The 72089-nt window shown below is 44.5% G+C and overlaps 1 pseudogene; it reads left to right on the top strand.

Annotated features, from left to right (window-relative positions):
* The first annotated feature begins 19049 nt into the window (after positions 1 to 19049).
* LOC124006906 lies at positions 19050 to 46829 on the top strand (annotated as a pseudogene).
* Positions 46830 to 72089: the final 25260 nt, after the last annotated feature.

The following is a 72089-nucleotide window of genomic DNA, read 5'->3' on the forward strand; positions in this document are numbered from 1 at the left end:
ACGGTGCCAATCAACCTCTCATCTAAAATGGACAAAACACGTTGAATCTGTGCTGCCCTGTGTAACCTGCATGGTGATATCATTCAATAAAGTGCTGAATGAACTGACTAGTCACATGCCATTTACAAGGTCGATTTCCAAATATGAATTAAAGTTGTAAAAAGTTACGTTAAGTAAATGTCAATTCATTTTATAACAACTTGACTTAATTATTTGTTTTACATTACTCATGAATATGAATAAATAACAAAGCCATAAAAACAATTTCCATAATACTGTGACAGTTGATGAATTCACCTTTCTAGCGCAGGCGTTCCGCAAGCGACCGACCTCGACAACATCCGGTGAAATTACAGAGCGCGAAATTCAAACAACAGAAACATAAATATTTAACATTCATGAAAATACATGTGTAATACTTAAAAATAAAGCTTAACTTCTTATTAATCCAGCCGCTGTGTCAGATTTCAAAAAGGCTTTACGGCGAAAGCACACCATGCGATTATCTGAGGACAGCACCCAGCATTCAAAACACATGAAAAACATTTTTCAACCAGGCAGATGCGACACGAAAGTCAGAAATAGCAATATAATAAATGCCTTACCTTTGAAGATCTTCTTCTGTTGGCACTCCAAAAGGTCCCAGTTACATTACAAATGGTCCTTTTGTTCGATAAAGTCCTTTATATCCATAAAAACTCAGTTTAGCTAGCGCGCTTCAGTCAATAATCCACCCAGTTTCCCTCCATCAAAATGCATACAAAATGAAACCCAAACGTTACCAATAAACGTATCCAAACAAGTCAAACAAGGTTTATAATCAAACCTCAGGTACCCTAATACGTAAATAAACAATAACATTTAAGACAGGGGAATAGTATGTTCATTACCGGAGATAAATAACAAAGAAACCGCTTTCCTCTACGCGCATGAAAACACTACAGCCAAAATGGGAGCCACTTAGAAAAACTACAACTTCTAGCTAATTTTTCCATAAAAACCAGCCTGAAACTCTTTCTAAAGACTGTTGACATCTAGTGGAAGCCCTAGGAACTGCAATCTGGGAGGTTTTCAGACTTATAATAAAAGTGACGGCCATTGAAAACAGTGGTAGGCTGAATCTTTTTTTGGGGGGATGGTTTGTACTTGGGGTTTTGAGTGCCATATCAATTATGTTATACTCACAGACATTATTTTAACAGTTTTAGAAACTCAAGACTGTTTTCTATCCAAATCTACCAATTAAATGCATATCCTAGCTTCTGCATTTCCTGGCCTGAGTAACAGGCAGTTTACTTTGGGCTTTTCATCCGGACGTCAAAACAATATGTTAATAGTAACTGCAAACAGGAGAGACATCTGACTACATACTCTATACAGAGCTGCATATATTTGTCACTCAGTGACAATCTGCCTGCCTGATTCTCCTCAACAATAAATGGCAGCATGTGTGTTGAGTGGAATGCCTTCGACCTCAGAACAGCCTCTGCACAGGACTGTGCATCATACGGAACAGGGATGACAACTTGTGTGGGACGGAGTCCAGATGAGCACCTTACTTTCTCTCAGTCCTGTGCAAAACATACCAGTTTGCACCTGCATGTAGTAGCCACGTGGCCCATGTGGTTGCATTTGGGGTGTGCCCTCCACCACCTTCACATCACAGGCTTCCCCATTGATGACATCATCTAGCGAATCACAGCCCTTCCCTATGACAGGACACTTGATTATCGGACAGCTCCTTGGAGTTCAGCACTCCCGCCAAGGCTTGCTGATAGCCATAGCTCTTCGACACTGACAACAGTGCCTCTGTGGTTCACAGAGTATCCACAGTCTTCCAGCCACTGGGAGGCCATCAGCTCATTATCTTCAAATACATTAAAATGGTACAGCCACAAATAAATATTCCTTTCAGTCCAATTTTACCTGGGATGCTACTGGCTGTGATGTTACGCTCGGATCAGCACTAACACACTTATAGAGCAGACTCCCCAAAGGCAGATTCAGGTGTCTCAGGCTTCTATTCAATTCCTCCTGTGAGTGGAATGCAGGAGTGGGAGGCAGGGGTGGACATTCTGGACTCTTTTCTGCATATTGGTCACTGTCCTTATGGACAGTTATGCTGTTTAACCGCTTTGGCTCAAGGTTCCTCCGAGTCCCTGCATTCCATTGTCGCTGCTCATCTGTGTACGCTATGCCAGTTAGCCCTCTGGACACTGCATTCTGCACCGGTGATATAATGTTTGTTACAAAAAAAGATATAAAATCCCATTATTAACTATTGTGTGACTGAGGACTATGTGATCAACTTCATCAAAACACATGCACGTTTCATCATAAATTTACCTTGCTATTGTTCCCAATGAGATGAGACCACTTATACCTACCAAACGTTAGGCATTACACCCCAACCACAAGGATATTTTACAAATCTTATTCAACCAGAAAAAACAACACTAAAGGCACTAAAGAAATACATGTGATGCTGACATGTTTTTATACCCTACTTTATACCCAACTCACCTGGACTCCATAAACCTGCTTCACCAACATGAGATTATACCCTACTTTATACCCTACTCACCTGGACTCCATAAACCTGCCTTGCTTCACCAACATGAGATTTCACCCTACTTTATACCCTAGTCACCTGGACTCCATAAACCTGCTTCACCAACATGAGATTATACCCTACTTTATACCCTACTCACCTGGACTCCATAAACCTGCTTCACCAACATGAGATTATACCCTACTTTATACCCTACTCACCTGGACTCCATAAACCTGCTTCACCAACATGATATTTCACCCTACTTTATACCCTACTCACCTGGACTCCATAAACCTGCTTCACCAACATGAGATTATACCCTACTTTATACCCTACTCACCTGGACTCCATAAACCTGCTTCACCAACATGAGATTATACCCTACTTTATACCCTACTCACCTGGACTCCATAAACCTGCTTCACCAACATGAGATTATACCCTACTTTATACCCTACTCACCTGGACTTCATAAACCTGCTTCACCAACATGAGATTATACCCTACTTTATACCCTACTCACCTGGACTCCATAAACCTGCTTGGGTCACCAACATGAGATTATACCCTACTTTATACCCTACTCACCTGGACTCCATAAACCTGCTTCACCAACATGAGATTATACCCTACTTTATACCCTACTCACCTGGACTCCATAAACCTGCCTTGCTTCACCAACATGAGATTATACCCTACTTTATACCCTACTCACCTGGACTCCATAAACCTGCCTTGCTTCACCAACATGAGATTATACCCTACTTTATACCCTACTCACCTGGACTCCATAAACCTGCCTTGCTTCACCAACATGAGATTATACCCTACTTTATACCCTACTCACCTGGACTCCATAAACCTGCTTCACCAACATGAGATTATACCCTACTTTATACCCTACTCACCTGGACTCCATAAACCTGCTTCACCAACATGAGATTATACCCTACTTTATACCCTACTCACCTGGACTCTATAAACCTGCTTCACCAACATGAGATTATACCCTACTTTATACCCTACTCACCTGGACTCCATAAACCTGCCTTGCTTCACCAATATGAGATTTGACAGGATACTTACAGAATCATTAATCATTAATACAGCAGTTCTGTTTATCCACAAATACATGATATTAACATAAACAATAAATAATGACATTGTCAATTCAGCTTTCATCCAACAAAACGTTTGGTCTAACTGCTATGTTAAGCCTGAATATTTTATCCCTTCTGTGTCTAGATAAGGCAGTATTACGAAACTTTCTTCTATGAAAGGAATTAAGAAAATAGGCTATAACATCCATCATAGATATCATCTGAGAACTCTTCTGTGTCTAGATAAGGCAATTACTTTCTTCTATGAAAGACTATAAACATCAATTACAAGACCAAGTAATGCGGAGATTGATCATAGATATCATCTGAGAACTCTGTCATAAAGTCTGTCTATGGACAATAGTAACTGTCACCACAACACATGTAGGCTGCTTGTATGCTGTAATCGCTAAGTAATGTTAGACATAGAAATGCAAGCGACTTTGCTCATTAGCCGACCTTCCACAACATGGAGGCCGCATGACTTTCCAAGGCCAGTGATGCAAGAGCATCCAGCCGTTTCTACTGAACCGCTGTTGTCCCAAGCAGAGTGGTAAGAGCTGCTTGATTGGCTGGGCTGAACATCGACCTTCAAATGACCAATCCCTTTCCCTCCTGGTGAAGCCATTTGTGTCTGTTCCCAAATGTGAGCCATGTTTTGTTTTTGTTTATTTGTTAATAAGATGTGTTAATGATGCACGTTTTTTAATTATTAGCTAGCCACCACTCTGATGTAATTAGCTAGCATTGACAGAAGTTGTAAAAACGGAAACACAAACACAATCGCGTTCGAATGGAACTGGGTCAAGTGTGTGGGCTACATAAGGCGAATAGAATGAAACCATTTCTGGGGAATTGGAATATATTAAACAAACCTCATCATGAGGAATTGACTATCCAAAATGGTGATGTGGTGAAATCACTTAGTAAACCTCTACAGCAATATAACAAAGAGCCCAGAACAACAAGATATACAAGAACAATTACACATTACCTTTAAATCAGCAGTCAAAGACTATCAGAATCCTGTGGATTCCCCAATTACAGAAGAAGACTATCAGAACCCTGTGGATTCCCCAATTACAGAAGAAGACTATCAGAATCCTGTGGATTCCCCAATTACAGAAGAAGACTATCAGAATCCTGTGGATTCCCCAATTACAGAAGAAGACTATCAGAATCCTGTGGATTCCCCAATTACAGAAGACTGATGCCGCCATCCGTCTGTTTAGCCCCTACTGATCCCGCGAATCACGGTTAGACTATCAGAATCCTGTGGATTCCCCAATTACAGAAGAAGACTATCAGAACCCTGTGGATTCCCTAATTACAGAAGAAGACTATCAGAATCCTGTGGATTCCCCAATTACAGAAGAAGACTATCAGAACCCTGTGGATTCCCCAATTACAGAAGAAGACTATCAGAACCCTGTGGATTCCCCAATTACAGAAGAAGACTATCAGAACCCTGTGGATTCCCCAATTACAGAAGAAGACTATCAGAACCCTGTGGATTCCCCAATTACAGAAGAAGACTATCAGAATCCTGTGGATTCCCCAATTACAGAAGAAGACTATCAGAACCCTGTGGATTCCCCAATTACAGAAGAAGACTATCAGAACCCTGTGGATTCCCCAATTACAGAAGAAGACTATCAGAATCCTGTGGATTCCCCAATTACAGAAGAAGACTATCAGAACCCTGTGGATTCCCCAATTACAGAAGAAGACTATCAGAACCCTGTGGATTCCCCAATTCAGAACCCTGTGGATTCCCCAATTACAGAAGAAGACTATCAGAATCCTGTGGATTCCCCAATTACAGAAGAAGACTATCAGAACCCTGTGGATTCCCCAATTACAGAAGAAGACTATCAGAACCCTGTGGATTCCCCAATTACAGAAGAAGACTATCAGAATCCTGTGGATTCCCCAATTAGAAGAAGACTATCAGAATCCTGTGGATTCCCCAATTACAGATGAAGACTATCAGAATCCTGTGGATTCCCCAATTAGAAGAAGACTATCAGAATCCTGTGGATTCCCCAATTACAGAAGAAGACTATCAGAATCCTGTGGATCCCCCAATTACAGAAGAATAATTATTGGAAAAACTATGCACTCTCCAACCCAAAAAGACTTGCGGTGCTGATGGTATTTTAAAGGAAATTATCAAATATACAAACCACAAATTCAAATAGGCTATACTCAAACTCAACATTATCCTCACTGCAGGTATTTCCCCCGATATTTGGAACCAGTGATTGATCACACTAATCTATAAAAATTGAAACAAATTTGACCCAAATAATTAGAGGAATTTGCGTTAACAGCAACTTGGGGAAAATTCTCTGTAGTACCATAAATAGCTGACTACGTCATTTCGTTGATGAACACAACGTCCTGAGCAGAAGCCAGATTGGATTTTTAACAAATTACCGCACATCAAACCACCAATACCCTCCACACTAATTGATAAACAAGTAAAACAAAACAAAATCAAGAAAGCATTTAATTCAATTTGGCACAAAGGTCTTTTTTTATAAACTAATAGAAAGTGGTATTGGAGGGAAAACACATGATGTTATTAAATCAATGTACACTAAAAACAAATGTGGTTAAAATTGGCAACAAGCAAACAGACTTCTTCTCTCAGGGAAGTGGAGTGAAACAGGGCTGCCCAATAAGTCCAACACTATTTCACATCTACATTAACTTCTTATGGCGGGGGGGCAGTATTGAGTAGCTTGGATGAATAAGTTAGTAAAGTAAAGTAAACGGTCTGCTCCTCAGTCTCAGTCGCTAATATATGCATATTATTATTAGTATTGGATAGAAAACACTCTAAAGTTTCTAAAACCGTTTGAATGATGTCTGTGAGTATAACATAACTCATATGGCAGGCAAAATCCTGAGAAGAAATCAAAACAGGAAGTGGGAAATCTGAGCTTTGTATGTATTCACCAGAGTCCCCAATGAAATCCCCTTGAGATATCAATGATGTTGCAATGCCAAGGGGTTCCACTAGATGTCAACCATCCATATAAATTATAATGAGACTTCTATGGTGTTGTTGGACTGAATGATAGCAGATTCTTTCAGGTGTCTGGCAGTCAGCCATTTTCTGATTACGCGTATTCCTCATGGTAACCACCTGCGTTCCATTGCTCATGAAGACAAGAAGGAATACTCAGTTTGGAACTTTATTGAAGCTATATGTTAAAAACATAATGATTGATTCTGTACTTAGTTTGAAATGTTTCTTCGACCTGTAATATAACTTTTTGTCCGATGTAACGCTGACCAGAATGAGCGTTTGGATATGTATACCAAACACGCTAACAAAAGAAGGTATTTGGACATAAATAACGGACATTATCGAACATAACAAACATTTATTGTGGACCTGGGATTCCTGGAGTGCTTTCTGATGTAGATCATCAAAGGTAAGGGAATATTTATCATGTAATTTCTTGTTTATGTTGACGTCAACATGGAGGGTAATTGTGTCTAATTTTTCTGAGCGCATGGCTGGTTTATTCCGTAATGTTTTTACAAAAATCAGACACAGCGGTTGCATTAAGGAGAGTGTCCCGCCTTGGTCATTGTATTTTGTGTTTTTGTTATATGTTTGGGTAGGCCAGGGTGTGACATGGGTTTATATGTTTTTTTCGTATTGGGGTTTGTAGTATTTGGGATCGTGAATGATTAGGGGTGTGTCTAGTTAGGCTTGCCTGCCTGAGGCGGTTCCTAATCAGAGTCAGGTGATTCTTGTTGTCTCGGATTGGGAACCGTATTTAGGTAGCCTCAGTTTCGCTTTGTATTTCGTGGGTGATTGTTCCTGTCTCTGTGTAGTGCTCACCAGATAGGCTGTAATAGGTTTCACGTTCCGTTTGTTGTTTTTTGTATTTATGAGTTATTTCATGTATCGTTCCGTTTTTCTTCATTAAAGAAACATGAGTAACCAACACGCTGCATTTCGGTCCGACTCTCTTCCTTCAACAGACGAACGCCGATACAGAGAGGTATATCTATAATTCCATGTGTATAACTTGTATTATCATCTACATTTATGATTAGTATTTCTGTTGAATGATGTGGCTATGCAAAATCACTGGATGTTTTTGGAATTAGTGAATGTAACGCACCAATGTAAACTCATATTTTGATAAATATGAACCGTATCAAACAAAACATACTTGTATTGTGTAACCATGAAGTCCTCTTAGTGTCATCTGATGAAGATCATCAAAGGTTAGTGATGAATTTTATCTCAATTTCTGCTTTTTGAAACTCCTCTCTTTGACTGGAAAAAAATGGTGTTTTTCTGTGGCTATATGTGGTGACCTAACATAATCGTTTGTGGTGCTTTTGCTGTGAAGCATATTTGAAATCGGACACTTTGGTGGGATTAACAACAAGAATAGCTTTAAAATGGTATGCTTGAGGAATTAATTATGAGATTGTTGATGTTTTGAAAATGGCGTGTTCACTGGCTGTTGTCATATCCGTTAATGGGATTGCAGCCATAAGAAGTTAAAGAATTGGCAAAAACATTAGAAGAATCGGCAGCACCTGGTCTCACCTTACACAACACTGAAATCAAGTGTCTACTGTACACAGATGACCTGGTGCTACTGTCTCCCACTAAGGAGGGTCTGCTGTACGCAGAGGACCTGGTGCTACTGTGTCCCACTAAGGAGGGTCTGCTGTCTCCCACTAAGGAGGGTCTGCTGTATGCAGAGGACCTGGTGCTACTGTCTCCCACTAAAGAGGGTCTGCTGTATGCAGATGACCTGGTGCTACTGTCTCCCACTAAAGAGGGTCTGCGGTCTCCCACTAAGGAGGGTCTGCTGTATGCAGATGTCCTGGTGTTACTGTCTCCCACTAAGAAGGGTCTGCTGTATGCAGATGACCTGATGCTAATGTCTCCCACTAAGAAGGGTCTGAGGTACGCAGATGACCTGGTGCTACTGTCTCCCACTAAGGAGGAGATACAGCAGCACCTAGATCATCTGCACAGGTTCTGTCAGACCTAGGCTCTGACAGTTAATCACAGGTTCTGTCAGACCTAGGCTCTGACTGTTAACCACAGGTTCTGTCAGACCTGGGCTCTGACTGTTAATCACAGGATCTGTCAGACTTAGGCTCTGACTGTTAATCACAGGTTCTGTCAGACCTGGGCTCTGACCGTTAATCACAGGTTCTGTCAGACCTGGGCTCTGACTGTTAATCACAGGTTCTGTCAGACCTGGGCTCTGACTGTTAATCACAGGTTCTGTCAGATCTGGGCTCTGACTGTTAATCACAGGTTCTGTCAGACCTGGGCTCTGACTGTTAATCACAGGTTCTGTCAGACCTGGGCTCTGACCATTAATCACAGGTTCTGTCAGACCTGGGCTCTGACCATTAATCACAGGTTCCAAAAACGACATGTATCTAGGACCATTATAGAAGACAATGATGTCTTTGAAAACATCCATACGGTTAGCATCTCAACCATCTACAGGGTGCTGCATAGAAACCAGATGAGTATGAAACAGCTGTACCGCGTACCATTCCAAAGGAATGAGGACAGAGTTAAGGAGCTATGGTACCAGTATGTACAGGTAAAACATATATCTATGTAACTACTTTACAGCAATATTTTATAGTGATACATAGTACAGTAAGCATAAACTGCACAAATGTCCATTGCTGTGGAAGGAACATGCAATATATGTACATTTTATGTCACTCTTCCTTACCAAAACTAATTCAACTGTGTGTTCTGGGATATAGCGTATAATGGAGTTGGAATCAAGTGAACCCTCTCACAACTTTGTATACGTGGATGAGGCTGGCTTCAACCTGACCAAATGCAGAAGGCGGGGTCGGAATATCATCGGTCACAGAGCTACTGTGGATTTGCCAGGCCAACGGGGAGGAAAAATCACCATGTGTGCTGCTATTTCGGAACATGGTGTCCTAACCCATATCCCCCTTATAGGGCCATACAACACCCAGCATCTACTCAACTTTTTAGAGACCCTCTACAGGGCTCTCATCCCTGATGATGAGAGGGGTCTGTTTAGAGAGGATTTGCCAAAGTATGTGGTCATTTGTGATAATGTGAGTTTCCATCAATCAAACATCATAAGGCAATGGTTTGTGACCCACCTGAGGATGCTTATATAATTCCTCCCACCTTATTCACCATTCCTTAACCCAATTGAGGAGTTATTTTCAGCATGGAGGTGGAAGGTGCACGATCGTCAGCCACACACACAGATGACCCTGCTGGCTGCAATGGATGCAGCATGTGAGGACATCACAGTAGACGCCTGCAGAGGATGGATAAGGCATTCCAAAATATTCTTTCCACGTTGCATTGGAAGGGAAAATATCTGGTGTGATGTGGATGAGAATATGTGGGCCGACAGACAGGAATGTCTGGATGTGTAGAGACAGCACAACAGTGCTGCGGGCAAAGTTGTGCCTTAGGGGTGGTTTCCTGTGTTTCTTTCTAATTTAGTTTTTTTTCCTTTGTGCCCCTTGGGTTGTCTAGTCTCTTTCAATCAATAACCCACATACAGTAATATGTAAATAGTACTGTTGAAATTGATATATGCCATAGAAGTGCAGCCTTGTGCATTTTCAATACAGTAACTGTCATCCAAACTGTAGCCTAAGTTTACATCAGGTAATACTGTCAAAGTACACAGTTACATTGACAACATGCCTAAACATTTTGACGACCTTGTTCGTGAACAATGACTCAATGACTTATCATTCTGATGACACTGACATGATCATTGGCATGAATATTTACTTTTGAGAGATGTACTAAGGATTTTTAGTGACTGACTAGCTTTAGAAACATGTCTATTGTATATTGCTGTTTGTACAAATTTTTCTGAGAAATGCACTTATTATTTCGCACATGTTAGGGATGATGTGAAAAATGCACCAAAGCGACTGAGAAAAACTGTAATTGCTATATTGTAATTATTTCACCACTATGGCCTATTTATTGCCTTACCTCCCTTATCTTACCTTATTTGCACACCTTGTATATAGACTCCCCCCCTATTGTGTTATTGACTGTATGTTTGTTTATCCCATGTGTAACTCTGTTGTTGTTTGTGTCGCACTGCTTTGCTTTATCTTGGCCAGGTCACAGTTGTAAAGGAGAACTTGTTCTCAACTAGCCTACCTGGTTAAATAAAGGTGAAATAAAAATAAAATAGAGACCGGTCATCACAGACAAACCTGGCTGCCCAGAGAGGACAGGCTGTGCTCCCTCTGCTCCAGGGGAGAGGTAGAGATAGAGCTGCATTTCCCATTACACTGGGACAAATATTCAGACTTAAGAGAGTATTTCTTTCCCAAAATTCTAATTCCGTACAATGAATTCGAAACTATAGCTAAAGAATGAATCAAACGTTTATTGGGTGAAAAGCCAAAATGTGCAGTTTTGGCAGCCAAATATTTGTCCTCCTGCCAACCTGAGGGACAGCCAGTGAAGAGTGCAATGTAATGTCAATATTTCCCATTTAGTTTTGGCTTTCGTATACCATGTCATGGGACTTCTCAGTCATGTTGAGACTGGTCTACTGCTATTGCTTTAATGTATTATTATTCTCATGAATATTGTTGTTGTAGTTCCTGTTAATGGTAATCACATTTCCACTACTACTACTGTTATTATTGCCGTTGGTCCCAACATTTTTGCTATATGTACTGTATACTATGACAATGTAAGTAACTTAATTTGCCATGTCAATAAAGACTACTGCGTTAAATTGAGCAGTGTGTGGGTGAAGAGAGAGAGAAAAGAGGTGTGGGTGAAGAGAGAGCAAGAGAGAGAGAGATGTGGGTGAAGAGAGAAACAAGGGTGAGACAGCGAAGTGCAGGTAAAGGGGGAGAGAGTGGTGTGGGTGAAGAGAGAGCGAGAGAGGTGTGGGCGAGAGAGGTGTGGGTGAAAGAGAGCGAGAGAGATGTGGGTGAAGAGAGAGACAAGGGTGAGACAGAGAGGTTCAGGTGAAGAGAGAGTGGTGTGGGTGAAGAGAGAGCGAGAGTGGTTTGGGTGAATAGAGTGGATGAGAGAGGCGTGGGTGAAGAGAGAGGTGTGGGTGAAGAGAGAAGGGAGAGATGTGTGGGTGAAGAGAGAGGTGTGGGTGAAGAGAGAAGAGAGAGGTGTGTGGGTGAAGAGAGAGGTGTGGGTGAAGAGAGAAGAGAGAGGTGTGTGGGTGAAGAGAGAAGAGAGAGGTGTGTGGGTGAAGAGAGAAGGGAGAGGTGTGTGGGTGAAGAGAGAAGAGAGAGGTGTGTGGGTGAAGAGAGAGGCGTGGGTGAAGAGAGAAGAGAGAGGCGTGGGTGAAGAGAGAAGGGAGAGGTGTGTGGGTGAAGAGAGAGGCGTGGGTGAAGAGAGAAGAGTGTGGGTGAAGAGAGAAGGGAGAGGCGTGGGTGAAGAGAGAGGTGTGTGGGTGAAGAGAGAGGTGTGTGGGTGAAGAGAGAAGAGAGAGGCGTGGGTGAAGAGAGAAGAGTGTGGGTGAAGAGAGAAGAGAGAGGAGTGTGGGTGAAGAGAGAAGGGAGAGGCGTGGGTGAAGAGAGAAGAGTGTGGGTGAAGAGAGAAGGGAGAGGCGTGGGTGAAGAGAGAAGAGAGAGGTGTGTGGGTGAAGAGAGAGGCGTGGGTGAAGAGAGAAGGGAGAGGTGTGGGTGAAGAGAGAAGGGAGAGGTGTGTGGGTGAAGGGAGAGGTGTGGGTGAAGAGAGAAGAGAGAGGTGTGGGTGAAGAGAGAAGGGAGAGGTGTGTGGGTGAAGAGAGAGGTGTGGGTGAAGAGAGAGGTGTGTGGGTGAAGAGAGAGGTGTGTGGGTGAAGAGAGAAGAGAGAGGTGTGTGGGTGAAGAGAGAGGTGTGTGGGTGAAGAGAGAGAGAGAGGTGTGGGTGAAGAGAGGTGTGTGGGTGAAGAGAGAGGTGTGTGGGTGAAGAGAGAGGTGTGTGGGTAAAGAGAAGAGAGGTGTTGTGGGTGAAGAGAGAGGTGTGTGGGTGAAGAGAGAGGTGTGTGGGTGAAGAGAGAGGTGTGTGGGTAAAGAGAGAGGTGTGTGGGTAAAGAGAGAAGAGAGAGGTGTGTGGGTGAAGAGAGAGGTGTGTGGGTAAAGAGAGAAGAGAGAGGTGTGTGGGTAAAGAGAGAAGAGAGAGGTGTGTGGGTAAAGAGAGAAGAGAGAGGTGTGTGGGTGAAGAGAGAGGTGTGTGGGTGAAGAGAGAGGTGTGTGGGTGAAGAGAGAGGTGTGTGGGTAAAGAGAGAAGAGAGTGGTGTGTGGGTAAAGAGAGAAGAGAGAGGTGTGTGGGTGAAGAGAGAGGTATGTGGGTGAAGAGAGAGGTGTGTGGGTGAAGAGAGAGGTGTGTGGGTAAAGAGAGAAGAGAGAGGTGTGTGGGTGAAGAGAGAGGTGTGTGGGTGAAGAGAGAGGTGTGTGGGTGAAGAGAGAGGTGTGTGGGTAAAGAGAGAAGAGAGAGGTGTGTGGGTGAAGAGAGGTGTGGGTGAAGAGAGAGGTGTGTGGGTAAAGAGAGAAGAGAGAGGTGTGGGTGAAGAGAGAGGTGTGTGGGTAAAGAGAGAAGAGAGAGGTGTGTGGGTGAAGAGAGAAGAGAGAGGTGTGTGGGTAAAGAGAGAGAGAGAGAGGTGTGTGGGTGAAGAGAGAAGAGAGAGGTGTGTGGGTGAAGAGAGAGGCGTGGGTGAAGAGAGAAGAGAGAGGTGTGTGGGTGAAGAGAGAGGCGTGGGTGAAGAGAGAAGAGAGATGTGTGTGGGTAAAGAGAGAAGAGAGAGGTGTGTTCATGAAGAGAGAAGAGAGAGGTGTGTGGGTGAAGAGAGAGGTGTGTGGGTAAAGAGAGAAGAGAGAAGAGAGAGGTGTGTGGGTAAAGAGAGAAGAGAGAAGAGAGAGGTGTGTGGGTAAAGAGAGAAGAGAGAGGTGTGTGGGTGGGGTTTTGTCCATGAACCGTTCACTCTGGCTGTTTCTATTTGTTCATTGTGATTCTCTTCCTGAGAATTTCTATAAGGTCTGAGATGAGGTGATATGAGGTGTGTGATGAGATGTGAGAGATAGGGTGTTCGATTAGGTGTGTGAGATAAGGTATAAGATGTGTGAGATGAGGTGTGAGATGAGGTTTGACATGAGGTGTGAGATGAGTTGTGTGTGATGGGGGTGACATAAGTTATGAGAGATGAGGTATGAGATGAGTTGTGTGTGATGGGGGGTGACATAAGGTGTGAGAGGAGGTGTGAGATGAGGTATGAGGTGCGAGATGAGTTGTGTGAGATGGGGGTGACATAAGGTGTGAGATGAGGTTGAGATGTGTGAGATGAGGTATGAGGTGTGTGAGATGAGGTATGAGGTGTGTGAGATGAGGTATGAGATGTGTGAGATGAGGTATGAGATGTGTGAGATGAGGTATGAGGTGTGTGAGATGAGGTATAAGATGTGTGTGATGAGGTGTGAGATGAGTTGTGAGATGAGGTTTGTGAGATGAGGTGTGTGTGTAAAATAGAGTGTACATGTGTCTATCACGTGTAGAAGATCTACGCTGGTCTAGTGGTTTGAAGTGCGCGTATGATTGCGCATCATGACACTTTGGCCTGATGCACTCCCTGCACCTCTCTTTTCCACAAGTAAAGACCACAATTAAAGCATACCAACATTCTACTTCTCCCTCTATCTCTCTCTACCATCTCTCTCTCTCTGTCACTGACACACACACAAACACTTTATTGATAATGTTGTTGTGATTTGATTCTGATGTCTTTAGCAGTGCCTCTGTTAGAATAACTATGGCAGTCTAGCTAAGCACACTCTCTACACCAGCGCACTCCAACCCTGTTCCTGGAGAGCTACCGTCCTGTAGGTTTTAACACCAACCCTGTTCCTGGAGAGCTACCGTCCTGTAGGTTTTCACTCCAACCCTGTTCCTGGAGAGCTACTGTCCTGTAGGTTTTCACTCCAACCCTGTTCCTGGAGAGCTACCGTCCTGTAGGTTTTAACGCCAACCCTGTTCCTGGAGAGCTACCGTCCTGTAGGTTTTCACTCCAACCCTGTTCCTGGAGAGCTACCGTCCTGTAGGTTTTCACTTCAACCCTGTTCCTGGAGAGCTACCGTCCTGTAGGTTTTCACTTCAACCCTGTTCCTGGAGAGCTACCGTCCTGTAGGTTTTCACTTCAACCCTGTTCCTGGAGAGCTACCGTCCTGTAGGTTTTCACTTCAACCCTGTTCCTGGAGAGCTACCGTCCTGTAGGTTTTAACTCCAACCCTGTTCCTGGAGAGCTACCGTCCTGTAGGTTTTCACTTCAACCCTGTTCCTGGAGAGCTACCGTCCTGTAGGTTTTCACTTCAACCCTGTTCCTGGAGAGCTACCGTCCTGTAGGTTTTAACTCCAACCCTGTTCCTGGAGAGCTACCCTCCTGTAGGTTTTAACTCCAACCCGGTTCATGTAGGTTTTCACTCCAACCCTAATCTAAAACACATTATTCTAATAATTAGCTGGTTGATATGCTGAACTCGGACCCAGATTCACAAAACCTCCTTAAAATGAATTTTCTTTCTAAGGGACATTTTGTTCCTGAAGTTTATACTTAAGAAGAAACTTACTAAACGCTGCATTTCCTCAATAAAGTGAAATGTCCTCACGCTTTTTCTTTTTTTACTGTTTCTTCATAAGAAAGAAGCTAAGAATGAATTAAATTCTTAAAAATAATGTTTTAGGATTTCTTCTTGGAAATGCACTAAGCTCTAGGACAGCTAAACCTTTGTCTTGTGCAGACTGGTGTCAGGAGGAGAGTATTTAAAAAATACATTATAACTAAAAACATCCACGTAAATGTTAATTTGAAAAGCTTTTATTTAATGACTATGGCTGCATCACTTCTTCTCAATTTCCGCCTGAAGACAGAGCCTAATCTAACTGCCTGCCTGTAGCTCAGGCCCAGAAGCAAGGATATGCATATTCTTGGTATCATTTGAATGGAAAAATTCTGAAGTTTGTGGAAATGTTAATTGAATGTAGGAGAATATAACACAACAGATCTGGTAGAAGAAATGCACCGTGTCGTCATGTGCAGAGATGTATCAAGTTCCCATCAACTGCACCTGAACATATAAGCACTAAAATAAATGTTATTTTCTGAAGTGGCTAACTTCCCCAATGTCAATGGTGCAGTGGATTGGACCCATGTGGCTGTAAAGGTCAGTGACAATGACCAGCTTCTGTCAAACCATGGCTACATAAGTAGAGTTTGCACCCCACCAATTGTGTATCATTTCAGTAGGCTTTATGAGTATTTGATGTAGTCTTACCATTTCTCCTGATAGGGTCCACGTGATGAGGACACATGTTTATAAATTTAAAAAATGCCAATCTATGAATGTGCAAGTAGTCTGCAATGCCACACTAGCCTTCACAAAGGTTTTTTTCCAAATGGTCCGGGAGCACACATGACTCCTTCATGGTATCAAATTCAACCCTGGGGGTCAAGTTTGAGGAAGGTCACATTGATGGATGGCTATTATGTGAATAGATCATAAATCACAATCACAATACCTCAAATCAAAATCAAATCACATTTTATTGGCTTGTATTGAAAAAATATATATTTATATACACTCGGGAGAGGTGGGTGGTGTGTGCCCTGAAGACCGCTCCGTCTTCCTCTTCTCCGGCGGCGTTGATTTGGGTCGGCCTCTGGGATCAGTTCAAATGCCCTGGGTGGTGTGGACAAAAGGATCCGCTTTGGGAAAGTTGTATTCCTGGTCGTAATGTTGGTAAGTTGACGTCACTCTGATATCCAATAGTTCTTCCCGGCTGTATGTAATAAAACTTAAGATTTTTTGGGCTAACAATGTAGGAAATAATACCTGTTGCCTATGGAATTGTTTCGTGGTCCACAGCACACTTAAAATAGTGCTGCTTCTTATAATATAAATGTATTACTTTGTATTATGTTTGGGGTTTTAGGTTATAGTGGCTATGGACAAAAAACGTGCCTCATGACACCAATCCTACACACTAACAACGATGCAGAAGAGTACTACAACCATGCTGAGATGAAAACGAGGAGTTTCGTAATGAGATCTATCGGGAGTCCTAAAATCCAGATACAGAAGCATTGACCGCTCAGGGGGAGTTATGTTATACAGCCCAGAAAAAAAACATGCAAGATCATAACCTGTATCTTGCACAACATCTACAAAACAGGATGCCACATCCCAATAAACCTGACCAGTACTCATCTGTGTTCATTTAAGTGTGGCGCTGCGCCACGGCAGAATCATTGCCGCCACACCAAAAGAAACATCCTATTTATACCAAACATAGTTTCAATAAAGTTCAGTAAAGCACATTCACTTTTCTTGGTAAATAGATAATCAGTCTGGGTTCAACACAGTTTTGAAAGTTATTTAGCTCTGTGAGCTGTGGCAGACAGGCTGCAACTCAAGACAGGCTGCAACTCAATAAACACGGCGCTTGATACAGATACAGACGCTCTGTGGGCGAAACACAATTCACTTGAATCACTTCAAAATGCAGCCGCGCGAGAAACTGCACGGCAGGGACCAGTGCGCAATACAGAAGCTCTGCGGCGCAAAACACAATTCATTTGAATCACCTCAGAGTGCACTTGCATGAGAAACTGCAAAAAAGGTATGTTCGCTTGTTTGTTTGACTAACGTTAGCTAGACATCTCATTAACTACATAAGCTAGCTATAACCTAAAAACTCTACTAGCATCATTGAGATCTATATTACTGACACAATTGTAACGGCAATAAACTATCCAATATCCATGTAACGTGTGCGCTGAGAGTCGGGAAAGCAAGTTCAGGGAGTGAGTGAGTGTTTTAATAAATAAACGTAACATAACACCAAACATAAATGATGCAAAGGCATGACACTGGAACAGAAACAATAACGCCTGGGGAAGGAACCAAAGGGAGTGACATATATAGGGAAGGTAATCAGGGAGGTGATGGAGTCCAGGTGAGTCTGATGACACGCAGGTGCGCGTAACGATGTTGACAGGTGTGCACCATAATGAGCAGCCTGGTGACCTAGAGGCCGGAGAGGGAGTACACGTGACAATCCACAAGTATGTTGATGATAGCAACATGGTTAACGAACATTACTAGTAGGCTGGACACATGACATTTTTAACAATGCTTTTTTTCTGATAAAAACTGGTTCATTGCATCCGCCGTGTAGCTCAGTTTCATAATATTACCATATGTCCCAGCTGCTTTCCGTAATTTTGAAATAATCCCAAAAACACAAGCCTTAGTTTAGGGCATTTTTCACCCTGCCAGCTCTCATTAGTTCTATTGAGCACCGTGGCACCAACTCGCCTTCCAAACGTTCTATTCCTAGCCCATTGTTCTACATCACAATGCCGGCTTCGCTATAGTTGGCACCGACACCTGCCCACATTGAACTCGGAGGCTTATCTCAGGTAACTTATTATTAACAAGGTTACGGCTACTTGGTGAGGAAGCTCACTGTTGGCCTGGGTACATGTTGTTATAACCCACAGTGTTAATGATGGCTGGCGCATAGCCATCAAACGTTAAATGGTTAAACCATATTTATATTTATTTTCAGAAAAAGGTGTAAACCTAAACAAAATGCATGTCCTCGTCCTCTTTTTCAAGATGTGGCCAAGTTAAACAGCCACAAGAAATGACCTTTTTTTGTTTTACGATTTATTGTTTCTAAATGGGTGCTGGGTAATTTGATATGCCTCGAAAACACAAAAGACTGCCTCTTCAACAGCCCACGAATAAATTACATCATGCAACCCTCGCAGTTAACAATTTTACCTCAACATTCCCTTCGCTTGCGCGAGAAGAGGCAGAGTGATTCGCTGCCTCTGACAGCACGAGTTTTTGCGGGGCTTGTTGAGTTGGCTTCTTGTGTGAGAAGGCAGAGGGGCTAGATCATGATGGTTGATGAATTTGACAATGTAATAGGAACATACGTTTCTCGACAAGAGGTGACTGAATTAATGTTCAGAATTGATAATTGATAATAGTTATTGAAATAGTAATCAAGTATAATTTCAAAACATGAGCATGAAAATAGATAATGAACATGAATCATCATTGTAATTCACAGTAATCTCTTAAAATTCTGTTTCAGTCCTTCCTTTTGCATTTGCAGTGTGGAAAGGGACAGAAAAAAGCACTTGCGGGAGTTTTTCTGTGAGGGTGAGGGGAAAGGGTGGGGGAGCTGTCAGCTATAGTGTGTAGTCAATAGCTGATTGATATATAGGGTAGGAGTACCAGTCGCCATATTACACTTCAGCCCGACAATTTATAGAATGCTAAACTGAAGATGTGCCCCCCGCATGTCCCTATGGGCTTTAGAGAGGCTTGGTGCTGGCATGTTGCCTTCAGAGGTGAAGGTATGTAGCCTAGTATTTGTTTCATGTAATCTCAACCTAGGCAAAATCTGTTCCTTGTGAATGACCTTAATGTTTTCCCCAACAGGAGTCAGTGTTTGCGTCCTTGCAGATTCTATGCTTCGAGGCACGAAACACGCATTGCCTGATGCACACTACTGGGTGCACCCTGGCACAACTCTGGAACGAGCAACACATCGGCAGTTGTACCATTTGCGTACCTGTCAATGATCCACTGCTACTGATTGTGCACATTGGAACAAACAACGTAGCTCAAGGGGATTCTCCTTACAACATTATCAGGAGGATGCGGGAACTGATCGTCAGAGTTAGGGAGTATCGGTATGAAGTAAGGCTTCTTCAAATTAAGGGCAGCCATGGCAACCGTGACAGGGCGAAGCATCCATCCATGATGTATATGGGTACATAGTCTAGCTAGCTACATTTTCAGATATTACACGTTTTCATTTTAAAAGTAAAGTGTACTGTTAGCTAACACTATGTGTATGATCTTATTATTTGTATCTCGTAGCGCCATTTGCTCTGCTAGTTTAGTTATAGCCTAATGTTTTTTCTGATCACACGTATCATCCGATCCTACTATCAAATGTCAATTTACACATTCCAGCCCGGTTTGGTGTGGAGATGAAAGGTCTTAGTAGCTAGAAAATGACATTTACTGAAATAATTGTGGTCTGCTTGCTAGTCTTGGTAATCTATGGAGAAACGTTCCCAAGGCACATGGCTGGTGGCTCAGTTGATAGAACAGGGTGCTTTCGATACCAGGGTTGTGCGTTTGATTCCCATGGAGGAGCAGTGTAAAAATATATGCCTTGTAAGTTGTTCTGGGTAAGTATGTCTGCTGAATGACATACATTTTGTCTTTGGAGCTGTTTGATCAGTCCCTAAATAACACTGTGTCTGAGGGCTCATCTTCTGGAAGATGCTGATCCATCGTCTACGGGGGAAAAATTCCCCAGGAACTAGTCTGTTCGATCAGTCACAACATGGAGCTGAATAACTACCTCCGCCTGCTGGCCAGGATCATTTCCCTCTCAGTCTACAAAGCCCTCTTGCATATGCTTATTGAGGGCTAAGCTTATTTAAAATGTGGGTTCTATTTGAACACCACCATTAAGTTTGCCGACAACATGACATTGGTAGGATTATAGACAGGAGGCCAGAGAACAGGAAATGTGTTGCCAGTAAAACAACCCTTAACGTCAGCAAGACAAAAGAGCTAATCATGGACTACAGGACACAGAGGGCGACAGGGTAGCTTAGTGGTTAGAGTGTTGGACTAGTAACTGAAAGGTTGCAAGTTGGAATCCCCGAGCTGACAAAGTACAAATCTGTCATTCTGCCCCTGAACAGGCAGTTAACCCACTGTTCCTAGGTAGTCATTGAAAATAAGAATTTGTTCTTAACTGACTTGCCTAATAAAATAAAGGTAAAATTTAAAAAATATATAAATAAAATTAACATCGATGGGTACTGGAGCGGGATTAGAGTTTCAAGTTCCTCTGTGTCCACATCACTAAAGATCTCTCATGGTCTAAGCACACCAATAGTTGTGCAACGCTCTAACCACTAGGCTACCCTGCTGCCCCGGTAGGGTAGCCTAGTAACTTAATGTGAAAATGCTTTGTAATTATTTACAGGACAATTGTTCAGAGGATGGGGCTGGAGGGAAAGCTCACAGGTGGTCAGGACTCAAAGAAGTGAGAGAATTTAAAGAAGTACATGGTAGGAAACATTGGATGGGTCATAGAAATCTTAGTGTATTTGTAATGTCACTGTTGTTTCATAATCTCCTAAACTCATTGCTTTTGCCCTCCAATATGGTTGGTTCAATTAATACATTACTGAACCCAACTAAGATTTCCATAGTAGGTTACGGTAAATTTAAAATGTTATGCATGCCAACTGGAAAAATGCTCAAACAATATATTAACTTTTTCTTGTTATTTACCCTCATGATAGGACTTGAACATTTTTCCTACCAGAACAGGGACAGATCAGGGAGAGGCCACTGCTGAGAGCTGGTTCAAAGTAATTGTCACGCCCTGGCCTTAGTTATCTTCGTTTTCTTTATTATTTTGGTTAGGCCAGGGTGTGACATGGGTGATGTATGGTTTTTGTCTCATCTAGGGTGTTTGTACTGTCTAGTTTGTTTTTGTAGATTTATGGGGTTGTGTTCATTCTAGGTGTTTATGTAAGTCTATGGTTGCCTAGATTGGTTCTCAATCAGAGGCAGGTGTTTATCGTTGTCTCTGGCAACCATGTTCTTTGGGTATTTTGTGGGTGATTGTTTCCTGTGGCAGTATTTGTGCCACACGGGACTGTTTCGGGTTTCCACTTGTTTTGTTGATGTTGCGTTTTCCTATTAAAACCATGGACACTTACCACGCTGCGTATTGGTCCGATCCTTGTTTCACCTCTTCAGAGGAAGAGGAGGAAATCAGCTGTGACAGTAATGCATGAGGAAATTGGGGCAAGGGCCTTTATTTCCTTCACCTGTCCTGATTGCCTCTTGCATTGTAGGCCCCTCCACCTCAGCAGCAAAAGAGGTAGAGCAGCCCTCCCGAGGCCCTCTCACTCCAGGGAGATCCAAGCAAACCCTCTCCACGTCACCCCATCTACCCCAGTGCAGCAAGATGATGCATCAGGTGACGCAGACAGCACCTCAACCGCCAAGCGCATGTGTGGAGCGGGACAGAATATACACCCTTGTGGAAAGGGATGAGGCCAGGTTTACACACCTGGAAACCCAAACCGAGTGTGTTCTTGTCAAAATGGCAGATAAAATGTAATGCAATGTAGATTAATGTCATTATGCATGGCTTTCTGCTCATTATTTTCTGTCCTGTAAGCGCGCACACACAAAGTTGTCTGTATGTTTTGTCAACGTCTGTACACAAATGTCAAATTTGATCAAATTCTGGAGGTCTGTACTGTTAAGGTTCATGGTGAAGTGGGATAATAGTAAGCCAAAAGCTGAAATGATCCCTTTACATTTTAAGAAAATAGTTGAATGGGCAAGGAAAACAAACCCCTGTATGCAAAGTAAAAGAAAATATAATCAACCACAGAATGCTATATGCGAAATTGATAGAAAATTGTAGTCCCAGAGACTGATTACCAATATCACCTTCCACCTGGCTACAGACACAATTAAAAGGGTTAGACAACAGACTGAAATATTTTAATTGGCTTGTTTTACATAGAAGTCTTCCGGTCCATTCAACACTACATGATCATAATTTGACCCTGAATAAATGTTGTACCAGGGACAATTGTTTCGCAATTGAAACAATTCCCCATGTTTTATGGGAATGTTCCTTTCCCCAATTAGTTTGGAAAAAAAAAAAAAAAATTTAGATTTAAAAAAACTTTGATTATGAAGGGGTAGCCAAATTTGAACAAAAAAATGTGGAAACGGTACAATTATTAGAATTAGTGACTCTGGAGTCCCTTATCAAGACCAAACTTTGGGAGACCAGATGTGGTGCGGTCAATGACACCCTCAAGTGGTCACCTACGGGATTGGTTCAATTTATAAAACAAGACATTTGGAAAAGAATACATTTCAAAATAGATAAGTGGGGCATCATATCAGTCAAACAGAGATGGAAAGGGATATACCCTTCACTGTAAACGGTTTCTATAGCCTACATACAATTGTATTTCGTAAGTAAAATTAAAATGTAGATTAAACCTTTGTACGTATTTGATATACACTGAGTTTATACAGAGTTCACTTTGGAATATGTGTATGTTTTTATTTATAGAATTGTTTGTATTCTTTTTGAAGTTTGTTAGAGGCATGCTAATCTTGAATGTTGGCCTATAATACTGGTCAGGTTCCGCAGAATAGCACTTTTTTGAGGAGTTTTGTTATTTTTTAAATGGTTATGGTACTTTTTGATACTGTTTTTATAAATCCATGTTATGTACAATGTAATGCACTGAATTTGTAATTGTATTTGAATGTGAAATGAAAATTATTAACCCCCCCCAATTGTTTATTTATTTTTTAATGTGTAGGGACGTTCATGGCCACTTTGGTGGTACTGGGACGACACACCTCTGGATGTCAAGATGTGACGGCACATTTTGGAAAGAATGAGGAGAGAAATAAGCTGTCTCGATACCTGCCATTGGCAGGAGGGTCTAGAACAGCTGCAAAGGAACCCCCTCACTCCACCGTCGCCAATAGACGGCCAGATAGAGAGCCTGTCGAGCAGCTGCACCTGGCGTACCGAGAGCGGGATCCGCCCCTCCGGCAGCACCAGAGAAGGCGGCGGTGAAACGGACGAGAGAGACTTTCATTTCGTCGCCCTGGCAGTCGAGAGGCAGTCAGAAGAGACGCCGGCCATGACGGGGGGAAGGGGAGAGGATGGAAGAGAGCGCAGCACTTAGTGTGAGGGTGCCCACTGTAAATCCCCCACCCCTGTAAAGGAATGGAGGAGTCATTCTGTCTGTGGTTAATAAAGAATGTGTTCCATCTGACTTTGTCACAAGAGAACCTCTTTTTCCATAACAAAACTGAGACCACTCAGATTCCTTCTCACCACCCTGTGTGCAGCACAGCCAAGTGCATAGCTGAGCACACACAGAAGGGCGTTGTGAGTAGGAATGACATGAGGAAAGCAAGACGGACGCTTGTAATGAGCCGTCATACTATACCCCATAAAAACCCTACACTACACACGTGAAATAGATAAGGGTTTTAAGAGCAGCCTCAGTGGGCCAATGACACAATTGCTGTTGGGGAACAGCACACCAACTCAGCCAGACACCTCAATTAGTGTTGTTTTACTAGGCAAGAAAGTTAAGATCAAATTCTTCTTTTCAATTACACCCTAGATCAAACGTTAACTGCCTTGTTCATAACATCAGATTTGACCTTGTCAGCTCAGGGATTTGCTCTTACAACCTTCCAGTTACTAGTCCAACACTCTAACCACTAGGCTACCTGCCGCTCACTAGGTGTCATGCCCTGACCTTAGAGATCCTTTTTATGTCTCTATTTTGGTTGGTCAGGGTGTGAGTTGGGGTGGGCATTCTGTTTTGTGTTCTATGTTTTCTATTTCTGTGTTTGGCGGGTGTGGTTCTCAATCAGAGGCAGCGGTCTATCGTTGTCTCTGATTAAGAACCCTACTTAGGTAGCCTTTTCCCACCTGTGTTTTGTGGGTAGTTGTTTTCTGTTTTTGTGTCTGCACCAGACAGAACTGTTTTGTTCACTCTCTTTGTTGGTTTTGTTATTCAGTGTTCATTTCTATTATTAAATCATGAACACTTACCACGCTGCACTTTGGTCCACTTCTTCAAACAGCTGTTACACTACGATACCTGCCGCTCAGACCTGTGCTGTGTTCAGAGGGCTGGAACCACCAGGTTTACATTTTTAACCAAAGTGTCAGAGCCCCCTATTCTCACAGAACGTGCTAGTATTCCTTCCCCCTTTTGAAGGGGGCGCACCCTAAGCTGTCCCACCATTTCAGTGCTGGGAGACAGCGGCGGCTTGGGCCTTAGAGGAATACAGGTCCTTCCTACTATATGCGAATCGAAAGAGGAGGACATTTCGGAATATGAAGACGGTGAGGAATACAACCCCGACCGTGATGCGGACGACGATGACTTGGCCTCGCGGTCGTGTTCCTCCTCGGAGGAACAGCGAAAGGGAGACACGGCCGCTGCCCGAGAGCGAGACAGAGAGCCAGAGCGGAACAGAGAGCCAGATCGAGACAGAGAGGACGCGGCGGCAGCCACCCAAGCCCAAAGGGAGACGTTGCTGTCAAAAAACGGCAAAATCAAATGGTCCTCCGTGGCCTATCGCGGCCCCGCGCCATCCGCCGCCCCCGTCGTGACGCCGGGCCCCACGGCCTACGCCACGAGCGCTCGACATCGCGTCCACCTTCCGGCTGTTTGTCACACCGGCGATAGAAAGGATAATTGTGGACATGACAAATCTGCAGTGGGTGAGAAAATACGGCGACGGCTGGCGACCCATGGACTCCACCGACCAGCGCGCCTACGTAGGGCTGCTGATCCTAGCCGGCGTCGACAGGTCCCAAGGCGAGGCCGCTGCCAGCCTGTGGGATGCCGAGAGCGGCAGGACCGTGTTCCGCGCCAGCATGCCGCTCAAGGTGTTTCACAAGTACTCAAGGCTGCTGCGATAGGACGACCGCCAGTCGTGACCCGCGAGACTCGCCACTGACAGACTGGCGGCCATAAGAGAGGTATGGGACCTGTGGGAGGAGCGGCGGCTGCGTGTAACATAAACGCAGTGCACCACGATGGTGAGCCAGTAACGATGCTGCTGCTAATCTCCTCTCCCCTCTCTCCACCGAAAGGACGCTGTCCTTTCCGACAGTACATTCCCAGCAAGCCGGCCAAATACGGCATCAAGTCGTGGGTGGCCTGCGACGCCAAGTCCAGCTACACTTGGAAGATGCAAGTCTACACCGGCAAGGTGGCCGGTGGAGGCCCCGAGAAGAACCAGGGTGCGCGCGTCGTCCTTGATCTGACCGAGGGACTGCCGGGCGGTCACAACGTCACGTGTGACAATTTCTTCACCTCCTACGAACTCGGGCAGCAGCTCCTCGAGAGGAACCTCACCATGGTCGGCATGGTGCGAAAGAACAAGCCCGAGCTCCCTCCCGCGCTGCTCCAGTCAAATGGCAGACAGGTCTCGTCCTCCAGGTTCGCCTTCACGCCCACCGCCACTCTAGTGTCCAACCTGGCAAAGAGAAATAAGAACGTGCTACTTCTGAGCACGCTGCACGCGGAGCCCGACGTTAGCGATCGCCGCGACTGGAAGCCGGCCCTCATCCTAGACTACAACTGCAACAAGGGCGGTGTGGACAACCTAGACATGGTGGTCGGGACTTACAGCTGCAGACGGATGACTGCCCGCTGGCCCCTGGTCATCTTCCACAACATCCTCGACGTGTCCTCCTACAACATCTTTGTCATATGGCGAGAGATCAAGCCCGACTGGATGCCTGGGAAGCGGAACAAGAGGAGGGTCTTTCTGGAGCAGCTCGGAAAGCCAATCATGAAGCCCTTGTTCCAAAGAAGGCAGCGTCTCCCCCGCACCCAAGCCGCGTCCGCACTTGTCAAAGTCCTACAGAGTGCCACCGCCGAGGCTCATCCGCAAGCTGCTGGCCCGGCAGCCGCAGACGCCCCAGCCGCCCTGCCGGGGCGAGTAAGAGGTGTCAGCTCTGCCCACCCAAGAAGGATGCCAAGACACACACCGCGTGCTGCAGGTGTAAGAAATACATCTGCAAAGGCTGTTCACACGCATACTGTCACACTTCTGCCCACTGGGCCTTTAGCCAAGACGGGACAGGGTGGCCCGGGGGGACACTGTGTGGTAGGCATAATAGGAGGACAACGGGAGGGTTAACCCAGCAACACCAACATGTTAAAGGAAACACTGTACAACTGGCAACCATGTCAGCGCCAGCCGCGCTACAGGAGTTGCTAGAGTGCAATGGGACAAGGACATCCATCCAGCCTCCCCTAACCCGGAAGACACTGGGCCAATTGTGCACCACTCCTGGTCGCAGCCAGCTGCGACAGCCTGGACAGTATCTCTAGTGGCACAGCTAGCACTGAGACCACCACACCACACGAGAGGCCACTTCCAGAAGTTTACTAAAACATGAGTGAACCCTCCCTCACCTAATTTTGTTATATCATCTTTGGTCCAGAAAGCATTGTATATCAACAAACATGGCTCCACACAGCTGGAATTAGCTTAGTTAGCTTAGCTAATCATAATCAGTACAACCTTTAAAAAGTATTTTCAATCTATGCAAGAATTGGAATGCATGATTTGTCACCAAAACTTAAAACGTGAATAAAACAGTAAATAATTAATAATCAATTATAATCAATAATTACCACAAAACATTTTCTGATTTATTGATACAAGTGGCGTGTGCAGGCAGTCAATCACATATCCTCTCACTCCCACTCTGAGCCATTCAGTATTGTTGTGTATGTATGTAGCTAGTGAGCTAAGCTGTAGCATTTAGCAATGTCATTCAAAAGGAGATTAGTGAAATGTATACCTTCCTGCTGACAATCCTTCTCATGGGAATAGTTAAGAAGAACTCCCTAAGAGAATTACTGGAGCACAGATCCTGTGTTTGCAACTCAACCTCTTTTCCAAGACCGCTTCCTAGTTCTGCTGTGATGCCTGCATTTCGTCAACAATGCTAATGCCAACATAAATGACCCATTACACAAAACAGTTCTTACCAGCCTGACATCAGCATTTGGTTGGGTCTTTGTGCCATACAAGGATCTATGCATTGATGAGTCCCTGATGTTATGGAAGGGTAGGCTGGCGTTCCGTCAATATATTCCCTCCAAAAGGCACAGGTTTGGGGTCATGTTCTTTGTCATGTGCGAAGTAAAGATAGGATTTGTCCAGGATATTATAGTCTACACCGGGTCTACCACTGACATCCAACATTATGAGGGGCTTGGGGTGTCCGTGTCCACGGTGATGACCATGCTGGCTCCTCATCTCGGCAAGAGACACACTCTGTATGTGGACAATTGGTACAGTAGTCCCACACTTTTTCAGCATCTGTTCTCCAACAGCACAGGGGCCTGTGGCACAGTCAGGTCGAACAGGAAGGGGATGTCGGCATTTGGATACAGGAAGATGCAGAGGGGATGTGGAGTTCAATGAGAACGTTCAACAACTGGCAGTAAAGTGGCGTGACAAACGAGATGTCCATGTCCATACAGCAACCATGTCGGCCACCGGGAGAGAGAAAAATCTAACCAGACTGCGTGCTTGACTATAACCTCAAGTGGGTAAGGCTGACATGATAAACATACTTTTGGAATACACTCTAAACAAATTCCCCCATCTGATCGACACCCCGTTCCCTCAATGGCTACATAGTTCACCGCCGACTAAAAGGTGAGGTGACTACTGAAGGTATTTTTTGTAATTGGATGTAGTTCACATACAAATCACAATTATGCAATTATAGTGACAATATCTCACCCACCTACCCACTGCCTCATCATCTTCTCCCTTCCCTGATCCTCCTCACTCCCTCATAGGTAAAATAATTACCTACCAAAAGTACAGAGAGAACCTAATGAGAGAGCTGCTGGGGGAGCACCACACCCCTCGGCGCCCATCCACTGGGAGCTGTCCTGCTGCAGAAAATCCCCTATGCCTCACTGCATGGCATTATCCCTGCAAAGTCCCTCAAAAACTGCTACTCAAGGTAGTCACACATGGAGGCACTGCAAAGTCTGCCTGTCTGGCACCAGGAGAAGGAAGCAGCAGAGGAAGTTGACAAAGTACATGTTTAGCTTGTGACACACCTCTGTGTTTCAACATGCTTTGGGGAGTATCATATGCTCAAGCACTATTGAGCACATCTACAGCAATTACTGACTCACCTGACAGGTGACTTGACAGGTGACTTGACAGGTGCATAATGTACGGTGTATTGAGTAGCCGTACCAGTCGCCACATTACACTTCAACCTGACAATTGCTAGCATGAGCATTCAAGTCCGAAGATGTGCCCCGCATGTCCCTATTTGCTTTAGAGAGGCTTGGTGCTGGCACGTTGCCTCCAGAGGTGCAGGTATGTAGCCTAATTTGTTTCATGTAATCTAAACCTAGCCAAAATCTGTTCCTTTTGAATTGCCTTAATGTTCGCCCCAACAGGACTCAGTGTTTGTCCTCGCAGATTTTATGCTTCACGGCGCGAAACATGCATTGCCTGAGTCACTCTGGAACGAGCAACACATTGGCAGTTGTACCATTTGCGTACCTGTCAATGATCCACTGCTACTGATTGTGCACATTGGAACAAACAACGTAGCTCAAGGGGATTCTCCTTACAACATTATCAGGAGGATGCTGGAACTGATCGTCAGAGTTAGGGAGTATCGGTATGAAGTAATTTTTGCAGTTTGCTTCATTCTACCCCGACCAAAGGAAGATGATACTACTAAACATGTAGTTAAGGAAACAAAATGGGCTTTTGGAGCATCTGTCATGCGAAAACGATGGTGTCATTTATTTTAGGACTAACATATTATTTCTGATGCATTCACAACCAAACCACACACTTTATGACAGTGACCGGCTTCATCTTAATTGTCACTGCAAGTGTACAGTGTTGTGTACTTAGCGACTTAGTCGCTAAATTTAGCGAGTATTCAGTGTCTCCAAAACGCAGGGAGGCCTGCAAGGCCATATGAGACTATCAACTGTGGGTTGAACATGCAGTTTGGGCCAGTGGGAGGAGCTTAGGCTGCATTTCACAGTCACCAAGTCCAGTGAACACTGCTACATGGCTGAGGTTTTATACTCCATGTACAGTGATCCTCAAAACATATTGTATCTTATATTTTAAAAGTCAGGGCTGGGTGAGGTACAGTTGGCCATCGAGGCTTTTGAGGGAGAGCAAGTAGATCCTCTTAAACTACTTGACAGCTTGGTTAGCCTGATCAAGTCTGTGAACAGCAGTCTGCTGAATCCACTGGCAAATGCTGATGTACTTCAAAGGGCCAGTAGATGGACACATCAGTCACAAACGTTACCTAGGTTACCTTTTTGAGTCAAAGGCAGCTGAGCTCCACCTTGGGCCTGAGGATGAAAACAATGTCCGAAAGCGGTGTGTAGCCTTCACCATCTCCCTCACTAACATCGAAGCATTGCAGTACATGTCAGCTTTCAATGTGGAGGAAACTCTAAAGCACAATAAGAGCCCTGGAGAAATATAAAAATTATCCAAGCTCCTTGGCTACTCCGCTGCAGAGATAGACAAGATTGACCAGCAATGGCGTGCCATCCATTTTAGGAAATGGAATGAGACAAAAAAACACACTGGGCTTCTGGAGTGAGATTTGGAAGTTCAACGGTGCAGCTGATATCAACTCGTTTCAAGAACTTGCCATGGCTTGCAGACCCTTAACTCCATCATGTACATTCGATATGGACTGAAGCTGTCTGGTGAAGCTTGCTATGAGCACCAGCTGCCTGGTAATGTTTTGGCACATCAGCTGCTTACTCAATTTTAAGTCAGCTCCCTCAGTTGCTGAACCTGCCATAGAGAGCCTCGACCAAAATGACGATGACCCACTCTTTCTGTGAGCCAGCACAGCCTGTGTGTGTGGAGGGGGGTCTGATTTTTTTTTAACAATCTGAATCAGGGCCAGATTTAGTTACCATAATTTTCTCACATTGTCATTGACAGTTTTTTTCTACTTTCTCTTTTTTGGTCCATTTAGATTGTTAATGTAGATTGTTTAAAAAAATGTTAAGTGTTATGGTTAAAAATGTTCATGTTTTACTGTGACTTGTTGTAGGCTCCTAAGTGGCCCATAAGGTTAAAAACATAAGTAACTCCGCCAGAGTGTCTCTTTTGGGTCAATTTTGCCGGTCCCAAGCCCAGATAAAGGAGGAGGGTTGGAAATGTGACATAAAAAATAAAAAAAGAATCAAGAGTCATTTAGCGACTTTTAGGACAGCCAATAGCTACTTTCCTTACTGAGGAGTTGGCAACACTGCAAGGGTAGGCCTTTTGACTATTTGCTGCGTTTTTTGGTTTGTTTCATTACATGAGGTAGTCAGGGCAGGTTTACATAGTTTATTATGTTATTTTCTTTGCATTTATTTTTTGAGTTGCCTCAGATGTTTTATTATTATTTCACCTTACATTGATCAGGGATACAAACAGCTGAGGGCCCAAAAGGCTGACACTTTTTTTGTTTGTTGTTGCACTGAAACATAAAAAAAAGAATCCCTGCTAGGAGGCAATACAGGTTTTAACCAATTAAACAACAAAGAATAGGAACTAAATGATCAGTCTGTGTGCAAAATAAAAAGTGGTTCATGTGAACCTGACTCAGATAAAATTAAAAAAAGATAGATAACAGATTAAAAATGTAAAGAAAGCAATCCAATGTTATTTGTTGCCTAGACTTACAAATGACATGCAAGTCCTGAAAATACAACAACTATACACTAATATTGCAGTTAGCCATGACAGCCTTTATAATAGAACGTTTGTGACCACACACATAAATATTGCACTTGGGGAAAAAAACATCTTAAAATAGAATGAAACAAACAACCATTCTATTTTTGCTATATTATAGTGGCCACTATAGAGATCGATCAAGTGCACAAGGCTACATGTGTGCAAAAATAACATTCACTGAGCAAAGAAAAAGTATAATCCCCCCTCACACGCGTGTTACTGTCAGATTCAACACAACAAAAACAATATCTTTGGGCTACACTGCACATTATTACATTGTACACTTTCTGCCTTTGGACATCTGTTCTACAATGTGCCAGCAAAAGTGAGAAAGCAGGAAAGTGTGTTCCTTATACCTGTGGCATCCAAGATTAAGTTCGGCCTAGCTCCAGCTACACTTGATCCCTGAATCCACTTGTTTATTTTAACAAGCAACGCCTCATTTTCACCTAATTATCTCATTCTAAAAATGTACCACATACTGTAGAGGTAAAACATTTGTTAACAGATAGTGCTTAGTTCGTTAGCGAGTTAACATTTCACACAGATTGCCAGGGTCCAGTAAGCAACTTAATGCGTTATAACTTGAGGAACGACAAGAAGTCGTACACTAGTTAATACTAGCGAATTGGTTAGGTTACTACTGTTAGCTCATCTGATGCTGTAACGTTAGCTAGCTAACGTTAGCTGTCTGACTTTATTAGCAAGCTAATTTTCACACCAAAAACTCAATTTTTTTGATCAGATAAATTGGCTGCTCAAAATTTCTCTGGCTAGCTAACGAATAATTAGATCCAGAATTAAGATACTTAACAATGCTAATACTTGTTCCACCAAACTTTCTCCCTCACCTCATACTTTCCAAATGGCGGTAGTTTACAGTTACAGCTCATGAAGTACGCTTCATCACCTTCTCACCCTAACGTTCCCTCTTCGTTATCGTCCAGGGGACTCGCTGCTGTAACTAGGAAGCTGCCTTTGCAGAGCGCTCGCTGATGCTGTAACTAGGAAGCTGCCTTTGCAGAGCGCTCGCTGATGCTGTAACTAGGAAGCTGCCTTTGCAGAGCGCTCGCTGATGCTGTAACTAGGAAGCTGCCTTTGCAGAGCGCTCGCTGATGCTGTAACTAGGAAGCTGCCTTTGCAGAGCACTCGCTAATGCTGTAACTAGGAAGCTGCCTTTGCAGAGCGCTCGCAGATGCTGTAACTAGGAAGCTGCCTTTGCAGAGCGCTCGCTGATGCTGTAACTGGGAAGCTGCCTTTGCAGAGCGCTCGCTGATGCTGTAACTTGGAAGCTGCCTTTGCAGAGCGCTCACTGATGCTGTAACTGGGAAGCTGCCTTTGCAGAGCGCTCACTGATGCTGTAACTGGGAAGCTGCCTTTGCAGAGCGCTCACTGATGCTGTAACTGGGAAGCTGCCTTTGCATGGCGCTCACTGATGCTGTAACTAGGAAGCTGCCTTTGCAGAGCGCTCACTGATGCTGTAACTAGGAAGCTGCCTTTGCAGAGCGCTCACTGATGCTGTAACTAGGAAGCTGCCTTTGCAGAGCGCTCACTGATGCTGTAACTAGGAAGCTGCCTTTGCAGAGCGCTCACTGATGCTGTAACTGGGAAGCTGCCTTTGCAGAGCGCTCACTGATGCTGTAACTAGGAAGCTGCCTTTGCAGAGCGCTCACTGATGCTGTAACTGGGAAGCTGCCTTTGCAGAGCGCTCACTGATGCTGTAACTGGGAAGCTGCCTTTGCAGAGCGCTCACTGATGCTGTAACTAGGAAGCTGCCTTTGCAGAGCGCTCACTGATGCTGTAACTGGGAAGCTGCCTTTGCAGAGCGCTCACTGATGCTGTAACTGGGAAGCTGCCTTTGCAGAGCGCTCACTGATGCTGTAACTAGGAAGCTGCCTTTGCAGAGCGCTCACTGATGCTGTAACTGGGAAGCTGCCTTTGCAGAGCGCTCACTGATGCTGTAACTGGGAAGCTGCCTTTGCAGAGCGCTCACTGATGCTGTAACTAGGAAGCTGCCTTTGCAGAGCGCTCACTGATGCTGTAACTGGGAAGCTGCCTTTGCAGAGCGCTCACTGATGCTGTAACTGGGAAGCTGCCTTTGCAGAGCGCTCACTGATGCTGTAACTAGGAAGCTGCCTTTGCAGAGCGCTCACTGATGCTGTAACTGGGAAGCTGCCTTTGCAGAGCGCTCGCTGATGCTGTAACTGGGAAGCTGCCTTTGCAGAGCGCTCACTGATGCTGTAACTGGGAAGCTGCCTTTGCAGAGCGCTCGCTGATGCTGTAACTAGTGAATTGGTTGTCTCTTCTTTCTTCAGTCGAGGTGCTGCGCTGCATTCTGTTGTTATGTAAAAACGATTGGCTGAGTGTTGGATATTTTCCGAAAATCCACCCAACCATGAAAAGGAATAAATATGCATGTATATGTCAGGTTAGACAGCAGGCCGGTTTAGAATGAACGAGGTGCCCTGACTATGTAATATTGCATATATTTTTGGGATGGTTGTAAAGCCCTATATCTAGACTACTCGGGATGTAAGTCCACGGTCAATTTAACTCCATGGGAAAGTTTTGTTTGAGAAGTGTTTTGATGGGCTGAGCGCTGTACGTGGAGCGGTGATCTCCCAACTGGAGTGAAAAAAAATTGCATACTTAAAAGGTATAAATCACATTCAAGAAAAAATATTTATTTCAAGCTTTCGAGATGGAAGGCTACAGACGTACCCCACGCGTTTTGATCATGGCCACGCATTATTTTACAGTTAGCTATATATCTCTTATTATGCCTGTGTTGATTGATTGATTGAATTTAGTAGACAATACAAAATAAAAAAAACATAAGGGCGCTCCAGCCAGTGACGCCTCCACATACAATTTAAGAAAATCATCAAGGATAACACGACAAAGCTTAAAATATTATTTCCATTATTGTATTTTTGAAGAGGGAAAGAGGTATGCAACAAGGTTAAGCGGCAATTGTAATGTCAGCAACGATGTTTGATTCATAACATGAAATAATTAGTACAATTCCCTTTCCCAATAAACAACAATGGACAGGAACATCTATCTCCCTTGTCTCACATGCCCTTAATATATAAAACAATCAATACCTAATATATACAAGACAATCACAATATGATTAACAACAGGCACCAAAACCCAGACCACATGCTATGCCGGGCATTTTCCTTCTCAGCCACGTATTATATAACCTTACGACTTGCTTTTGAGACATGCTACTATTTAGCCATTTTTCAGCAAGAACTTGAAACTACAATTGGAAGATTATTCCAAAGAATGGCTGCTGAGTATAAAAAAGTTTATTTCCCAAATACCACTTTTTAATCTAAAGGAACGGCGTCAGTTTCACTCAATCTAGTGGAATAGTTATGGTTATCCCGTACAAAGTTAAAGTAATTACATAGGTACCTGGGGACCATACTGTGGACAATTTTACGTACAAGAGACAATTTAATCTGAGAGACTCCTCCACTTTCAGCCATTTAAGGTTTTCAAAGTGGGAATGGTCAACATGCGTACATGCTGGAAGTTTAAGAATGATCCTGACTAATTTGTTCTGAGATGTCTACAATTCATTTCTTATTTTCTCTGGGGCACTAGTGGTGCACCGGTCTCAGGCACTGCATGTCAGTGCAAGAGCACATCAATACAGTCCCTGGCTCTGGTGCTGGACGTGGCCCCCACTTCACCGTAGTCTTAGTCCCCCACCTTGTCCGCTTCCGTGGCCTCCTAGCCATGGCGACCCTACTTAATGACACTGGTCTGAGGGGCAGCTCGGGACAGAGGGGCAGTTCGGGACAGAGGGACGGCTGCTCGGGACAGAGGGGCAGCAGTTCGGGACAGAGGGGCGGCAGCTCGGGACAGAGGGGCGGCAGCTCGGGACAGAGGGGCTCTGGCGCCTCTGGGCTGAGGGGCTCTGGTGCCTCTGGGCTGAGGGGCTCTGGCGCCTCTGGGCTGAGGGGCTCCGGCAGCAACGCCGGACAGGCGGGAGACTCCGGCAGCAGCGCCGGACAGGCGGGAGACTCCGGCAGCAGCGCCGGACAGGCGGGAGCCACTGGCAGCAGCGCCGGACAGGCGGGAGACTCCGGCAGCAGCGCCGGACAGGCGGGAGACTCCGGCAGCAGCGCCGGACAGGCGGGAGACTCCGGCAGCAGCGCCGGACAGGCGGGAGACTCCGGCAGCGCTGGAGAGGAGGAAGGCAGCGCTGGACAGGCGGGATGCACTGTAGGCCTGATGCGTGGTGCTGGCACTGGTGGTACTGGGCCGAGGACACGCACAGGAAGCCTGGTGCGGGGAGCTGCCACCGGAGGGCTGGTGTGTGGAGGTGGCACTGGATGGACCGGAACATGAAGGTGTACTGGAGATCTTGAGAGCAGGGCTGGCACCAACCGCCCTGGCTGGATCTTCACCCTAGCCCGGCAGATGTGGGAAGCTGGGATGTAGCGCACCGGGCTAAGCACGCGTACTGGGGACAGCGTGCGAACCACCGCATAACACGGTGCCTGACCATGCCCGCCACGGTTAGCACTGCTAGGAGCACTGTAGTACTGAGATGGCACAGGACGTGCAAGGCTAGGGAGATGCACAGGGGGCCTGGTGCGTGAGGCTGGCACAGTCTTCACCAGACCCCGAGCACGCACCTCAGGATGAGTATGGAGAGCTGACCCAGGTGCCATTAAATCCCTGACACGCACCGTCGGGCGAATGTCGTGCCTCATGCACCAAACCAGCAACTCCCTCATAACTCTCTCCTCCAATTTCCCCATTAACTCCTTCACAGTCTCTGCTTCGCTCACCTCCAACACCATCTCTGTTTCTGAGCTCCTCCTTGGCTCCTCACAATAAACAAGGAGAGTTGGCTCAGGTCTGACTCCTGACTCTGCCACACTCCCCCTGTGCCCCCACCCAAGACATTTTTGGGGCTGACTCTCAGGCTTCCGTCCACGCCGCCGTGCTTGCTTCGCCAACCTCATTCTCCTGTAACCTTCCGCGCACTGCTCCATCGAATCCCAGGCGGGCTCCGGCACTCTCCCTGGGTCGACCACCCACCTGTCTATTTCCTCCCAAGTAGTATAGTCCATATTCTTGCCGTCCAAACCGTCCTCCCATGTCCATCCTCTTTTCGCTGCCGTTGCCCGTTACCACACCGCTTGGTCCTGTTGTGGTGGGTGATTCTGTAACGGTTTTCTTTAGGTGAAGTTGAGGCGGACCAAAATGCAGCGTGATTTCTTTGATTCATGTTTAATAACAAAAGATAAACACGAACACTACAAAAACAATAAATGTGGAAACCCAAAAACAGCCCTATCTTTTTTTTAAATAAAAAATAATGTATTATCTTCAATACCATTCATTCTTTACAACTCATAATTTTCATACATACTCAAATAATGGTATTTTAATTGAACTAATTGAACTAAACAAAAACCCCAAACAAAACCTCAGGGGAGCATCTTCCCTCCCCGTCACCCTACAAACTACCTTTCCCTATCTCACCGTCCCTAATCTATCCCCTTACAAATCTAAATGACACCCAGCCCTAAACCCCCCTTCCACCTCTCCCGAGCAGCATGCTGCCCCCACTTCCTCTCCTCCCTCTTCATCCTTCCCCTCAAATCTCCTTCCACCCTCCTCACTATCCCTTCCACCCCCCTCACTATCCCTTCCACCCCCCAATCTCTCCCTGTCTTCACCATGTTCTGCCTGGCTTCCCACATCCCCCGTTTAAAGAGACTCATGAGAAGCCAGAGCAGAAACCTGTCCCTATCCGTCCCTCTCGCTCTCCTTACACCTCTCTCTAACCTGGCCCACGTCAATACAAAATCCCCCCTTAGACAAGCCGGCAATGGGTAGATGTACGCCAATACATCCAGCTTCAGGACCAGGACTTTGCCCATAAAAGACAAATACCTAGCCTTCCACATTGCTAGCTTCCTCTGTACCACTGCGATACGCATGTTCCAGTTTAGCGTCGCTGAGCCGGAGGTCTCAAAATGGACCCCGAGAATCCTCAGGGCCCCCTCACAGAGAGATAACCCCCCCAGGCACATCCGTTCTATCGCGCCATCTTCCGAAAAACTTGACGGCATCATCTTAACACGCAGCCCACCACTTCCAGGGATCAACAAGCCTTCCACCCCCGTGTCTGCCCTAATGGCAGCCCCCAGAGGCTACATGTACAGAACGAAGAGGAGAGCCGAGAGTGGGCACCCCTGTCTGACCCCAGACGAGAGGTCAAAAACGTCAAAAACGTCAAAAACGTCACCCAAGTGACTATTTACACTAACTCGGCACCCCGCTCCGACATATAATGTACGAATCCATCCTATGAACTTCTCTCCAAATCCTAGTCAACCTAACACTCTGAATAAAAAGGATCTATTCACGCGATCAAAGGCTTTTGCCTGATCTAGCGCTGCTACCATTAAAGGCAGTCCTCTATCTTCAACCCAAGCGACGGAGTCCCTGATTAACTGTAGGTTCCATCTAATAGAGCGGCCCTCTACCCCGCACGTCTGATCCTCATGGATGACGTAGGGAAGGGCTGTGCGCAACCGGTCTGCTAAAACCTTTGCAAGTAACTTGTAATCTACTCACAGCATGGTCAACGGCCGCCAGTTGCTAAGGTCTGTTACTTCCCCCTTCTTATATAAAAGTGACAGCACACCAACAGCCATTGATCCCCCCGGGACCCCCGTCTCAAGGATGGCCTTCAAGACTTCGAGGACCACTGGTCCAAGTATACCCCAAAACTTGAGATAAAACTCAGCCGGCAGCCCATCCATCCCAGGCACCTTCCCTTTTCCCATCCTCCTAAGAGCGCTCTCAACCTCTTCTAGTGAAATCTGGGCCTCCATCACTTCTCTAATGTCCTCTGGCAACCGCCTGGACAAGTGTTCTAAAAACACATTTCCCTGCTCTACATCTATTTCACTTTCCTTAAATAAACCTTGGAAATGATCAGTTGTCACACTGACCATATCCTCTGGTTCTCTAACTATACTACCATTTTCTTCCCTAACGCCATGCATTACCTTCCTACTCTGTCTGGCCCTAACCGACTTAAAGAACATAGCAGAACAAGTCTCATTATGTTCTAGAAAGCCACTATGCGCACGCTCCAGGAAAGCTCGAGCCTTCTGCTCCTGCAACTCCCTGAGCTGCGCCTTTAGGGTTGCAGATCTTTCCCAGTCAAACGACCCGCCGAGGTTGCCTGCCTCGTACTCGAGTTCAATTAACCTTTGGATACGATCCACCTCCCCTTTGTCCTCTTGCAATACCCTATTATAAAAGCCCTAATCTTCACCTTAACTAATTCCCATCACTCTAACACCCCCTCGCACATGGACCGGAGGCCTTCAAGCCTCCAAAAGAAACCATAAAACCCGTCAACAAAAGCCTGCTCCTCAAGCACATCCCGATCTAACTTCCAGTACCCCCTACCAAAGAGGCAGTCTGGCGACCCCACCTGCAGGAGCACCCCGTCGTGATCCAAAAAGAAAACAGGCAACAGCCGCCCAGACAACTTACCCAAAGAACGGGGTACAAAAATATAGTCGAGCCTCCGCTCAACCCCCCTGGAGTTGCGCCATGTAGGACTGGCCATTTTCGGAGTAGTGTGCAGACCACCATCTACCAGACCATGGCAAGCCATTAGCCCGGCAATGGCGCCTGCACTGCTATCCCCCCCATTCCTAAATCTGTATTAAAATCCCCCCCTATCACTAATTTCCTCTTTGTGACACACAGGGGCGTCAGACAGTCCACCATCTCCCTCCCGTCTGCCACCACCTGTGGCTCATACACCACCACTAATCTAAATTTACAATCCCTTATCGTGACATCCACCCCTATAACCCTCCCCTGCATTACCACAAAAGAATCCTCCACTTTTACCTCCCTGTGCCCACACAAAATCCCTACCCCGATGAGTGCACCCCCAATACCCCAAACCGACTCCCCCTTGTCCCACTCCCTCTTAAACCTACTAACATCCCCTCCATCCCTCAGGTGAACCTCCTGTAAAAAACAAAAATCAAACCCCACACCCTCCAAATAACTAAAAACCGCCCTTCTCTTAACAAAATCCCTTAAACCCCTTACATTTAAACTAACAAAAGTAAAATTAGACCCCATGAAAGAATAAAATAAAAACATGTAATACACTCAAATTCTAAACCCAGTCAGAAAAAAACAAAAACAGGAGACTCACCCGATGCTCCCCTGCTCAAATATCTACCGGTGAGAACACCATCCGTACTCCCGACATCCCCCCCTGTTCCTCCATCTCACCAACCCAGGATGCAGGAATAGTGTTTGGCTCCGGGGTGCCCTGCACCCTGGGTCTACCCCCACAATCCTCCCCCCTCCCCAGTGCTGCAGCTGGATTGGGGAGGCTGAGTCCCCAAACAAAAAACTCCCCACCTCCTCCTGTACCCAGTCCTGAGTCTTGTTAGGTGTGTCCCCACTCAACAGAAGTTGAGGGCCTGGGGAAACTAGCAGCAATCCCACCCCCATCACTCTCTTGGCCATCCCTTCTCTCTCACTGTCGGCCAATCGCACCCTCCTCTTCATTCTCTTCTTTGGTGATGGCAGCAGTGGAGAGATACCACCCCCCCCCCCCCCGCCAGCTCCTCCACCATACCCCTCATCTCTTCCACCAGGGCACTTTCCCCCCCAGTCCACTTGCTCTTCCACTGTCTCCTTCTCCAACACTCCTCCCTCGCTTTCTTCTCTCTCATGCTCCTCCACTCGGTTGCCTTCTTCCGACGCTTTTCCTGGTTCTCCTACTCCCGTGCCTTCCGTTTCCTTCTCTCTTCCATTCGCTGCTTCTTGCTCCTCCTCCTTCCTTGCTCCCTTCCCCTCTGGACCTGTACCCGTGGCACGCATTAGGCTTGTCACAATCCCTCGCCTCGTGTTCCTCAGATCCACAAAATTTGCATTCTCTTGTGCTGCACAAGGCGAATATGTGGCCGTAGGCCATACAGCGCCTGCAAAATGGGGGCTGACGTGCATAAAACAACGCCCCAATGTCAGCCCCTAGGGAGAACATAGCAGGAGGATGGAGGTAGCCACCATGCCCCTTTGGGTTCTCTCTGAGGAGGGCCTGGAAGCCTCTCCTCCCATTCCAAAACCCAAGGGAGTCTTTGAGGTGCCTTGCTGAGGAGACGTTATGTATCTCCCCAGAAAGGCCCTCACCTCTTCGTCCTTAACGTATGGGTTGTAAATGTTGACAGTTACAACCCTAAAGTTGTTCTTTGCCAGGCTTGTTATTTCATAGTGGCTCATCGGCCTCTACCCTCCCACTGCTCTTGCCCTTCTCAGGATATCATTGTGTTTCTCCTCTGTATATAGTGCCACGTCGTATGCTCCCTCCAACGAGTTGCCTTGGAAACAAAACACGTCTTTCACCGTCAGCTTTAGAATCCCCATCAATATTATCCTTCCAAAAGTTTCCCGTCCTAAAGGCTCCAACTCCTTTTCCTTCCAAGCAAACCGAATCGTGTTGGCCAGCCCAATCCCAGGGACCGACCGTGTTGATGTATTTAGCACCATCTCCACAAGGAGAATGGCGCTCGTTCTCTTCTCTTCCAAAACAAGGAAAAAATAAAAACCAAAGTGACTGAGCCTATCTGGTGCAAACTAACACAGAGACAGGAACAATCACCCCAAAACACACAGTGAAACCCAGGCTTCATCAGCTTCATCACTGTTCATCTCGTGTTATTACTAAACACGCGACCATCCACTAGTGTTGAGAGCAGTGTTGCCAACTCTTCAGTAATGAAAGTAGCTAAATGTCGCCATCACCTAATTTGCATAATTGGCCATGCACATGTAATTGTGATGGACGCTGTAAGAGAGAGGAGTAACGTCGTTGGAGAGACAAAATGTGAGTAAGAAACACCCTAAATACATATGTTTAGAACTACAAATGAACTTTCTTCTGTCAATTATTTTTTTACGTTTTTATGTCACAATCCCAACCCTCCCCTCTTTTATCCGGACTTGGGACTGGCAAAAGAGACATTCTGGCGGAGTTCGTTTTTTATTTTATTTCTTAGTTTTTTTTATTTTTCTTAATTTGGTTTGGTTTTTAACCTTTATGGTCCACTTAGAGCCTACAACAAGTCACAGTAAAACATGAACATTTTTAACCATACATTTTTGTGTATACAATCTACATTAACAATCTAAATGGACCAAAAAGAGACAATAGAAAAAACTGTCAATGGCAATGTGAGAAAATTATGGCAGGCCCTAATATAATTTAAAAACAATGTCAACCAGGACGGGATCAGCCAGCGGCTGCTTCCCGCATGTGCAATTCATTTGCAGTCTGGATGCGGAGGGGTGAACATCTCCTGCTCTGACTGCAGCTGGAAGGGACAGCTGAGCGAGGACGCCTGTGAGTGCTTTGGGATGGGGGGTGGGGCCCACGGCAGCACCTGCTGCTCATTGAGAAGAGTAAGAACGATACGTGCTTTCACGTCAGAGTCTCCAAAGGTCTCCGATAACACCAGAAAAAGTCGCTAGATTTGTGGCTAATCTCTTTTTTGGAAATGTGTCGCTAGAGGAGTCGGAATACTCACAAAATATAGCGATAAAGTTGCTAAGTTGGCAACACTGGTGGAGAGGCCCCTACTTGTTTCTTCCGTGCTTTGTTGGGATTGCCAATAAACTATCTCATTGTTTTATCTGGCAATTATTTTTCCTTTCTCTCATATTGATGAAGTGTATTTAAATTGTTCTCTTCCACACTGAAGGTTGTTAGTTGTCACGCCCTGACCTTAGTATTCTTTGTTTTCTTTATTGTTTTGGTTAGGTCAGGGTGTGACATGGGTGATATATGTGTTTTTGTACTGTCTAGGGGTTTTGTAGGTTTATGGGGTCGTACACTATCTAGGTGTTTATGTATGTCTATGGTTGCCTAGATTGGTTCTTAATTAGAGGCAGCTGTTTATTGTTGTCTCTAATTGGGAACCATATTTAGGCAGCCAACTCTTTGGTTATTTCGTGGGTTATTGTCTGTGTAGTTGCCTGTGTCTGAATTGTTTATATATATATACACACATAGCGTCACGTTTTGTAAGTTTGATTTAGTGTTCCAACCGTAAATTAACGTCATGCCCTGACCTTAGACATCCTTTTAATTGAATGGTTTCACTGTCACCTCCAGATGTGGTCAGGAAGATCTGTTCACAATGCTACTTTTAATCCTCTACACCTGTCTGAAAATGTGGGCACAATCAGACTGGACAAGATCAGGACATATAATGCATGTTAGAACCAGGTATAAACGGGGCTAAATAGAGGTAAGAAGGGCTCAAGGAAAGGATGTGAGTGAGACAGCAGGTGTTGCGCCCATGTGTGTGTGAAACAGAAGAGGTGAGTGTGAGAATGGTGGAGTTGGAGGTAAGGGTAGGCCGTGGTGAATAGGTGGCTTTTTAGGCGGGACTGAAAGATCAAATCAAATCAAATTAGATGTTATTTGTCACATACACATGGTTAGCAGATGTTAATGTGAGTGTAGTGAAATGCTTGTGCTTCTAGTTACGACAATGCAGTAATAACCAACAAGTAATCTAGCTAACAATTCCAAAACTACTACCTTATAGACACAAGTGTAAGGGGATAAAGAATATGTACATAAAGATATATGAATGAGTGATGGTAGAGAGCGGCATAGGCAAGATACAGTAGATGGTATTGAGTGCAGTATATACATATGAGATGAGTATGTAAACAAAGTGGCATAGTTAAAGTGGCTAGTGGTACATGTATTACATAAAGATGCAGTAGATGATATAGAGTACAGTATATACGTATACATATGAGATGAATAATGTAGGGTATGTAAACATTATATTAGGTAGCATTTTTTAAAGTGGCTAGTGATTTATTTTAAATAATTTCCCATCAATTCCCATTATTAAATTGGCTGGAGTTGAGTCAGTGTGTTGGCAGCAGCCACTCAATGCTAGTGGTGGCTGTTTAACAGTCTGATGGCCTTGAGATAGAAGCTGTTTTTCAGTCTCTCGGTCCCAGCTTTGATGCACCTGTACTGACCTCGCCTTCTGGATGATAGCGGGGTGAACAGGCAGTGGCTCGGGTGGTTGTTGTCCTTGATGATCTTTATGACCTTCTTGTGACATCGGGTGGTGTAGGTGTCCTGGAGGGCAGGTAGTTTGCCCCCGGTGATGCGTTGTGCAGACCTCACTACCCTCTGGAGAGCCTTACGGTTGTGGGCGGAGCAGTTGTCGTACCAGGTGGTGATCCAGCCCGACAGGATGCTCTCGATTGTGCATCTGTAGAAGTTTGTGAGTGCTTTTGGTGACAAGCCAAATTTCTTCAGCCTCCTGAGGTTGAAGAGGCGCTGCTGCGCCTTCTTCACGATGCTGTCTGTGTGGGTGAACCAATTCAGTTTGTCTGTGATGTGTACGCCGAGGAACTTAAAACTTACTACCCTCTCCACTACTGTTCCATCGATGTGGATAGGGGGGTGTTCCCTCTGCTGTTTCCTGAAGTCCACAATCATCTCCTTAGTTTTGTTGACGTTGAGTGTGAGGTTATTTTCCTGACACCACACTCCGAGGGCCCTCACCTCCTCCCTGTAGGCCGTCTCGTCGTAGTTGGTAATCAAGCCTACCACTGTTGTGTCGTCCGCAAACTTGATGATTGAGTTGGAGGCGTGCGTGGCCACGCAGTCGTGGGTGAACAGGGAGTACAGGAGAGGGCTCAGAATGCACCCTTGTGGGGCCCCAGTGTTGAGGATCAGCGGGGTGGAGATGTTGTTGCCTACCCTCACCACCTGGGGGCGGCCCGTCAGGAAGTCCAGTACCCAGTTGCACAGGGCGGGGTCGAGGCCCAGGGTCTCGAGCTTGATGACGAGCTTGGAGGGTACTATGGTGTTGAATGCCGAGCTGTAGTCGATGAACAGCATTCTCACATAGGTATTCCTCTTGTCCAGATGGGTTAGGGCAGTGTGCAGTGTGGTTGAGATTGCATCGTCTGTGGACATATTTGGGCGGTAAGCAAATTGGAGTGGGTCTAGGGTGTCAGGTAGGGTGAAGGTGATATGGTCCTTGACTAGTCTCTCAAAGCACTTCATGATGACGGAAGTGAGTGCTACGGGGCGGTAGTCGTTTAGCTCAGTTACCTTAGCTTTCTTGGGAACAGGAACAATGGTGGCCCTCTTGAAGCATGTGGGAACAACAGACTGGGATAGGGATTGATTGAATATGTCCGTAAACAGACCAGCCAGCTGGTCTGCGCATGCTCTGAGGGCGCGGCTGGGGATGCCGTCTGGGCCTGCAGCCTTGCGAGGGTTGACATGTTTAAATGTTTTCCTCACGTCGGCTGCAGTGAAGGAGAGTCCGCATGTTTTAGTTGCGGGCCGTGTCAGTGGCACTGTATTGTCCTCAAAGCGGGCAAAAAAGTTATTTAGTCTGCCTGGGAGCAAGACATCCTGGTCCGTGACTGGGCTGGTTTTCTTTTTGTAATCTGTGATTGACTGTAGACCCTGCCACATACCTCTTGTGTCTGAGCCATTGAATTGAGATTCTACTTTGTGTCACGCCTTGGTCATTGTATCTTGTGTTTTTGTTATATGTTTGAGTAGGCCAGGGTGTTGGACATGGGTTTATATGTTGTATTTCGTATTGGGGTTTGTATTAATTAGGAGTGTGTATTAGTAGGGGTGTGTCTAGTTAGGCTTGGCTGCCTGAGGCGATTCCTAATTGGAGTCAGCTGATTCTAGTTGTCTCGGATTGGGAACCGTATTTAGGTAGCCTGAGTGCGAGTTGTATTTCGTGGGTGATTGTACCTGTCTTTGTGTTAGTCACCAGATAGGCTGTAATTTGTTTCACTTGTTTGTTGTTTTTGTATTTTCAATTATTTCATGTACCGCTTTATCTTTATTAAAGGTCATGAGTAACCTACACGCTGCATTTCGGTCTGCCTCTCTTCTAACAACAGACGAAGATCTTTACACTTTGTCTCTATACTGACTCTTAGATTGATTGATTGCCTTGCGGAGGGAATAGTTACACTGTTTGTATTCGGTCATGTTTCCGGTCACCTTGCCCTGATTAAAAGCAGTTGTTTGCGCTTTCAGTTTCACGCGAATGCTGCCATCAATCCACGGTTTCTGGTTTGGGAATGTTTTAATCGTTGCTATGGGAATGACATCTTCAACGCACATTCTAATGAACTCGCTCACCGAATCAGCGTATTCGTCAATGTTATTGTCTGACGCAATACGAAACATATCCCAGTCCACGTGATGGAAGCAGTCTTGGAGTGTGGAATCAGATTGGTCGGACCAGCGTTGAACAGACCTCAGCGCGGGAGCTTCTTATTTTAGTTTCTGTCTGTAGGCAGGGATCAACAAAATGGAGTCGTGGTCAGCTTTTCCGAAAGGAGAGCGGGGCAGAGCCTTATATGCGTCGCGGAAGTTAGAATAGCAATGATCCAAGGTTTTTCCAGCCCTGGTTGCGCAATCGATATGCTGATACAATTTAGGGAGTCTTGTTTTCAGATTAGCCTTGTTAAAATCCCCAGCTACAATGAATGCAGCCCTCGGATATATGGATTCCAGTTTGCAAAGAGTCAAATAAAGTTCGTTCAGAGCCATCAATGTGTCTGCTTGGGGGGGAATATATACGGCTGTGATTGTAATCAAAGAGAATTCCCTTGGTAGATAATGCGGTCGACATTTGATTGTGAGGAATTCTAAATCAGGTGAACAGAAGGACTTGATGATGGACTCAAGAGTCAGCAAGGTGGGGGAGAGCTTTTTAGGTCGGGAGGATCTTGTAATTAATGCGGTGGGAGACAGGAAGCCAGTGGAGTTCACAGAGGATGGGTGTGATATGCTGCCTGGATTATTTAGTGTGTGTTAGAAGAGGGGCTGCTAAATTTTGAACCATTTGGAGCTTATAGAGGGAGAAGATGAAAGCATGGATGAGAGTTTCGGACGGCAGGACAGGAGAGGGAGGGCTGAATTTGGCGAATTTGCGTAAGTGGAATAATTTGTTTTTTACAGTCTGAAGGATGTGGTGGTTGAGGGATAGGGTCTTAAGGTAGACAAACATTCATATCTCTGTCCAAATACCTTTCACAATTGCCTCATACAACCTTTGGATTGCTGCCATTGAGGTCTGATTCATCATACCACTGTGAGTACACAGTGCAGTTGACAACAAAATGTTATCCTTCTTCCTCTTGCTGAGGAGTAGCAGGGGGTACACTCCTACCTTGTGGAGCCTATGTATCTGGAATCATTAATCACAAAATAACTTCCAGAAACACAACAAATATCAGTCAAATAATGACATTTAGATTTACAGTCTTAAATGACACAATGAGACAACAACAAATAAGTGCATAGGACCTAAGCTAGAAATGCAGAAATCTTTTTAGAGGAAAACATAATCAAGTTTAGCAGCTTGTTTTCTGCATTAACCAAGCTTGCATATCTTCCATGTTTCATGGTCTTATTTGCCCATTCATCTGTTGCCTTCATTTTTTGGGCCTCTAACTTTACCTTTATCTGTAATTTTGCACCACAGATCTTCCACTTCTTTGATGCTACTCCTATTGATGTGTTACAACTAGGACACAGCTTACGGCTGGAGCCAGGAGCCATTCTGCATGAAAAGTGTATACATAAGTGTCAGAAGAAAATGGCCCTATACACATAACTTTGACTGATGGAATGCACCAGGGAGGTCCACTCTGCCACGGGGCTTGAATTGACAAGGAGAGCTAGAGATTATGAGATAAAAACTACACTAACAATAGCAATTCATAAAGAGAGTTTGGCCAACTAAGGAGCTGATGTTGAGTTCACGTTAAACGTCAAGCCCTGACCCTTCTCAAACCCATTAAAGAAGTGCTGTGTGTGTGTTTGAAGGTGACATGGGTTTCAATGACTCAATCATATGGGTCAGATCTGATAATGGATCTCGCCTGGTACTAAAACTAAGCCTGACACGGAATACATAAATGTATTTTGTCCCCCCACACCAAATGCGATCACGACACGCAGGTTAAAATATCAAAACAAACTCTGAACAAATTACATTGATTTGGGGATAGGTCGAAAAGCATTAAACATTTATGGCAGTTTAGCTAGCTAGCTTGCACTTGCTAGCTAATTTGTCCTTTTCAGCTAGACATTTACATTACATTTAAGTAATTTAGCAGACGCTCTTATCCAGAGCGACTTACAAATTGGTGCATTCACCTTATGACATCCAGTGGAAATTAGCTAGCTTGCTGTTGCTAGCTAATTTGTCCTGGGATATAAACATTTAGTTGTTATTTTTCCTGAAATGCACAAGGTCCTCTACCGAATCATTTCTAGTCATCTCTCTTCCTTCCAGGCTTTTTCTTTTATTGACTTTATATTGCAATTGGCAACTTTCATAAATTAGGTGCATTACCGCAACTGACCTCTTTCATCTTTCAGTCACCCACGTGGGTATAACCAATGAGGAGATGGCACATGGGTACCTGCTTCTACAAACCAATGAGGAGATGGCACATGGGTACCTGCTTCTACAAACCAATGAGGAGATGGGAGAGGCAGGATTTGCAGTGCAATTTGCGTCAGGAAATATAACTTTTATTTTAGCCCTAGGCAACGCAGACGCTCGTTAGTGCGCGCAAGCAGTGTGGGTGCAATAATTGAATAACATATATCATATATATATATATATATATATATATATATATATCAACATTTATTTTGCGATGCGAGCGGTGTGGTCTGCCTGTGAGGCTTCAACATTACTCCATATGCCACACGGTAACTTAAACGTGTGTCATACTAACTGTTGACTACTATTGTAACCTAGATAACCTGCCATAGCTTCAGGTGCACAGTGCAATGCGTGTCGTTAGTTGACAGATGAAATGCTACCTGGGCCAGTGGGATTTGGTTACTTATTTTAAGATACAATTGTTTTTATAATCTCCAGTTGGTTTGCTTTTTTAAAATAAACTACAACAAGAAATGGGAAGAAAGCTGAATTAAAAGAGAAAAAGTCATTACTTAAAATGCAGCCAGAGGATGGAGAGATAGAGGGAGACTAAAGGTCTCAGCAGCCAGAGGATGGAGAGATAGAGGGAGACTAAAGGTCTCAGCAGTAGGTCTGAGTGGTCTGAATATAAGGTGTCAGCTGTAGGTCTGAGTGGTGTCTGACTATAAAGGTGTCAGCAGTAGGTCTGAGTGGTGTCTTAAAATAAAGGTGTCAGCTGTAGGTCTGAGTGGTGTCTGACTATAAAGGTGTCAGCAGTAGGTCTGAGTGGTGTCTGAATATAAGGTGTCAGCAGTAGGTCTGAGTGGTCTGAATATAAAGGTGTCAGCTGTAGGTCTGAGTAGTGTCTGAATATAAGGTGTCAGCAGTAGGTCTGAGTGGTCTGAATATAAAGGTGTCAGCTGTAGGTCTGAGTGGTGTCTTAAAATAAAGGTGTCAGCAGTAGGTCTGAGTGGTGTCTAAATATAACGGTGTCAGCTGTAGGTCTGAGTGGTGTCTGTATATAACGGTGTCAGCTGTCGGTCTGAGTGGTGTCTGTATATAACGGTGTCAGCAGTAGGTCTGAGTGGTGTCTGACTATAAAGGTGTCAGCTGTAGGTCTGAGTGGTGTCTGTATATAACGGTGTCAGCTGTAGGTCTGAGTGGTGTCTGTATATAACGGTGTCAGCAGTAGGTCTGAGTGGTGTCTGACTATAAAGGTGTCAGCTGTAGGTCTGAGTGGTGTCTGAATATAACGGTGTCAGCTGTAGGTCTGAGTGATGTCTGAATATAACGGTGTCAGCTGAATATAACGGTGTCAGCAGTAGGTCTGAGTGGTGTCTGACTATAAAGGTGTCAGCTGTAGGTCTGAGTGGTGTCTGAATATAAAGGTGTCAGTCTGAGTGGTCTGTATATAACGGTGTCAGCTGTAGGTCTGAGTGGTGTCTGACTATAAAGGTGTCAGCTAATATATATAATATATAAATATATGCCATTTAGCAGACGCTTTTATCCAAAGCGACTTACAGTCATGTGTGCATACATTCTACGTATGGGTGGTCCCGGGGATCGAACCCACTACCCTGGCGTTACAAGCGCCATGCTCTACCAACTGAGCTACAGAAGGATCAGCTGTAGGTCTGAGTGGTGTCTGTATATAACGGTGTCAGCTGTCGGTCTGAGTGGTGTCTGTATATAATGGTGTCAGCTGTAGGTCTGAGTGGTGTCTGACTATAAAGGTGTCAGCTGTAGGTCTGAGTGGTGTCTGAATATAAAGGTGTCAGCTGTCAGTCTGAGTGGTCTGTATATAACGGTGTCAGCTGTAGGTCTGAGTGGTGTCTGACTATAAAGGTGTCAGCTGTAGGTCTGAGTGGTGTCTGTATATAACGGTGTCAGCTGTCGGTCTGAGTGGTGTCTGTATATAATGGTGTCAGCTGTAGGTCTGAGTGGTGTCTGACTATAAAGGTGTCAGCTGTAGGTCTGAGTGGTGTCTGAATATAAAGGTGTCAGCTGTAGGTCTGAGTGGTGTCTGAATATAACGGTGTCAGCTGTAGGTCTGAGTGGTCTGAATATAAAGGTGTCAGCTGTAGGTCTGAGTGGTCTGTATATAACGGTGTCAGCAGTAGGTCTGAGTGGTCTGTATATAAAGGTGTCAGCTGTAGGTCTGAGTGGTCTGTATATAACGGTGTCAGCTGTAGGTCTGAGTGGTCTGTATATAACGGTGTCAGCAGTAGGTCTGAGTGGTCTGTATATAAAGGTGTCAGCTGTAGGTCTGAGTGGTCTGTATATAACGGTGTCAGCAGTAGGTCTGAGTGGTCTGTATATAAAGGTGTCAGCTGTAGGTCTGAGTGGTCTGTATATAACGGTGTCAGCTGTAGGTCTGAGTGGTCTGAATAGAAGAGTGGTACGTGTGAAAGGTCTTTATTTGGAGCTGCAGAGTAAACACAACACGTTTAGAATTGTATTTCACCTCTGTATATGTAGGATACTTATCTTCATTGAACATTAAGATGTACTTCATTTGAAAGTGGATTACATCACATAAACTACAGGTGGTGTACAAAAATGTAAAGAATCTGAAAGATGGATAGGATAGGATAGGATAATAAGATGACTATTGGACAGATACACATTCACTGTGGATGGGAGCATTGCTGTCTTGTTGTCCCAATTCATCCATTGTTTGGAATTGTTTTCTCCACAAGATCTAAAACTGTCTTTTTAGAAAGGGTTTGTAAAAACAAGTTGAACTAGCTCTATAAGGCAGGGGCCAGGGACGTCACTAGAGATTCATGGATAGGGGGGCTAAGCCTCTTTTAGGGGGACATGGGCATACTCCCCCAGGATTTGTTTTAAAGCTCCCAAAATGTATTTATCATGTATTTTTAGAGTAACAACAGGTGTAAAATCGATCAAAATAAGGTTATTTTTGGTCAAGGTTGGCTAAAAGTATACCTGTCTCGTAGTTTGTTAGACACGGATCTAATATGACTTACTTAAATTCTTTATTTGGATAGAATTTTAAGTCCACTCTGTCCCCATCCATCCAACACCAACAAAAGGCACTAAAATGTTCTACGTTATTTGAGAGAGAGAGAGAAATGCGAAGACATGCAGGTCATATTATACCATTAGAAAAAAAATCTTTATTTAAGTTTCACCCTGTCACGCCCTGGCCATAGGGAGGTTTTTAATTCTCTATTTTGGTTAGGCCAGGGTGTGGCTAGGGTGGGTATTCTATAAAAAAAAAAAATTCTATCGTTGTCTCTGATTGGGGATCATATATTCATTCGTCGTCCTAACATAGTCTACACTGCTATCTGCCCAGCAGCTAGCCAGCTAGCAAACGTCCACCGTCTACCGAATAGCAGCACTGTAGAAACTATTACACTCAACTGAACGACTTGATTAGTGTAGTGTTAGCTAGCTACATAGTTGTCTTTGCTGTCTACGTATCCAAGATAATTGTGTAGTTTAGAGCGTGTAGTCTTAGAGTGATTATCTTAATTTACCGAGGTTAGCTAGCCAGCTATTTGTCGTCCTTAACGTAGGAGACTCTGCTAGCTAGCCAACAGCTAGCCAACGTCTACTGAATAGAACTTCCGCACTCAACAACCCGGTCGCATTCCGCTTCGCTCCACAGGTAGTATCACATTTTTCATTTCATTTCTTTACAGCACAACGGTTTGATTTGTTTGATCGTAGCTAGCTACATAGCTAGCTACATAGCCGTCTGTGTATCAAAGATAATTGTGTAGTCTAGAGCGATTTTCTAGGTTAGCTAGCCAGCTATTGTCGTTCTTTTAACGCAACGTAACGTAATCAACACTGCTAGCTAGCCAGCTAGCCCCCGAATAGCAGCACTGTATAAACTATTACACTCAACGGAACGACTTGATTAGTGTAGTGTCAACAACGCAGCCACTGCCAGCTAGCCTACAAAGTCAACAACGCAGCCACTGCCAGCTAGCCTACTTCAGCAGTATTGTATCATTTTAATCATTTTAGTCAATAAGATTCTTGCTACGTAAGCTTAACTTTCTGAACATTCGAGACGTGTAGTCCACTTGTCATTCCAATCTCCTTGCATTAGCGTAGCCTCTTCTGTAGCCTGTCAACTATGTGTCTGTCTATCCCTGTTCTCTCCTCTCTGCACATACCATACAAACGCTCCACACCGCGTGGCCGCTGCCACCCTAATCTGGTGGTCCCAGCGCGCACGACCCACGTGGAGTTCCAGGTCTCCGGTAGCCTCTGGAACTGCCGATCTGCGGCCAACAAGGCAGAGTTCATCTCAGCCTATGCCTCCCTCCAGTCCCTCGACTTCTTGGCACTGACAGAAACATGGATCACCACAGATAACACTGCTACTCCTACTGCTCTCTCTTCGTCCGCCCACGTGTTCTCGCACACCCCGAGAGCTTCTGGTCAGCGGGGTGGTGGCATCGGGATCCTTATCTCTCCCAAGTGGTCATTCTCTCTTTCTCCCCTTACCCATCTGTCTATCGCCTCCTTTGAATTTCATGCTGTCACAGTTACCAGCCCTTTCAAGCTTAACATCCTTATCATTTATCGCCCTCCAGGTCCCCTCGGAGAGTTCATCAATGAGCTTGATGCATTGATAAGCTCCTTTCCTGAGGACGGCTCACCTCTCACAGTTCTGGGCGACTTTAACCTCCCCACGTCTACCTTTGACTCATTCCTCTCTGCCTCCTTCTTTCCACTCCTCTCCTCTTTTGACCTCACCCTCTCACCTTCCCCCCTACTCACAAGGCAGGCAATACGCTCGACCTCATCTTTACTAGATGCTGTTCTTCCACTAACCTCATTGCAACTCCCCTCCAAGTCTCCGACCACTACCTTGTATCCTTTTCCCTCTCGCTCTCATCCAACACTTCCCACACTGCCCCTACTCGGATGGTATCGCGCCGTCCCAACCTTCGCTCTCTCTCCCCCGCTACTCTCTCCTCTTCCATCCTATCATCTCTTCCCTCTGCTCAAACCTTCTCCAACCTATCTCCTGATTCTGCCTCCTCAACGCTCCTCTCCTCCCTTTCTGCATCCTTTGACTCTCTATGTCCCCTATCTTCCAGGCCGGCTCGGTCCTCCCTCCCGCTCCATGGCTTGACGACTCATTGCGAGCTCACAGAACAGGGCTCCGGGCAGCCGAGCGGAAATGGAGGAAAACTCGCCTCCCTGCGGACCTGGCATCCTTTCGCTCCCTCCTCTCTACATTTTCCTCCTCTGTCTCTGCTGCTAAAACCACTTTCTACCACTCTAAATTTCAAGCATCTGCCTCTAACCCTAGGAAGCTCTTTGCCACCTTCTCCTCCCTCCTGAATCCTCCTCCCCCTCCCCCTCCTCCTCCCTCTCTGCAGATGACTTCGTCAACCATTTTGAAAAGAAGGTCGACGACATCCGATCCTCGTTTGCTAAGTCAAACGACACTGCTGGTTCTGCTCACACTGCCCTACCCTGTGCTCTGACCTCTTTCTCCCTCTCTCTCCAGATGAAATCTCGCGTCTTGTGACGGCCGGCCGCCCAACAACCTGCCCGCTCGACCCTATCCCCTCCTCTCTTCTCCAGACCATTTCCGGAGACCTTCTCCCTTACCTCACCTCGCTCATCAACTTATCCCTGACCGCTGGCTACGTCCCTTCCGTCTTCAAGAGAGCGAGAGTTGCACCCCTTCTGAAAAAACCTACACTCGATCCCTCCGATGTTAACAACTACAGACCAGTATCCCTTCTTTCTTTTCTCTCCAAAACTCTTGAACGTGCCGTCCTTGGTCAGCTCTCCCGCTATCTCTCTCAGAATGACCTGCTTGATCCAAATCAGTCAGGTTTCAAGACTAGTCATTCAACTGAGACTGCTCTTCTCTGTATCACGGAGGCGCTCCGCACCGCTAAAGCTAACTCTCTCTCCTCTGCTCTCATCCTTCTAGACCTATCGGCTGCCTTCGATACTGTGAACCATCAGATCCTCCTCTCCACCCTCTCCGAGTTGGGCATCTCTGGCGCGGCCCACGCTTGGATTGCGTCCTACCTGACAGGTCGCTCCTACCAGGTGGCGTGGCGAGAATCTGTCTCCTCACCACGCGCTCTCACCACTGGTGTCCCCAGGGCTCTGTTCTAGGCCCTCTCCTATTCTCGCTATACACCAAGTCACTTGGCTCTGTCATAACCTCACATGGTCTCTCCTATCATTGCTATGCAGACGACACACAATTAATCTTCTCCTTTCCCCCTTCTGATGACCAGGTGGCGAATCGCATCTCTGCATGTCTGGCAGACATATCAGTGTGGATGACGGATCACCACCTCAAGCTGAACTTCGGCAAGACGGAGCTGCTCTTCCTCCCGGGGAAGGACTGCCCGTTCCATGATCTCGCCATCACGGTTGACAACTCCATTGTGTCCTCCTCCCAGAGCGCTAAGAACCTTGGTGTGATCCTGGACAACACCCTGTCGTTCTCAACTAACATCAAGACGGTGGCACGTTCCTGTAGGTTCATGCTCTACAACATCCGCAGAGTACGACCCTGCCTCACACAGGAAGCGGCGCAGGTCCTAATCCAGGCACTTGTCATCTCCCGTCTGGATTACTGCAACTCGCTGTTGGCTGGGCTCCCTGCCTGTGCCATTAAACCCCTACAACTCATCCAGAACGCCGCAGCCCGTCTAGTGTTCAACCTTCCCAAGTTCTCTCACGTCACCCCGCTCCTCCGCTCTCTCCACTGGCTTCCAGTTGAAGCTCGCATCCGCTACAAGACCATGGTGCTTGCCTACGGAGCTGTGAGGGGAACGGCACCTCAGTACCTCCAGGCTCTGATCAGGCCCTACACCCAAATAAGGGCACTGCGTTCATCCACCTCTGGCCTGCTCGTCTCCCTACCACTGAGGAAGTACAGTTCCCGCTCAGCCCAGTCAAAACTGTTCGCTGCTCTGGCTCCCCAATGGTGGAACAAACTCCCTCACGACGCCAGGACAGCGGAGTCAATCACCACCTTCCGGAGACACCTGAAACCCCACCTCTTTAAGGAATACTTAGGATAGGATAAAGTAATCCTTCTCACCCCCTCCCCCCTTAAAATATTTAGATGCACTATTGTAAAGTGGCTGTTCCACTGGATGTCATAAGGTGAATGCACCAATTTGTAAGTCGCTCTGGATAAGAGCGTCTGCTAAATGACTTAAATGTAAATGTAAATATATAAGTTGTCCTTTTTCGTGTGGGTTTCGTGGGTAGTTATTTTCTGTTTAGTGTCTGCACCTGACAGGACTGTTTTGGTTTTCACTCTTTCTAATTTTGTTCAAGTGTTTGGAGTAATACATTTATCATGAACATTTACCACGCTGCCCCTTGGTCTCCTGCTTCATCTGACAACAGCCGTGACCCTTTCTGTTAAGTGTTGCTTCTAAATTAACCCAATAATTCAGACACATGGAACATCTTAAACTTAAAATTCAACTAATTAACTAAATAATAAAACAAAAATAATTAGGGATAAAATCTGATAAAGTAAGATCCCAAACAAATATTACAACCTTTATTACAGAACCGCTCCTCCTGATTCTCTCTTTTGATGCTTCTACACCTGCTTCTACACCTGCTTCTACACCTGCTTCTACACCTGCATTGCTTGCTGTTTGGGGGTTTAGGCTGGGTTTCTGTACAGCACTTTGAGATATCAGCTGATGTACGAAGGGCTATTAAAATACATTTGATTTGATGCTTATTTTGTGGGTGGACGCATCATAGTGTATTTTTAAAGGTGGCACAGCGGTCCATAACACTACTGTGGCTTAGTGGCCCAAACACTTCACCCTCAATGGACATGGCTGCATGACAAATGCAAGCCTTTTCTGACCCATTGTCTTACGCAACCCGGAGTGCAGCCGGCGCACTAAAGGACCTTTCACAGGAGCAGCTGCTCACTGGAATTGTGAGGGCGACCTGAATGATTTCCTTCAGAGAAGGAAACACATCATCATCCAGGAGGTCATGCAGAGCAAGTATATCTTTCGGAGGACATCCAGCCTCTCTATTCCGGGCAAGAAAGTTTCTGGCCACCAACATCTCTTCTGTTTTAACATCTATACCGTAGTGCTTGGCAAACTCAGTTCATTTCTATGCCATTTAAGCGCTAATAAAGCTATATCTTTCCAGGTACTGTATTATCTCCTGTATCTCCCAGGTTAGACTCTACAGCAGAGGGGGTCCTACTCTGGTCCTGGGGAATCTACTGGACGATAATGTATCTAGGATGTTTTCTGAGTTGGGGCTGCATGCCTATATGTCGTTGAGCTGCATCTACAGTCGAGATTCGCTGGTCAAGCTCACAAACCACCCCGCCCAAGGAGAGGAGCAACAACTCTGTTTTCATTGTTTGGGAACATGACAATTCTGTGCCTAAACCCAAGGAGGTCTCCACCACAAAATCTCCCGTTTTCCTATGTTTGCGCTCTCTTGCTGCATCTGCCTCTGGAATATTGTGAATTTCACAGAGTGCTTTGGCTCTGTCATAAAGATCTGTACGTTTGCCTATCAGTGTGTCACATACAGCTTGTTTGCTGAAACGAGCTTCTGCCAGGTCTACTGTCTCTTTCTGGAGGAACTTGTGTCGTCCCTCAGTTACAGAAAGAAACTGAGACTGAGACATCAGTAGCAAATACATGGTGGAGAACTGATGAAGCTTTGCTCTTAGACAAACAGCCATGGGGGAGGGGAGCCAGTGGCAGATAGACAATTAAAAATAGTAGTTAAAATGTCCAGGACTGTACTTATGGACCTCAGCTGGCATGCCCAGCCAGCGTTTGAGAGCTGTACAAGTTCAGCTGATGCTATTCCAAGTTTGGACTGAGCTTCTTTGAACTTGTGGTGGTTAACTAGGGATGTGTTGAAAAACGAATACACATTCTCCAAGAAACTTAAACTCAGCAGCCTCCGGGAATAGCCCTGCAAATATGACACAACACCAAATTAAGCTCATGATGAGCAAAGCAATGTACATCAATTGCCTCTGAATGCAGCACTCTGAAATGTCCTTGCACACCTCCTTTGGATCCACTCATGACAGCTGCACCATCATAGGTCTGTGCAACGCACTTTAGGCCTGCTACCCCTCATTAGGAGCTGCTCTTGCAACTCATTTGCTATCGATTGGGCATCAAATGACTTGATTTCTGCTAGTGCTAGTAAACGCTCCTTAACTGTCCCCTCTGTTACATACCTAACACACAGAGCCAACTGTACAGACTGCCCATCCCTGACCTCATACACCATAATGGAATACATTCCAGACATCTCAGAGACCATGGCGTCCGTAATGTCCTGAGCACAGTATTAGATCATGTCATTCTGAGATTCTGGAGAGAGATACGTTGCATTTGATGGAGTATTGTCCCTTTGCAGCAAAGGGTCAAACTCCTTCAAAAGCTCCAGACATTCTAGAAAGTTCCCTCTTATTTGTGCTTTCACTAGAGACATCATTGGCATGGATAGAGAGTCCCTGTCTTCCTAACATTGAGGTGACCGCATCAAATCTCCTCAGATACTCCCTTCTCTCTGCACTATCACTAGCATGGGCAGATGTTAAAATCTGAGCAATGTTCCCATGACTGCTAGTTGCCTGGTAGCTTTGCCATGCCACCACTGTCTGTGTGTTTGTGCCATTCGATGTTTACCCACCCTCTTCCAGCTACCCCTCTACTTTGTGCAATTTCCGCCTGAAGACATACCCAAATCTAACAGCCTGTAGCTCAGGCCCAGAAGCAAGGATATGCATATTCTTGGTACCATTTGAAAGAAAACACTCTGAAGTTTGTGTAAATGTGAATTGAATGTAGGAGAATATAACACAGTAGATCTGGTAGAAGAAAATACAAGGAAATAAACAGACATTTTTCTGTTCTTTTATTGTTGTGGCATCTTTAAAATAAACAAGAACAGACAAACATTCAGTTATGATACTGGGGATAATTTCAAATAAGAACATAAGTAGGCAACAGTATTTGACCAACGTTTCAGACAGATACTTCTAGGAATGAGTGAGGTACATGCTATTGAGCATGAAGTCACCCAGGTGTCCCTCACAAGTTTTTCTTGATGGCCGGGCGGGGGTAGGTGTGGTGCCGGAGACAGCAGGGGTTCGGCTGGATGGACCAGCTTCAGTGGGGGATTTGCACCTTGGCAGTATGGGCTCCCAATCAGAATCGCTGGGACTGTGAAACAAAGACACAGACAAACAGACACAGATTATATATAGAGTAAGTAAACATCCACTAAGGTGAGGTGTTGTCCATTCCATGTTTAGATAAAAAACATGTAATATATACAGACACACAGACATGCAGACATACACCCACAATGTAGAGCAATGTTTACATTATACATTTCATTATACTTATATGTGTATTTTATATTTCATGTCCTAGTCATATTTTTATACATGGCAAATAAAATAAAAAATATCTCAAACAACTCAAATTAATAATATTTGATTTTATTAATTTCAATCAAACGTTACTCACCAATCCAACACAGAATCTTCTCCATACAGGAACATCACCTCAGATTTAGAGTCAAAAGAATGCTCACTGTCTGACTCATCTTGTAGTAATTCACCATCTCTATCAATCTCGTCAAAGATATTGTGTAGGTCTGTATACTTTGTCTTTGTCTTCGATTTTAAACATTTACTTGCCATAATTCTTCTCTGAAAATGCTTTCAAAACAGAAATGCTGCACGTAACCAGCGTGGCTGCCTCGTAGAGTTTTCAATGGCGAATGGTTGTGTCTACACGCTTGAGTTTCCCACAAACAATAGTCTTCCTGGATAGAACCATCACATGTTGTTGTTTACCTGAGCTCATTGGCTATCTACCCAGCTAGATTTCAAGACAATCAGTGGTCATTGGTCCGCAATTAGGTCATTGTTTGCTGTGTTCAAATTAGTTCATTTCGGTCAATATGTCCCGGAAAAGAACCATGAAGTGTGGTTGTTTTACTAACAAACAGAGAATTGCAATGAAACCAAACGTGACTCGATAAACGTCCGTTTAGATTACATCTAACGTTATGTCCAAAGTTGAAGGACACTGTATTTACAACACAAGCTGTTTACGAAATGTTTCCTGTTAGGCTATAAAAATGGATTATAACGAACAAAACAACACTTTATTGTTTCGTCATGACCTTTAGTGTTTCCAAAAGAAGAAGATAAGATCTTCAAAGGTAATTGATGAATTTTATTGCTATTTCTGACTTTCTTGACTAATCTACTTTGCTGTAACTGTACCTAATGTGTTGTCTACTGATCGATAATCGTTTTTTGCAGGAAAGCTCTTTGAAATCTGACACGGTGGCTAGATTAACAAGATGTTTAGCTTTCATTTGGTGTATTGCACTTCGGTTTTAATTGAAGTTAAATATTTATAATAATGACATTTCGGGCAATTTTTGTTGAAACATTCCCTGAGAGGAACGCCTGTCCTAGACATTAAGAGGTTAATAAAAGTAGATTATGTTTACTCATGCAAACTATTTAAATTACTTTACTAGATCACGCAATGATAATTAGTTTGATGGAAAACCTTAGGCTTTGTACAACATTATAAATTAAGTCGAGATTCCCCCTTAAAACCTGTTGGTGCTAGGGGGCAGTATTTTAAACGGGATATTTTGTCAGGAAAAGATGCTAGAATATGCATATAATTGACAGCTTTCAATTGAAAACACTCTAACGTTTCCAAACCTGTAAAAAATATTGTCTGTGAGTATAACAGAACTGATGTTGCAGGCGAAAGCCTGAGAAAAATCCAATCCGGAAGTGCCCCGGGTTTTGAAAGCGCTGCGTTCCAATGACTCTCTATTTGGCTGTGAATGTACCATCAACGAGCTTAACAATGTGATTAATTTTGCATAATTATATATGCATGAAAACCAAAGTCTGAGACCATGACAATTCCCACTCTCCCTTCACCTGACTCTATGCCTTCAGGATACTTTTCTGCTGAATTCCACAAAAATAAAGGCCCTTAAAAGCCTCCTCGTGCTTTCGCCCAGTCTTCCCCTTTCCGGCCCCAGGTTCCGAGAGGTGTTCCCAAGCCATTTCATTTTCCCTTTGTTCCCCATCTCCTCTATTGCCATCTGATAGGCACATCACCTGATAGGCAAGTGCGTATCCCTAATCAATGCTGCATCTTCTTGAGATAACTCAGCACTGTATATGCTTTTCAAATCGATGCCTTCAATATGTTGTTTAGAGTACAATTACCCCAAAATCTATCCTCTTCATATGATGCATTAACCAATAAAACAGCTAACCCAACTATGATGTTTAAAGTAGCTCCCAGATCTAACCCATCTGCATGTCTACAGTGGAATCTAGTCTCTCTCTCTTTGGCTCTGCTTCATATGTCATGGTGTCTTCAAGCTCACCCATTATGCAGCTGGACCTCACTTCATGTGAGACACCCACCGAGGAGAGACATGATGATCTTTACCGCTGCAGATGCTGTAAGGAGTACTGTGTGTGGACCAGACCAACGCTGTCCCAACACCCCGTTCCTGGTGTGTCTGGATGTACCACTCAATCTCCAGAATTCAGCCCGTCCACTTGGTTATCTCTGCTTTCACCTGAGGATATACACACTGCAACACATGGGTCATTTCCTGACAACATAGACTCTCCTCTTCTGGCAAGGTCACTCATTTGTGACATTTGAATAACTGACCCCCCCTGTACTCCCATTAGTCTCCCAGTTACCAGTTAATAATCAATGTGGCATGAGTCCTCAAACTGATATCCCAACAATGCTACTAAAGTAACCCCTGCTACTACTAACATGGCCCATGCCTTTCGCCTCCTTCAATTACGGTCCCTGCAGCGACTGCCGTGAGAATAACTACTGCCTGTAATCTGTCAAGTGTTCAAGTGTTCACTGGCTGTTAGAAATTGGCAAAGAGATGAATGAGTTGGAAGAATATTCAACCTACATATATCATTCCATCTACCCCCATAACACACTAGTCACTACTCCTAATGCACTCCTACAGTTATAAACATACTAAAACATTCTCAAATCAATTAGTCAATATACATCAGTCCCTGCTCTGGAACAATGATCACTCTCATGTTCCACGAAACCTAAAAACATATTGACATCAAAAGGAAAGAGAGAAAAAAAATACATATTTGATAACTTTACACCTCCCTTGACGTGACTAAAACTGGTGAAAGAACCGTCCATCTGTAACGTTCTATGTCAATGTTTTGTTTGTCTTTATGCCCTCTCCTTCATTTCCACCATTGGGTGTTATCGCAAAACACAGACTATAAACCTTATATGCAATGAATTATATCATCCAGCCATCTCTATTTATCAATACAATTTAACATAAAACTTCTAATGACATAATAAAACAAAACCAACAAAACGCTTCATGTTACCCCAAGCTATCATCCAGTAAGTTCTAACAACCTCCCTGTCAAAGGATACTTAGATATAAGGTTTCCAGAGCTTCCCTGGGCATAATAAATGTTAAAAAGTGCCCCCAACCCTCACCGTTCAAAAGCAACTCTCTCTTGCTATATCCAAATCATAACTAAAACATTTTTATAAATTATCTCAAATTCAGAATAACAGTCCTTAGTGCTTACTTTAATTCCATAACTCAAATTCACACTTCTCAACTTAGAACACATCATCCCTATTAAAATGTACATTTATAAACAAATCCTTTTAGTACCAGTAATAACTATTCTCATTACAGCCCCCTTTATTCCTGTTTTCCTGTCATAAGTGACCTGGTAATGAAATATCAGTATCTCAATGCAGACTTAATCTAAATTATTAGCAGTGTGTAGATCCCCCCCCCCCCCCCTTTCCTTCTCCCGGCACTTATCATTGTAGCGTGTTTTTTTTTTCAGATATCGTTTACAGTTCCCAACGGCACATGTAACTCTTGCATGTCCCATTTAATGGCCCTTGATCGTGTCCCAATTTTGATACCCAAATAGATACATCCGATTCTCCCACGTATATAAGTCTCTCATCTGAGCTGTTCTCTCTCTATGCTCACTCCACAAGTGCTCTCAGCAATCCTGCCCCAATTTATGGCTCGGACAGATAGAAGTGTTAAAATTCACTGTTGCCTTGCACACCTTTGTCGCTCTTTCTTCAGCCGGTTAGGGAGGGTTTTAGGGTTCACACACAGTTTGTGGTCAAATTATTCCTACCATGCATTATTACACGATCACCGACAACGATGAGAGCCTATAGGGAGGAGGTCAGAGACCTGACCGTGTGGTGCCAGGACAACAACCTCTCCCTCAACGTGATCAAGACAAAGGAGATGATTGTGGACTAGAGGAAAAGGAGGACCGAGCACGCCCCCATTCTCATCAACGGGGCTGTAGTGGAGCAGGTTGAGAGCTTCAAGTTCCTTGGCGTCCACATCACCAACAAACTAACATGGTCCAAGCACACCAAGACAGTCGTGAAGAGGGCACAACAAAACCTATTCCCCCTCAGGAGACTGAAAAGATTTGTCATGGGTCCTCAGATCCTCAAAAGGTTTTACAGCTGCACCATCGAGAGCATCCTGACGGGTCGCATCACTGCCTGGTATGGAAACTGCTCGGCCTCCGACTGCAAGGCACTACAGAGGGTAGTGCGTACGGCCCAGTACATCACCGGTGCCAAGCTTCCTGCCATCCAGGACCTCTATACCAGGCAGTGTCAGAGGAAGGCCCTAAAAATGTCAAAGAATCCAGCCACCCCAGTCATAGACTGTTCTCTCTGCTACCACATGGCAAGCGGTACCGGAGTGCCAAGTCTAGGTCCAAGAGGTTTCTAAACAGCTTCTAACCCCAAGCCATAAGACTCCTGAACATCTAATCAAATGGCTACCCAGACTATTATTATTGCCCCCCCCCCCCGCTGCTGCTACTCTGATATTATCTATGCATAGCCACTTTAATGGACATGTAGACATAATTACCTCAATTACCTCGACATCGGTGCCCCCAGCACATTGACTCTGTACTGTTAGGGTTGCGTCAAACCTACATGTTCATATTACCTCGACATCAGTACCCCCAGCACATTGACTCTGTACTGTTAGGGTTGCGTCAAACCTACATGTTCATATTACCTCGACATCAGTACCCCCCGCACATTGACTCTGTATTCTTAGGGTTGCGTCAAATCTACATGTACATAATTACCTCAATTACCTCTACATCGGTGCCCCCAACACATTGACTCTGTACTGGTACCCCCTGTATAAAGCCCCGCTATTGTTATTTACTGCTGCTCTTTAATTATTTGTTTTTCTTAGGGATTTTCCTAAAACTGCATTGTTGGTTAAGGGCTTGTTAGTAATCATTTCACTCTACAACTGTTGTATTCAGCGCATGTGACAAATACAATCTGATTTGTCATCTTCATCCCTGAAAATGTGCAGGAGACACATGCAAATCCATGTTATTTCTAAGGCTATTGTTTATTTCAAGTATATGCCGTGATTATTGAATATAACTACAGCCTAATTGATGCCTTAATTGTGTTCTACCAACAGGAAAGAAGGGTTAGTACAGCCAAACTGACCCCGAGGTGCCAGAGTGTTCCTGTGCTGCAGTGGAGAAGAGGTCCACTTGGACCATCACTAAAGAGCTCAGGGTCCAGCTAGATTGTGCTCACGACCATCAGTATACAACTGAGTCCTGCCCCTATACGCCACAGATGGAGCTGACGGAGAGTGAGATCAGTGAAGACCAGAACTCGCTGTATGAACCTGAGAGCTCAGAATCACAATCATCACAGTTCGAGTCAAGATATACTATTGATCACTTTGGGGAGGGGGGCTGGTGTTCCCGGAAATGGAGAAGGAGCAAGTTATTCAACAGCGAATTCAAAGATAAAGGGAATCGGAGTGAAATGGTTTTTTCCACTGACTATTTTACCCGTTTTAACAGATGTGCTACCCTGTCCTGGTCCTGGTGTTTTAACAGATGTGCTACCCTGTCCTGGTCCTGGTGTTTTAACAGATGTGCTACCCTGTCCCGGTCCTGGTGTTTTAACAGATGTGCTACCCTGTCCCGGTCCTGGTGTTTTAACAGATGTGCTACCCTGTCCCGGTCCTGGTGTTTTAACAGATGTGCTACCCTGTCCTGGTCCTGGTGTTTTAACAGATGTGCTACCCTGTCCCGGTCCTGGTGTTTTAACAGATGTGCTACCCTGTCCCGGTCCTGGTGTTTTAACAGATGTGCTACCCTGTCCCGGTCCTGGTGTTTTAACAGATGTGCTACCCTGTCCCGGTCCTGGTGTTTTAACGGATGTGCTACCCTGTCCTGGTCCTGGTGTTTTAACGGATGTGCTACCCTGTTCCGGTCCTGGTGTTTTAACGGATGTGCTACCCTGTCCCGGTCCTGGTGTTTTAACGGATGTGCTACCCTGTCCCGGTCCTGGTGTTTTAACGGATGTGCTACCCTGTCCCGGTCCTGGTGTTTTAACGGATGTGCTACCCTGTCCCGGTCCTGGTGTTTTAACGGATGTGCTACCCTGTCCCGGTCCTGGTGTTTTAACGGATGTGCTACCCTGTCCCGGTCCTGGTGTTTTAACGGATGTGCTACCCTGTCCCGGTCCTGGTGTTTTAACGGATGTGCTACCCTGTCCCGGTCCTGGTGTTTTAACGGATGTTCTACCCTGTCCCGGTCCTGGTGTTTTAACGGATGTGCTACCCTGTCCCGGTCCTGGTGTTTTAACAGATGTGCTACCCTGTCCCGGTCCTGGTGTTTTAACAGATGTGCTACCCTGTCCCGGTCCTGGTGTTTTAACAGATGTGCTACCCTGTCCCGGTCCTGGTGTTTTAACGGATGTGCTACCCTGTCCCGGTCCTGGTGTTTTAACAGATGTGCTACCCTGTCCCGGTCCTGGTGTTTTAACAGATGTGCTACCCAAGCCTGGTCCTGGTGTTTTAACAGATGTGCTACCCTGTCCCGGTCCTGGTGTTTTAACAGATGTGCTACCCTGTCCCGGTCCTGGTGTTTTAACAGATGTGCTACCCTGTCCCGGTCCTGGTGTTTTAACGGATGTGCTACCCTGTCCTGGTCCTGGTGTTTTAACAGATGTGCTACCCTGTCCCGGTCCTGGTGTTTTAACAGATGTGCTACCCTGTCCCGGTCCTGGTGTTTTAACATATGTGCTACCCTGTCCCGGTCCTGGTGTTTCGGATCTCTCTCAACCTATTAATGCTCAGCTGTGAAAAGCCAACTGACATTTTCTCCTGAGGTGTTGAAATGTTGCATCCTCTATAACCACTGTGGTTATCATTTTGATGTAAAAAGGGCTTTTGTAAAATACGATTGATTGATTGTTTGATTGATTGTTGGCTGTCCTGGATGCTGTGTATTCACTAACTGTCTGAATGATGGACATGTTTATAGTATCTGTAACATATTTTGGTGTGTATTTAATCTGCATCTTAACTTATTAAAGTGACAATCAGCAGTAGAACCAATAACAAGGTGTCTCCCTGCTCCTCTTTGGTAAAAAGCTGAGGGATGGGACTGGAGAAATGTAACCACTCTCAAATTCATAGACAGAGATATCGATGCAAGGACTGACCATCCATAATATCAACATTGTAATCCTGTTTCTATGATCTGTTTCCACTACCATGTACCCAGTTCTCCTTGGATAAAGGTGTCTGCTAAATGGCATATTATTAAAGTCTACTTTGACTCTGCCACCTGAGCCAAATATATTTAAACTCAGTTTTTCACAATTCCTGACATTTAATCCTTGTAAAAATGCCCTGTTTTAGGTCAGTTAGGATCACCACTTTATTTTAAGAATGTGAAATGTCAGAATAATAGTAGAGAGAATAATTTATTTCACTTTTATTTCTTTCAGAGAGTCAGAATGTATGTCTTTATTTTAGTTGGTCAGGGCGTGAGTTGGGGTGGGCATTCTATGTTGTTTTTCTATGTTTTGTTCTGTTGTTATATTTCTATGTGTTTGGCCTAGTAAGGTTCTCAATCAGAGGCAGGTGTCAGTCGTTGTCTTTGATTGGGAGGCATTTTTAGGTAGCCTGTTTTCTATTGTGTTTTGTGGGTGGTTGTATCCTGTGTTAGTGTTTTCACCATACGGGACTGTTTCGGTTGTTTGTACTTTTGTTATTTTGTTCAGTGTTCTGTTGATTTATTAACTATATCATTATGGACACTTACCACGCTGCACATTGGTCTGATCCTTGCTACTCCTCTGAAGAAGAGGTATTCTATTACACAGAAGATTATATACATTCAATTAGTATTTGGTAGCATTGCCTTTAAATTTTTTAACTTGGGTCAAATGTTTCGAGTAGCCTTCCACGAGCTTCCCACAATAAGTTGGGTGAACTTTGGCCCATTCCTCCTGACAGAGCTGGTGTAACTGAGTCAGGTTGATAGGCTTCCTTGCTCGCACATGCTTTTCAGTTCTGCCCACAAATGTTCTATAGGATTTAGGTCAGGGCTTTGTGATGGCCACTCCAATACCTTGACTTTCTTTTCCTTGGGCCATTTTGCCACAACTTTGTAAGTATGCTTGGGGTCATTGTCCATTTGGAAGACCCATTTGCAACCAAGCTTTAACTTCCTGACTGATGTCTTGAGATGTTGCTTCAATATATCCACATAATTTTCCTTCCTTATAATTTTCCTTCCTTCTGTGAAGTGCACCAGTCCCTCCTGCAGCAAAGCACCTCCACAACATGATGCTGCCAAACCCATGCTTCACGGTTGGGATGGTGTTCTTCGGCTTGCAAGCCTCCCCCTTTTTCCTCCAAACATAACGATGGTCATCATGGCAGAACAGTTATATTTTTGTTTCATCAGACCAGAGGACATTACTCCAAAAAGTATGATCTTTTGTCTCCATGTGCAGTTGCAAACCGTAGTATGTTTTTTATGGCGGTTTTGGAGCAATGGTTTCTTCCTTTCTGAGCAGCCATTCAGGTTATATTGATATAGGACTCTTTTTACTGTGGATATAGATACTTTTGTACCTGTTTCCTCCAGCATCTTCACAAGGTCCTTTTCTGTTGTTCTGGGATTGATTTGCACTTTTCGCACCAAAGTACGTTCATCTCTAGGAGACAGAACGCGTCTCCTTCCTGAGCGGTATGACAGCTGCGTGGTCCCATGGCGTTTATACATCCGTACTATTGTTTGTACAGATGAATGTGGTACCTTTGGAAATTGCTCCCAAGGATGAACCAGACTTGTGGAGGTCTATAATTTTATTTCTGCGGTCTTGGCTAATTTCATTTAATTTTCCCATGATGTCAAGCAAAGAGGCACTGAGTTTGAAGGTAGGCCTTGAAATACATCCACAGGTACACCTCCAATTGACACAAATTATGTCAATTAGCCTAATAGAACATTCTAAAGCCATGACATCATTTTCTGGAATTTTCCAAGCTGTTTAAAGGCACAGTATGAAAACTTCTGAATCCACTGGAATTGTGATACAGTGTATTATAAGTGAAATAATCTGTCTGTAAACAATGTTGGAAAAATGACTTTTGTCATGCACAAAATAGATGTCCTAACAGACTTGCCAAAACTATAGTTTGTCAACAAGAAATTTGTGGAGTGGTCAAAAAATGAGTTTTAATGAATCCACCCTAAGTGTAGTATGTAAACTTCCGACTTCAACTGTAGCTGCCCAGTGTAGTTACCATTCCTTTCCAATAGATGGCAGCCAAAAGTTGAAGTCACTGCTCTAGCGACTGGGACACTGGATTAGTGCGCACTGAAAGTAGTTTTTATCTTCAAAGCAAGTTTATTTGGTTACGCTTCAACCTCTTGTTTTAGTGGATAAACTAACACTATTTTTACCAACGGCGCATTAGGTCTGTCTTAAATTACAGCAGGCTAGATTGACTAAATTAACTGGTTTTATTGTCAAATAAAATCAATCAATCCCTGCAGCCAATACTCACACCAATTCAATAATTTTAAAACTCATGAGGAGTGTACAAGTGCAGACTTTAGGACAAGTGTGGAGAATTGGGATGCAGACCATCACCACTCTTGTTAACCTGTTACTCCTACCCCCTACTTTTTTGAACATTCTGTTAAAAATCGCGCAACATTTCAGCGCCCTGCTGCTCATGCCGGGAATATAGTATATGCATATGATTAGTATGTGTGGATAGAAAACACTCAGACGTTTATAAAACTGGTTAAATCACGGCTGTGACTATAACAGAACGTGCGTTTCATCGAAAAGCGCAGGGAAATCTGATCACTGAAAATGGAAATATATATCCATCCGCCACTTCAACCCATTGATAAAGGCGAACCACAATAAATGGGGCTGAGGTTGCAATACCTACAGCTTCCACACGATGTCAACAGTCTTGTCATTTGCCTAGGCTTTGTTTCTTGGTCAAACGAAGAAGAGACAAGCCATTTGTTCAGGTCTCCGACCGGATATTTTGGTTGAGATTTACCCGGACATTATTTCCAGACGGACAGCTAAAGAATATACATCGCCTCGTGATCGAATTTGATCGCTTATTAACGTTTACTAATACCTAAAGTTGCATTACAAAAGTATTTCGAAGTGTTTTGTGAAAGTTTATCGTCGACTTTTTTATTTTTAAAAAATGACGTTACGTTATAAGACGCTATTTTTTTCCGTTTATCACACAGTCTTCATAGATCGATATCTAGGCTATATATGGACTGATTTAATTGAAAAAAGACCCAATAGTGATTATGGGACATCTAGGAGTGCCAACAAAGAAGATGGTCAAAGGTAATGAAAGTTTTATATTTTATTTGTGCGGTTTGTGTAGCGACGACTATGCTAATTATTTTGTTTACGTCCCCTGCGGGTCTTTTGGGGTGTTACATGCTGTCAGATAATAGCTTCTCATGCTTTCGCCGAAAAAGCATTTAAAAAATCTGACTTGTTGCCTGGATTCACAATGAGTGTAGCTTTATTTCAATACCCTGCATGTGTATTTTAATGAACGTTTGACTTTTAACTAATACTATTAGCATTTAGCGTAGCGCATTTGCATTTCCAGATGTCTAGATGGGACGCCTGCGTGTCAGGTAGGAGCAAGGGGTTAAGTAGAAATATACTGATACTGTTTTGCTTAATGTTCTCATCTAGTATCAGTTCTTAGAAATGCAGCTCCGTTAGAAATGACTAAGGCTAACAGAGCTGTCATCCAATAACTGGCCCAGTCTATTTTGAACTGCCAATTTCATTTTCTTTTCAGTCCTGGGATGGCAGGATGACCTATAATTTTGAGCCCTGAGTCAATGTAACATGTTTATGTTGTGTTTATCGTGTTCAAAGTCTTCTACTTTGTCTAAAACTATTAATGATGTGTCTGTTTGAAGTTTAGCATTTATGTTTTCTCCTCATTTGTACGTGTCATCTCATTCTTGACCATAGGATTGCTTGGAAAATATAAATTGTCAAAGGAATTCTCAGTAGTTTGAGTTGTCTCGGCCTGTTTACAGGCATTTAGCATAATATGATATATTGCTCTTTATTTGGACATGCATTTCATCCTTTTGGTCTATCTATTGCGTTTTGGGCTCAAACGTTTGCTTTTTTTGTAAAAATATTCACTGCTCTTAGCCTATATTAAAACTTTAGTTCCATCTTTATCGAAGCAACTGCACACCTTCTTCATAAGCTATCTTTTTGTTAAATGTGATATTTCTGTTTCCCTGTTCCTTGTTTTACCTCTGCATTGGTGAGCCTTGTAAAGAGGGTAAAATAAATTATGTTGAAGACACTGTTCAAATGATGCAGTATACTTCCGGAAAATTTGAAAGCTGTGGCTGCTGCGCATGCGTCTGTCTTCATCAAATATCACCCGCGGACTGGTTGCCTGGGCAACTGCGATGGAACTCTCTCCTCCTCGTCACTTCAAAACTGACGTCACAGTGCTCGTGGGTCCTCCTGGCTGTGGCAAGTCAAGACATGCGAAGCCTTCACATGACGTCTTCTACAAGACCCGCGGTGAGTGGTGGGATGGTTACCATGGTCAGAAAACAGTGTCCACAACCTGTCCACAACCTCAAACAGTCACACTCCAAACTCCACTATGGTCAAGACCAAAGAGCTGTCAACGGACACCAGAGACAGAATTGTAGACCTGCACCAGGCTGGGAAGACTGAATCTGCAATAGGTAAGCAGCTTGGTTTGAAGAAATCAACTGTGGGAGCAATTATTAGGAAATGGAAGACATACAAGACCACTGATAATCTCCCTCGATCTGGGGCTCCATGCAAGATCTCACCCCGTGGGGTGAAAATCCCAGAACCACACGGGGGACCTAGTGAATGACCTACAGAGAGCTGGGACCAAAGTAACAAGCCTACCATCAGCAAGGGCATTGAAGTTGAAACGTGGCTGGTTCTTTCAGCATGACAATGATCCCAAACACACCGCCCGGGCAACAAATGAGTGGCTTCGTAAGAAGCATTTCAAGGTCCTGGAGTGGCCTAGCCAGTCTCCAGATCTCAATCCCATAGAAAAACTTTGGAGGGAGTTGAAAGTCCATGTTGCCCAGCAACAGCCCCAAAACATCACTGCTCTAGAGGAGATCTGCATGGAGGAATGGGCCAAAATACCAGCAACAGTGTGTGAAAACCTTGTGAAGACTTACAGAAAACGTTTCACCTCTGTCATTGCCAACAAAGGGTATATATCAAAGTATTGAGAAACTGTTGTTATTGATCAAATACTTATTTTCCACCATAATTTGCAAATAAATTCATAAAAAATCCTACAATGTGATTTTCTGGATTTTTTTTCTTATTTTGTCTGTCATAGTTGAAGTGTACCTATGATGAAAATTACAGGCCTCTCATCTTTTTAAGTGGGAGAACTTGCACAATTGGTGGCTGACTAAATATGTTTTTGCCCCACTATATAGTAACGGGCTATAGTGCATAACACAATCTCACAACTCCCAAGAGATGATTTGAATGTACAGTTTATAAATATTATTAGAACATCACACATAAGATGCAGCATTTTTTTGTGCATATTTGTTGTGCATTTTGTTGGAGAATTCCAGCTAATGTGACGCAATCGCTCTACTCATGGGGGGGTCGTATATTTTGTACAGTGCGTGAGTGCCGAGTTGGATGGTTAACCATGCAATTTTGTGCTGTTTCTATCTGGTACAGTGTTAAAAATATTATATTGTGTATACTAATTGTTGTATTATTTTGGTAACTACGCTGCCCCAGTGAACAAGTATTAAACCAGCGTGCATGAGTGCAGAGTTGGAAGGTGAGCTGTTGCATGACGTGCAATTTTGTGCTGTTTCCATGAGAATAAACCTCCATGACTGGTGCTACAAGTTGGAGTCCGTGTCGATGATTGTACACAGCGCAAGAAGAGTACTGTTACACCACAACACAGCACCAGTAGCACCCAACATAGCGTTGTTTTGCTCCCTCTCCCGCCACACACCCCTTGTGCTTCTCTACCTGTGTGTGCACTGTTGTTATGACTTCTGTTGTCCACTCTCAAAACCATAGAAACCCTCAGCGTTGAAACTCCCCAAAGGGAGCCTGAAAGGTACCTGAATTTCCGAGAATCCCGTATTATTGGCATATTCAACAACATTTAAGAAATGTATCACCCTCAACAGTGTGATCTTGTGATCAAGCCATCAACGTTTGGTTATTATTGGTGCCTGAAAAATGTTAGCTAATGGGTTAGCAATTAGCATGTTTGACATTTCAGTGGAAATACTACTATTTTTAGCTTTATAATTAATATGTCCCCATTTATTGGCCATCTTACTATTGTTTAATTATATCGCCGTTTAAGTCTTTGAAGTGTTTACTTTTTAAATGTATTTACTTGCCCTTCAACTTTTCATTGCGTAGCCCGATGCACCCTCTTGTGGTTCTTCATCTTCACCTGCCACGCCTTGGTCATTGTATTTTGTGTTTTTGTTATATGTTTGGGTAGGCCAGGGTGTGACATGGGTTTATATGTTGTTTTCGTATTGGGGTTTGTAGTATTTGGGATCGCGGCTGATTAGGGGTGTTGTATAGGCTTGGCTGCCTGAGGCGATTCTCAATCAGTCAGGTGATTCTCGTTGTCTCTGATTGGAAACCGTATTTAGGCAGCCTGTGTTTCGCTTTGTATTTCGTGGGTGATTGTTCCTGTCTCTGTGTTGTAGTCACCAGATAGGCTGTAATTAGTTTCACGTTCCGTTCTTTTGTATTTAGTATCAGTTATTTCATGTACCGCGTTTTCTTTCATTAAAGTCATGAGTAACCAACACGCTGCATTTCGGTCCGACTCCCTTTCTTCAACAGACGAACGCCGTTACATCACCAACATGTTTTACAGTGTTAACCAAATTTCGTCTCATAATATGTTTTGAGAAAC

This window comes from Oncorhynchus gorbuscha, linkage group LG20 (genome assembly GCF_021184085.1).
Source record: "Oncorhynchus gorbuscha isolate QuinsamMale2020 ecotype Even-year linkage group LG20, OgorEven_v1.0, whole genome shotgun sequence".
NCBI lineage: Eukaryota > Metazoa > Chordata > Actinopteri > Salmoniformes > Salmonidae > Oncorhynchus > Oncorhynchus gorbuscha.